The sequence below is a fragment of the Aspergillus lentulus genome (genome assembly GCF_001445615.1).
Source record: "Aspergillus lentulus DNA, contig: Alt09, strain: IFM 54703, whole genome shotgun sequence".
In the NCBI taxonomy this organism is placed as follows: Eukaryota; Fungi; Ascomycota; class Eurotiomycetes; order Eurotiales; family Aspergillaceae; genus Aspergillus; species Aspergillus lentulus.
In genome coordinates, this window is record NW_028322117.1 from 685,155 (window position 1) to 757,243 (window position 72,089).

At 36.9% G+C, this 72,089-nt stretch overlaps 10 protein-coding genes across 10 annotated transcripts in view; 5 read left to right on the forward strand and 5 right to left on the reverse strand.

Moving 5' to 3' along the window:
- ALT_5080 (F-box domain protein) overlaps window positions 1-1,357 on the reverse strand; it is a gene marked incomplete at both ends in the record, with an annotated part of 1,746 nt that extends 389 nt beyond the window's left edge. Inside the window, 2 exons of the mRNA XM_033564157.2 lie at window positions 1-474; window positions 565-1,357. The exon at window positions 1-474 is cut by the window's left edge and continues 389 nt beyond it. Of these exons, the coding sequence (XP_033420048.2) occupies window positions 1-474; window positions 565-1,357 (1,267 nt within the window). The remainder of the gene's footprint in view (window positions 475-564) is intronic.
- Window positions 1,358-2,871: 1,514 nt separating this feature from the next.
- On the reverse strand, window positions 2,872-4,335 carry ptpA (dual specificity protein phosphatase family protein; the record flags this gene model as incomplete). Its single annotated transcript, XM_033564156.2, has 1 exon — window positions 2,872-4,335. One exon carries the CDS (start codon window positions 4,333-4,335, stop codon window positions 2,872-2,874), a length of 1,464 nt encoding a protein of 487 aa, XP_033420047.2.
- A 2,744-nt stretch (window positions 4,336-7,079) lies between these two features.
- nic96 (linker nucleoporin NIC96) lies at window positions 7,080-10,462 on the forward strand (the record flags this gene model as incomplete). Its single annotated transcript, XM_089599857.1, has 6 exons — window positions 7,080-7,522; window positions 7,585-8,236; window positions 8,287-8,738; window positions 8,790-9,268; window positions 9,325-10,067; window positions 10,136-10,462. 6 exons carry the CDS (start codon window positions 7,080-7,082, stop codon window positions 10,460-10,462), a joined length of 3,096 nt encoding a protein of 1,031 aa, XP_089455734.1.
- Window positions 10,463-11,462: 1,000 nt separating this feature from the next.
- ALT_5083 (RibD family protein) lies at window positions 11,463-13,001 on the forward strand (the record flags this gene model as incomplete). The annotated part of the gene is made up of 1 exon (XM_033564153.1): window positions 11,463-13,001. The coding sequence occupies one exon, from the start codon at window positions 11,463-11,465 to the stop codon at window positions 12,999-13,001; it is 1,539 nt and encodes a 512-aa protein (XP_033420044.1).
- An 847-nt stretch (window positions 13,002-13,848) lies between these two features.
- ALT_5084 (RCC1-like domain-containing protein) lies at window positions 13,849-15,590 on the forward strand (the record flags this gene model as incomplete). Its single annotated transcript, XM_033564152.1, has 2 exons — window positions 13,849-14,658; window positions 14,766-15,590. The coding sequence occupies 2 exons, from the start codon at window positions 13,849-13,851 to the stop codon at window positions 15,588-15,590; spliced, it is 1,635 nt and encodes a 544-aa protein (XP_033420043.1).
- Window positions 15,591-16,125: 535 nt separating this feature from the next.
- On the reverse strand, window positions 16,126-17,059 carry ALT_5085 (Chromosome segregation in meiosis protein 3; the record flags this gene model as incomplete). The annotated part of the gene is made up of 3 exons (XM_033564151.2): window positions 16,126-16,623; window positions 16,688-16,766; window positions 16,824-17,059. The coding sequence occupies 3 exons, from the start codon at window positions 17,057-17,059 to the stop codon at window positions 16,126-16,128; spliced, it is 813 nt and encodes a 270-aa protein (XP_033420042.1).
- A 683-nt stretch (window positions 17,060-17,742) lies between these two features.
- Window positions 17,743-18,558, forward strand: ALT_5086 (putative NADH-ubiquinone oxidoreductase 21 kDa subunit; the record flags this gene model as incomplete). Its single annotated transcript, XM_033564150.1, has 5 exons — window positions 17,743-17,802; window positions 17,865-17,881; window positions 17,943-18,148; window positions 18,201-18,403; window positions 18,475-18,558. 5 exons carry the CDS (start codon window positions 17,743-17,745, stop codon window positions 18,556-18,558), a joined length of 570 nt encoding a protein of 189 aa, XP_033420041.1.
- A 12,394-nt stretch (window positions 18,559-30,952) lies between these two features.
- Window positions 30,953-33,253, reverse strand: ALT_5087 (putative AAA family ATPase; the record flags this gene model as incomplete). Its single annotated transcript, XM_089599858.1, has 3 exons — window positions 30,953-31,684; window positions 31,736-32,332; window positions 32,393-33,253. 3 exons carry the CDS (start codon window positions 33,251-33,253, stop codon window positions 30,953-30,955), a joined length of 2,190 nt encoding a protein of 729 aa, XP_089455735.1.
- An 894-nt stretch (window positions 33,254-34,147) lies between these two features.
- Window positions 34,148-37,944, reverse strand: ALT_5088 (uncharacterized protein; the record flags this gene model as incomplete). Its single annotated transcript, XM_089599859.1, has 9 exons — window positions 34,148-34,470; window positions 34,532-34,799; window positions 35,912-36,116; window positions 36,165-36,290; window positions 36,342-36,421; window positions 36,458-36,641; window positions 36,742-36,908; window positions 36,959-37,877; window positions 37,928-37,944. The coding sequence occupies 9 exons, from the start codon at window positions 37,942-37,944 to the stop codon at window positions 34,148-34,150; spliced, it is 2,289 nt and encodes a 762-aa protein (XP_089455736.1).
- A 1,131-nt stretch (window positions 37,945-39,075) lies between these two features.
- On the forward strand, window positions 39,076-39,923 carry ALT_5089 (sterol desaturase family protein; the record flags this gene model as incomplete). The annotated part of the gene is made up of 3 exons (XM_033564143.2): window positions 39,076-39,174; window positions 39,227-39,312; window positions 39,368-39,923. The coding sequence occupies 3 exons, from the start codon at window positions 39,076-39,078 to the stop codon at window positions 39,921-39,923; spliced, it is 741 nt and encodes a 246-aa protein (XP_033420034.2).
- Window positions 39,924-72,089: the final 32,166 nt, after the last annotated feature.

Below are 72,089 nucleotides of genomic sequence, written 5' to 3' on the forward strand. Positions count from 1 at the left end.
GGTCGAGGTTCAAGACATGCCCACAGTTCTGAGCTTGGCATCGAGCTTCGGATTTCAATAGGCACGCGACGGTCCAGTTCTCCTTCCGATGGGTCGCTATACCGAAGGCAAGGTACTGCCAATGGCACATTTCAATATTATTCTCATTCCGCCTCGCATGTGTACCGAAGAAGGGTATCGCAATCGAAAAGAGAAGGCTCAAAGTGTCCGAGAATTGCACCATGCACGCATTCTGATGTAGAGTTGGCTGTGGGTCCACGAGGGGGTGCGCATTTATACTCTGAATTCTCTGAAAGGAACCATATAACGTTTGAGCGCGGTGATAATAGAGCAACTGGCTTGATCTGTCATTGAAGGAAATGTCGATGGCAGGACCATTATCATAAGGGCCGGACAGACCCTCTTGACGATACCTGTTGCTACTCTGTCGCTGTCTATTCCCGTCGATAAGTGTGGTAGCATTATAACTGCAATCTATACTTGCATCAGATGATGCCCAATGACAAGACTGTCCTTATATTTAGAGCACCGGGTGAACCTGGACAGCAGAGGAGCGTAACGTACCAATTACTCCAGGAGTGTTGCTGCTTGACTGTTTTGGGGAGTTGTACAGAACAACCTCATAATCGTCGCTTTCACGGAAGTGCTGCCAAGAGATTGCAAAGGTGCTCTCTCCAGCAGCAGCAAGAGCCAAAGGTTCATACTCCGCATGGTCTGGAAAGGCACACACGCGAATGGGCTCATTGAGTGTCTGAAGCGAGTGACGCGCCATATAGACACTGACACGAGGACCAGACCGTATCGCATGTCTCACGAACGGGTGTGTGGCGCCAAAACCGTCTTCGTCTATCGCTGGTACCAGACGATGAAGAACGTTAACGCCTCCTTCTCTGTCAAATGCTGTTTTGAGCACCTCTATCCTTCCTGGCTGATCCTCAGGTGGTCTCAGCTGGGCCTTCAGGTGCAACTTCCCGTCCTTGGCCTGGAAAACATAAACATCCTGCCGACCTTTCAGAACGAGAGCGATGTCTCGGTCACCATGAGAAGCTAGCGAAGATGCTCGGGCATCGAGCGCGAAATGTTCAAAATAGAATGTTGTACATTCTGCGGAAAACTGTGCACCATATAGCTGCTGGAACGAGCGTTCCATGAGGAGCTTAAAAAGTTGCCTGGTCTTGAGACAGCGTGTGTCTACCTTCAAGCCGGGTGTTTCATGCAGATGATGCAAAATCACTTCCCGGCTACTGGATGCAATATCATGCAGGGCTCGACAGGATAATGCCACCTGTAGAAAGGAAGGCGTAGTCGAACTTTGAAGGATGAGCTGGATTAGCTCCGGTGGAAGATCGAGCAACATGGCTCAGAGCTTGGCTGGTGTTTAGATGGAACAACTGTAACAGAAGTTGGAGGAAGCTGCTAGCAATTGTCTCGTAGGAAACGAAATCATAGTTCATCAGCCTTGCATCACTGCCATATCATTTATAGGTCTCGGAAAATGAGAGGCTCTGAGTGGGGGCAGCCGTGATCGCATAGTTCTAAGTATCACCGCCCGCCATTGTTGCCTGTTTGCGAATCTTTTCAGAATACCATACGTTGTCGTCCTCAGGCAGAACTTTAGGCACCAGAGCCCTGAGGAACATATCTAGCAGTGATACGTGCAATAAATGGGCGTGATGGAGCCTTATTTGTCTATCGAGAACTTAAAGTCATCAAGTCCATTTCTTTTACTTGAGTTATCATTGTGATTCTAGCACAGAGCACAATTCACACAAATCCCCGCTGATATCTCTAGATATATGCAAGCCAACCCATTCTCTGCCTGAGAACGACCGGTAATCGAGTTTATGGAAACGGGAAAAGAATCCAGACGAAAATATGTTCTTCTGCTTGCACTGCATCAGATATAACTTTCTAAGATCCAAGTAGCGTATATAATAGAACATGTGTAACAGAATTGGAGATATCTCTCTCTCGTCACCCGTAGAGCCAGGTAGCTTCAATGCTTGTTGCAGATGCTAGTTATAGCAATGGAAAGCGCTTGAGTCAAGGATTTTCACATCCTTCGTCCATTTGAACGACCATCCACTCTAATACACTTTCATAGCATAAGACAAACTGGCTCAAATTTTGTATCATGCTAGGTCGCTGAGTTCGAAAGTCGGCGACTGTCTTTGCAATAAGGTCCAGATTATCGTTATAAATCCACCCAGTATCAGGCCGTTCACTGATTTCTTGAGATTCGGTCTTTCGTGCAGTGCGCTGCCGCTTTAGCATGTCCAGAACACTATCCACTGTACAGAAGGTACCAGTACGGCCGCATCCCGCACTGCAATGCACCAATACAGGTCGATGTTCGGTTGGCATTGCCTCGCGATTATCAAAGCACGTATTGCTTGTTGCCCGTATGACTGCGTTGCATTCATCGACCAGCTGAAGGAGATGTGATGGTTGCGAGGTAGTACCAAAATCCGGCCAATAGGGATATTGCAGCTGGGTAACTTCTCGCAGTGGTTGAAATGGGAAAGCCGAGTGTGACAAGCCAAAATGTCTGACGATAATGCATGGATCACTGGACTCTTCGCTAGAATCCGAAAATGACATGGTTGACTGACGCTGGTTCTGATGGGACCCTGACGCTTTCATAGGAATGCGCCGTTCAGAAAAGTTATTGACTCGAAAAGGCCCATAATTCCCCGACTCCCAATACCGGTGACATTTAACTTGGCCTCTTTCAATTTCTGCCGTGAGAGAAACGACAAGTCGAACATCTTGCTCCCAGATTACACGCCAAAAGTCCTATGTCTCCATCAGCCTGCTTGTCTCAATCTTACCGTGGGCCATCTTCACTTGGTGTAGATAATAGGAAGGACGTCAATCGATAAATGAACTTACATCAAATGTTTCGGGCACGGGAGCTTGCGTTGCTATGTAGCGCTTATTGCTGTATTCAGCCTTCATGTAATTCGCGTTCACATAATCACAACCTCCTGATGGAACATCCTGCAACCGAACCCTGGAATGATCGAAGGGATAGATATTATTATATCTGTTCTTATTGCCCTTCTCGATCCCTGCAACTCGATATTTCTTCGACGGAGCTTCCGCAGACGTAGAAACTCCGGTCATTTCATATGATAGAGCTTGTTTCATACGGTCTAATTCCTTCTTCTCGAGCTCCAGGAACTTTTCTGAAACCTTCTGACCTCCATCTTCAACGTCGGAAGCGTCACGGAGCCATCGTGGAAGCAATCGTCTTTTGGAGTCTGTAAAATTCTGTGGAAGCTGGAGCGGAATCTGACCAACACCGCCCATAAGATCCATATGCTGGCGAATATTCCCAAAGAAGGGAATGGCGGCAGAGGAAGACTCCGGCAAAGCACAGCCACCAGCTATAGGCGCAAAAGATGGAAGGCTAATCTGCATCGAATTAGGCTTCTTTGAAGATACTCCAGGGTTCGATGGTTCAGGCTGCTGAACAAGCGCATAAAACTGATTGCAGAAGACCTTGAACCCACCCCGAAGGATCGAACCTTCACCGTTCCATCCCTCAGCTGTAAACTTGTTCAACATATTGATCATTGGCGCCGCATCTTTCATGTCAAGTGTAGCAGCGTCATAAACGACGATGTAGCGGCATTGTTTCCATCTCGAGAACGATCTCCGGTCAATGTCGCTCGTGAAGGTGTTGGCCAACTTCCGCGTGTCAAAGGAAGTCCGTTTGAGGAGCGTTGTAGGGATACAGAGGTTTAGCGATCCCTTGATGTGTCCCCTGGCATAATGTGCATAAGGCCGCACATCTAGTAACAAAACATCGTTTCCACAAGTCTCCAATAATTCTGCGCATTGCTCACATGACATGATATTGACAGTAGTCGGAGCCAAGTTCCCCGAGGAAGTGTTGTTATAAGTGGCCATTGAATCCTTTTGTTTCGAATCCCCGCTCAATGACATTCTATGCAAACTCTCGTCATTCTCATAGCGAGCCTGAGACAGATCTACCGATCCTCCCACAATTTCTGTGTCAATTAAATTCGCATTGCGGCTCAAGTGCGAATTTTGGGTCCATGAGGATGGATGTCGATGGTTCTTGGCATTGGTCGCTTCTCTCGCAACCGTTCGGTCACGCGAGTCCTCAACCTTGATGGTGAAATAGCTAGGGCTCGGTTGCTCCAAAAAGGCATTTTGCAGGCCGTCGCCACTTTTGGTGGGAGACGAATTGGCATCCCGCAGTGACAAGAGAGACGCTGGACTTGAAAGACCATTTAACTGCAGGCTTTGTGACTCTTGAGTCCACGGGGACGAAGGTGATAGTCTCTGGTCAGCCGTAGTGGACATGTTGATTGCCAAAGCTAGAATGCCTGCTGGTTAATCTCTGAATACCGGCAGTCCCACAATCAAGCGCGAGGCCCTTGTGCCATCTCGAATGCCACAATAAGCAAGACACCAGCTTCCGCAAGGACAATTTCTTTTCAGTAAGATGTCAATACGAATTCGAGTATTCGATGTAACCACGGATCATTATTTCCTCAGGCCCGAATCTCGTCGATGAATGATGGCAGGTCGGGAGTAAAGTAAAGCTCGTTCCAATTCGGCGCCACAGAGGTGTTGATATCAGGAAGCGTTTTGTTCAGGAGAGGTATTGAGTAAGACGGAAGAGCAGCACTAGAGGGGGGCAATGTAGTGTAATTAAATCCAAAGAAAACGACTCCAATAGATTATAAGAAGATTTCGTCGTCGAGATTTTGAGAAACGGGATTGGGGGAGCTTCGAGATGGGCAGGTTGGAGTCTAGCCATACGCTTGTTTGACCTGGTTATAAGACTCGCATGAGAGAAATCAATATGTGACGAAACACCAGACTCGGCACATAGGTCTCTAATAATGTGGCTGCTAAGGCTGAAATGCGTGCAGAAGAATTGGTCTTAGTCGATTAGCACCAGTTTACCATCATGAATACAACTGGTATAAGGAGGTGAACAACAGACCGACATGGAAATAGCGAATGGAGTTTGAGAAACTCGGCAGAGAAAAGATGTACCCTTGGTATGACGTTATGGGTGGGGACAGTCGTCAAGCGGCAAAATATGCAGAAAATCCATGCAGTGAGACTGAACGGCCGTTCTGGATCTTCGACGAGCCCCCTCAGAAACCTGGAACAATGCTGTGGCAACTCTGGCAAGGCATCATCGGGCTTTTAAAAAGGGGTTCCTAATCAGAAAGCAGAATAGCTGGGAATCATATTATTGTTATTCAGCGATAGAGCCATGACACAAATAGCATCTGAGAGAAATTTATTACTACCTACAGTTTTCTGTTACTGCATCATGATTTAAGCAGGGTAACTAACAGGTAAAGAATAATGTAGTACTTCTCTGGTAGTAGTCAGCCCTGGGTGCATTGTCAGTCCAGCAGTCGATAGTCACCTGCCAGGCTAATATCATCATATTTTTATTGATTACTTTTGGTTGCTAATCTAGTCTGACTGTGTGTGATGTTCAAAAGACCTAGGTATGCATAACTTTACTTACTAACCTACGTCTAGCAGCGGCTAACATCTTTGTATATAAAGTAATTGCATGTTTAATCTGTATTAGAGGACATCATGCCGATTTCTACGTCTCCGCGTACACTATCATTTGATTATACTAGTGAAGTATACCGCTCTATATAGTATAGAATGATAGAATTCCATAATGAGCACTTTATACATGATTCAAAACGACTAAGCGTGAAAATGGAGGTCTAAGGATGCCATGGCAAATAAGGTGATTTATCCTGCTTAGCTTGAGTTCTAAGATGAACGAATAGAGAGGTATACTCTAATGGATTGGGTTAGCTTCTAGACATATCAGACATGAGAGAGTCAGGAAAGATAAAGGCCTCTCACCAGCATGAAGATTAGGTATTAAACTCATATCATCATCAAATGTGGTTTCCTTGTGACTGCCACAGCTAACATAAGCCTGGTAGTCAAAAATATCCTGCTGGAAAGCAGTAAGAGTAGCGCCTGTCTTCGAAAGGCATTGTTCAGCTATTAAGAAGCTTAAAGTTTCCCATCAGGTTCCCCCTTAAACCTCTGGACTCGTTTTTGTTCCCAATTATCCAGGTCTTTGGCCATGAGCCGCTTGAACAGGCGTTAATGTTAGCCTTAGGACAAGCTCATCTGAATTAGGTCAACTCACATAATATTCCTCCCTCTCATCTCCGAGAACTCTTCTGCGTGGATTTCTCCTAATTCCCTCTTCACCATCTGCCCCTTTGAGCCCCAACTCCATAGCTTCCTCTTGTGTGAGTTGCTTCACTTTTCGGTCATATCTTTCATATCTTAAAGCGGCGGCTGGAGTCAAGGCGAAAGACCCCGCAACGATGATCATGATGAATGGAAGACCAAAGAGCAGAAAAGGATGCTTCGGTAGGCTTCCTCTATATGCTGCGCCGATCCGTTCTCCCAGCGACGATGAGGCTGTTGTCGCACGCCGGAATGTTTTTGCCTGAAAAACAGGCATATTGAAGGCTGACCACTAAGTGTTCACTTAATTAAACCTCCTGTCCAAGCGTGGCACCTTGCGCGTGGGTAGTCAAGAGGATGAAGAAATATGGAGTATTGTTTCCCTTAATTATCCTCTGTAAATATCGTAGTGTTGACAAGAGTATCTACCGGATAGAGGTAATAGAGTTAAGATCTAAGCAACCGGTGAAACATTAATTCCGACATGGCTTGTTGCGCAGCAAATAAGCCATTTTCACCGTATTTATGGTAAGTACAATATTTTGTACAGTTGGTAAACACAAACTGCTCTAGCAGTTGGAAAGCCCAGCAAGCAGATGTAAGATCTTAATTTGCTAGTTTCTTGTTATTTACATTGTTCCTTTTTATCTACTTCTGTTCCACACATTCTTATGAGTCTGCGAGCTTCCCACATTCATATATTTTCCAGTGCCAATTACCAGCTCTAACCCTTGGTAGAGATCGCCCGAATTGAATGAGCACCGTTTGCGGCTCAGTCTGTTCTTGTCGAAAATATCAAGCTCATTCATCGTCGCGTATCCGAGACCAAGCCAACGCGGCACATTGCTTCGATGTCTGCAACAAACCCTGGCTCCTTATTTGGAGCTGGTGGCCTAGGAACCGCAACTCAACCGGCGAGCTCAGCTTCGGCTGCCAATTCAACGAGTATTTTTGGGACTCCTTCCACAACTCAAGCTGCACCGAATGCTTCGCTCTTTGGTAATCAGCCGCCAACCCAGCAACAGCCCCTTCAGTCCTCGATCTTTGGACAAGATCAAGCACAGATGAGTTCGGGACAATCCTTGCGACCTTCTGGCCAAACTACTCAGCCCGCATTCTTCAACAGCCTCCTAGAGCGCGGCAAAAAGAGACCAATTGCTTCAGTTGGCCAAGGCAGCAATTTCGAAGAGTTACCCAGCCTTCAACTAGGCCTCGATGACATTCGGAGGAAAGCAAGAGAACTCGGCAGTAGAGGGTTGAACGACCCCCTGCATCCTGCTTCGACCAGTAAAGCGTAAGCTTTGCCTTTGCCTGGGTCATGATTTGGATCATTCCGCTGATCTCTATCTTCCATAGCCACTATCTTCTTGCCGCTTCGGGCGTGTCGCCTGGACATGCTTTACGGGACCTCAAAGCACTAGATCCCCAGGCTTCAATAGGTCTCCCTCCAAAAGAACATGAGGTTTTTGACCCCGACACCCAGAAATTCTTGAGAAGCATACAACAGCGTGGGCGTAAAGTGATGATTGCCGAAAGTCTTGCTCGGGCTCAGAGAGACTTTGATACATTCTTGGAGGAGAAGGTGGATTTAGACTGGGAGGATCAGCGCCAGAGAATCTTTCAGCACTTTGGACTGGCACATAAGGATGGCACTGTTGGCGACATGAGGAATTCATTCGGTCGCTCAACGAGACCTTCTAAACTAACTGGTTCTTTACCGTCCTACGAAGATGCGGGCGTCTCCCGCCGGAGTGTTTTCGGACGTTCCGGCCTGGGAAAGTCAGTCATAGGCAACCCTGGAACTGGGAGAGCAAGTCATCAGCTTTTCGAGGATCCCCTGGAACGCAGCGATGCATCTGGAACTCACTCCCCGGATCTTCGATTTTTGCGCGAAAAAATGGGCCATTACGCGGACAAAGTTCAGCTGTTAAATTCTGCCCGGATTCAAGGGCAAGTTTTTCCGCTTCTTCATGAATTTTCCGAAGTGGAGCGGCATGCTGGTGGTGATGTAAGTTACGGTGATACAGCCATGATCCCAAGGTCCACTAATTTTATTAGGTACCTTGCCAGCTTTTTGATGCGTACCGAGCTTTGATCAGTATCGTCAAAGAGCCCCCGAGCACCGCCAGTCCCTCGGATCCTAGTACGGTGAGAGAGCGACAGTTCTCTGAGGATTATCTGGACGAGACACCAAACTCACGCCGGGCAACGAACCTCAAAAAACGCATAGTCGAGGGCTCTCGTTCCTTTCTAGAGAAAGTATTTTACAACGAAGTCGAGAATATGATCGCAAAGAATCCTCGAGAGGCGCAACTTGGAGGAATTCCGACGGTTATCAACAAAATTCGAGCCTATATTCGCTTGAGGGCGGCAAGGAAAGACCTTGCACCGGACGGAACTGAGCTACAGATGGTCGGGCAGGATTATTGCTGGATTTTGATATTCTATCTTCTTCGGTGCGGATTCATCACTGAAGCGGCTGAATATGTTAGCCAAGATCCTGGCTTCCGGTCCCTTGATCACAAATTCGTGACATATATGACGACTTATGCACAAAACAGACGGCTACCGCGAGATTTGCAGCAAAAGATCAATGGTGAATATCAACAGCGTTCACGCAATGCCCCAGATAACACGGTTGATCCATATCGCATGGCTTGCTACAAGATCATTGGCCGGTGCGACCTAGCCCGTAGACGCCTGGAGGGCATAAATCAGAGTGTGGAAGATTGGATGTGGCTTCAATTCAGTCTGGCCAGAGAAGATGACCGTGCTGAAGAAATTGCTGGGGATGTTTTTGGCCTCGAGGATATCCAGACGGATATCGCCGAGATCGGTCAGCGCATTTTTGGCAAGGGCCAGGAGGCATCCGGTGGTTACGGCATTTTCTTTCTACTGCAGATTTTAGGAGGGATGTTCGAACAGGCAGTTTCATACCTCGGCTCTTATGCGCCAGTCAGTGCGGTGCATTTCGCAATCGCCTTGGCGTACTATGGTCTGCTACGCGTGTCAGACTTCTACACATCTGCGGAAGAAATTTGTAAGCATTTCTTCCCAAGCTTCATACTTCCCTGTGACGTCTACTGACAAAATTAGTATCATTTACTGTGAAACAGTATCCCCAAATCAATTTCGGACATCTCATCACCCAGTACACAAGGGAGTTTCGTACTGGATATGTTGAGGCAGCGATCGATTACTTTTGCTTGCTCTGTCTTAACGCGGACCTCCCAGGTTCTCTGGGCAAATCTCAAGCATCCGTGTGTCACGAAGCATTGCGGGAATTTGTTCTAGAGACGAGGGATTTTGCCAAATTACTTGGTGACATCCGCTCGGACGGGACTCGAATTAAGGGTTTGATTGAGCAGCGCATGAGCTTGATCAAACTGGTCGATCAAGGAGAATTTTTGAAAACCATAACAACACAAGCTGCTGCGATCGCGGATGACAAAGGGCTGGTAACGGATGCGGTCCTCTTGTATCACCTTGCTGAGGATTACGACCGCGTAATCGACATCATCAACCGAGCACTGTCGGATGCTGTAGCAATGGAGTTAGGGGGCCCCGGTTTGAAGCTCCAGCCGTTGCGGCCACGAACTGATCTACAACAGCATGTCAGTGATGAGCATGGAGAGGCCGCGGAACCTGGAAGTAGCCTAAGTCTTACAGCAGTGGATGATCCGGTGGTTCTAGCGAAGAATATGATTGGCCTCTACAATACGAACGCTCTTTATTACCAGCGAATCCGTCAGATCAACCGCGATGCCTGCGGTTTGTTGCTTAGAATGATGGAGGCGAAGGCAGAAGTTGAAGCAGGCCAATGGACGCCGGCTTTGGATGTAAGTCTCGCCCCTTTTCACTTCCACACGTCGTCCTCGTTCTCTTCCACTGATTAACTCTCCCTCAGGCTATCAATGAACTGAACATCTTACCCTTGCGTGCAAGAGGCTCGGTTTCCTTCATTCGAAGTGCTGCTCAAGCTTTCTCGTCTTTCCCTCCAATCATTGCACGTAACGTGGGGCATGTGATAATGTGGAGTATTACGTGCATTGGCCATGAAAGAGCAAGGTTGAGTTCTGGAGTGTATGAGAACGAGACCAGGCAAGGCCTAGCTGATGAATTACTCGTCATGGCCAAGGATCTGATGATCTTCTCCGGCATGGTCAAGTACAAATTACCGCCGAGAGTCTATGAGACTCTTGCTCGCGCCGGAGCGGATATCGGGGCTTACTAGTGGTTATCATCTGGAGTATCCGGCTAGGTAGTCCGCGTATCAGACCTCAGAATTCAGGTATTTAAAATCAAAGAACGCTGCTTGTGAAGAACCAACTACCTGAATTCCATTAGCTGCTACCGCGTAGCAGCATCTTGCTCAGTTTGGCGAGTCAAAGACCAGACAAGGTATCTCAGTCTATACTTCCTCTCTTCTTCGCGTTCTCTACTCTCCCTCTAGCCCACCTCAACTTTCTATCTCATTCCCTCGCTGGAATCCGGTAGTAGCCGGTGCTCTGGAATTGACGGGAGCCAAGCGCAGATACGAAGACCTGCTTAATCAGGCAATCACTCTCCCAAGCAACTTGAGACCTAATTCTGTAGTAATCGAAGACGGGTCCACCGTCTAAGCCCGAGACAGAATATGCGATATCCTAGGTGCATCTATACTGTCCGTCAAAATAGAGAAGAACAAACCTGCACTCCGGTATTAGTAGGTATTACCTATTCTGTATTCCGTACTTCCATACTAGCTAGATACTCTCTCTGTACGGAGTACTGATGGCACTAGTCAATTGATAAACAGATAAGATTGCGGCTTTGGGTGTGGGGCCATCCGTACATGTAAATTGCTACAGCATTGAGCTGCAACCTAGCTTCGACACTGCTCACTCGACATGGATCATGACCACTCCGATGCCTCTGACTCAAGCTCGAAGCCAATACAATCTGATCAAGAAACAGAAATCTTGCACAACAATGGAAATGTGGCTCGGCCAATCCCCAGATTGGAACCTGGACTGGTTGGAAGTGTGGAGAGAGAAGGCCACAGCAGCACTGCGCACCATGACACGGCTTCCGGAAGTCAACCGCAGCACTATCACGCTGGGAATTCCATAGGGAAATCTCCAGGATTAACAGGTTTTGGTAGTACAGAAACCGGTGTGGCTTCACAAAGTGATTTCGTTGAACAAGTGAATAACAATGATGTGTCTATTTCCTCAAGTACCAACCGAGACACAATGCCAAGCTATAGCCTTATCGACAATCCTCCCAACCTTGCAAGGATACGACAAGTCATGTTTGAGTGCAAAGAACCTATTGAAATCAGCCTTGAGGAGTTCGAGACATATTGGCCTTTCATTGATAATGTCTGGGTGAAGCAACGGTCGAACTCCAGCAAAGAGGGACATTGCACCACAGACTATTACATGTGTCGTCTACGACGTCCGACCCATCGCACGTCAGAGACACGTCCATTGCCGGAGGGCAAACGTCCCCGCAAGAAACGCGTTCGAGAAGGTGGCATGTGCAATTTCCAAATCAAGGTGGTTCGGTTTGAAGGCGCCTATTCCACTGTCACTATTGCGCGGACACCCGGTAGCAGCGACGTACACTCCCATGATCTTGACTATATAGACAAAGTAAAGCGGAATTCGGGGCTCATGGAGTTTGCGCGAAAGGAGGCGGTCAAGGGCTATCTGCCTTCTTCTATTTACACGAAATTTCAAGAGGAACCTGAGAAATTGTTTGAAGCTGGAGGTAAATTTTGTACAGTCACGGATGTCCGCAATGTCTCAGCAAAATGGCGCATCCAGAATCCAGAAGTCAAACTTGTGCCGCACGAAGGTTACACCTATCAAAAAGGGCACGGGATCCTGAGAGCTCGGAGTACTAGCGACACAAACCAGCCAAAAATTGCTAGAAAGCCACCGAACCTCACAGGCCCGTCCCCTCTACCGCCGGATACATTGTCGTTCCCTCAATTTCCGTTGGAATTTCTTGACTCTTACCTTCCGCGACTCGACGAGAAGCGCGAATTGCCTCATGTCACTTTGTCATATGCATCATCAATGGATTCCAAGATATCACTTCTCCCAGGAATGCAGACAGTGCTCTCGGGACCAGAAGCCAAGCTGATGACGCATTATTTAAGGTCACGCCACGACGCGATACTCATCGGAGTGGGCACTGTTTTAGCTGACAACCCCGGACTAAACTGCAGATTAGAAGGTGCAGGCGGTTTTGGGGGCCTTGGGAGAATGTGGCAACCGCGGCCTGTGGTGATTGATCCGACAGGACGATGGCCAGTCCATCCTGAGTGCAGGATGCTTCGCACTGCAGTCGAGGGCAAAGGGAAAGCTCCGTGGGTCATCGTGTCCCCTGGAGCCCAGATCCATCCGCAGAAGTTAATGATGTTGAAAGGCTACGGAGGGGACTTTCTGCGTATAGTCGAATATAACCAGAACTGGCGGTTGCGCTGGGAAGCTATTCTACGCGCATTGGCATCTGAGGGCATCAAGAGTGTTATGATCGAAGGCGGTGGGACAGTTCTGAGCGAACTCTTGAATCCCGAGTACACTGAATTCATTGACTCTATTATTGTCACCGTTGCTCCAACATACCTGGGTCGTGGCGGGGTGGGAGTGAGCCCTGATTCAAAGCGAGATGAGCAAGGTAAACCGAATGCCGCTCTCAATCCAAGGGAGATAAAATGGGTACCGCTAGGCCAGAACGTCATAATGTGTGGGAAAATTCGCGCTGCTCCATCTGATGGCTAAAGTCCAATTGCCTGCCTCAGTTTAGCGATTCTAGAGTCATGCTGGGCGAGAGTTAGCTCATAGCAGCATCATGAGATCCCTGGGGGGCTGTGTCCTGCTGTGCTTACCATTGCACAAGTAGACACTAATTAGCACTGTTATAATGCAGGCATTAATGATGGTAATGACTCATGAATAACCCTGCTAGGTAATAATAGGAACATAGAGAAATAAGTAGGATTCTAAATTTGTGGCAGCACAAACAGTTTCTGGGCTAGATTCAACATCATATCTTTGTGTATTGAGCAATTGAATGAGTTGATCTCCTGCTATAGTTGACCTCAAAGGACTAATAATAGCGACTAGTTAATGGAAAGGCTCCATAGAATAGCCCTGCCTATATTTTATGAAGTGTGAATAAAGATGGCTATTATTCTAGTTTCTCAATTCACTATTCATGGGTATTGTTGTCTACTTTAAGATGGATCTTTTAAAAAATTAGAATGTCCCTTGAATAGGAAGATAAAATGTAGGCGCTAAGCCTATCAATAGGTAGTTAGGACTCTGTACCCGTACATGTTTCCTCCAATGAAAATACCTGAACAATGACAGTTCGATCAACAACCAACAACAACAATAAAAAAGCACTAGTCAAGAATCCTAAGATAGCCTTTTACTCTTTTGTCGCGCCAGTCTTCTACAACTCTTCTACTCTCCTCATTTTCTCTATTCTTCCTCTTCCCTCATTGCTATCTGCTCCCAGATTATTCTGTTTGTGACTCTGTCATCACATTTACTGCACTCTGTACTCTATCCCAATCCCCTTTCCGCTTGAAAAGGTACTCTGCCATTCCCCCCACCCAAAAAAATGCCTCCTAAAAAAAGCGCGTCCAAGGCCGCCGCAAAGCCTTCGACGTCCACAACCAAGAGCAGCACTACCAAGAAAACTACTGTTGCGAAAACTGGAAACAAAGATCAGCCTGCGAAAGCTACTGCGGCTTCTCAGGTTAAGGCAACCTCGAAGAAACAATCTCAAGCCATTGATGCATCTGCAAAGTCGCGCAAATCTAAGGCCACTAGTGCCACTGCGGCAGCTGCTACCAAGAAGCGCAAGGCTGAAGAAGTCGATAAGGAGCCCGATGTCAAGACTAAAAAAGCGCGTGTTACTCAGCCTCCGGTCAAGAAGCTGAAACCGAAGGTGGTCATCAACCATGCGCCCACTGCACGATTGAACGTCTATGTTTGTGGTGAAGGTAGCTCAGGCGAACTCGGGCTCGGCGCGGCGAAGAATGCGGTCGATGTGAAGAGACCGCGTCTTAATCCCCACTTGCCAGCGGACCGGGTGGGTGTGGTGCAGGTAGCTGTCGGTGGCATGCATTGCGTCGCCCTTACGTATGATAACAAAATCCTTACTTGGGGCGTCAACGATCAGGGAGCTCTTGGGCGCGATACTACGTGGGAGGGTGGCTATAAGGACATTGATGACAACAAAAGTGATGCGGACTCGGACTCGGACTCAGATGATGACAGCGGTCTCAATCCCTACGAAGCTACTCCCACTGCCATCTCGTCCGACGCATTTCCTCCTGAGACCGTCTTTGTCGAAGTCGCTGCCGGTGACAGCTCCAGCTTCGCTCTCACTGATGATGGCCAGGTTTATGGCTGGGGAACATTCCGAGTAAGTTACGCGCGGCATCTTCTTCGTACTAATTTCATTTTCTGTTCTTTTCTCTCTCCCTCCTGTGCGAATGTCACCTCAATGACGCGCTAACGGTGTCTCCCCAGAGCAACGACGGTATTCTAGGCTTTGATGCCAAACACAAAGTTCAGCCGACTCCCACACTGATTCCGTCCCTCAAGAAGATTAAGCACCTTGCATGTGGTGATAACCACGTCCTCGCTTTGGATGAGAAGGGTGCGGTATTCTCCTGGGGATCCGGTCAACAAAATCAATTGGGCCGCCGCATCATCGAGCGCAACAGGTTGAACGGCCTCCAGCCGCGTGAATTTGGCCTACCAAAGAATATAGTCCATGTCAGCTGTGGCGCCTTTCATTCCTTCGCCGTCGACGCGACTGGGAAGGTCTATGCATGGGGCCTGAATAGCTTTGGTGAAACGGGTATTCGCGAGGGAGCTGGCGACGACGAGGCTGCCATTATTCACCCAACTGTCGTGGATCCACTTTCTGGGAAGAATATCGTTCAACTATGTGGTGGTGCCCATCACTCGCTTGCTGTTTCTAAGGATGGTCAATGTCTTGTGTGGGGTCGCCTTGATGGCTTTCAGACAGGCCTGAAGATTGATACTCTTCCAGATGATGCTGTTGTGAAGGACGAACGTGGACGGCCGAGGATCTTAATTGAGCCGACTCCTGTTCCCGGTATCAAAGCATCTGTCGTTGCGGCTGGCTCTGATCATTCAATTGCCATCGACGTCGACGGTCGCGCCTGGTCGTGGGGCTTTTCAGCTACCTACCAAACAGGCCAAGGCACTCAGGATGATATCGAGGTTGCGACTGTTGTGGAGAATACTGCTGTACGGGGTAAGAAGCTGAATTGGGCTGGTGCTGGTGGACAGTTCTCCGTCTTTACCGAACCAGCAACGGTGTAAAGACCACCACCCATCGAGCATTTTCTTCCTCGTCTCCTGTTTTCATCCGAAACTGCTCAAATTCGGCAGGTTTGGGCGCAATGCTAGCTGAATCTTGGATTTTAGTCCACCAAACATCACGCCATCTTTACTAATGTCGGCTCTATGCGAAATTATCTAAGATTGGCTCTGTACTTTATCTGCACCAATTTGATTGTCGGTACTGTTTTGTCAACGTTATCACCACACACAGACCTTTTGTTTCGGAGTAAACTCATAGCCCATACAAGTACCCTGTAAAAGGAATATTAAAAAGGCTCTAGATGAATCCCCTGAACAGCTATGGCTCGTCACCAGCTAGTGAGGAATATCATGTTGAATGCAAGTTATACTAGGAATTTGGAGAATTGGACTCTTTGATAAGTCAGCTCTGTAACTTCATCCCTGATACTACAATGGGAGGGAGGTTCTTGCCGGTAATCATTCTAGGTCATGCAATCAATTCCTCGAACCTTCCTGTTCAAAGGAGCTTTCAATAACAAGTTGGCCGTTAGCTTCAGGCAGAGGCATTGTTCATCAGGAGTAGCTCTTGTTCTTTTAAAAGTGCATCCAATTCATCGTCGTCGGGTGCTCCCAGGTTATCGAGCTGCTGCGCGACATCATCGTCATCTGTCATAAAGAGCCCCTCGTCTAATCCGCGTTGCCGCGAAGGACTTAAAGTGTCTTCAATGTGCATCCCCTCTGCATCAGACGTATGGTCACCAGCAATATCCCCTCTCGATCGTTTTGTATCCGCCATGTTGAGACCATCAAATGCTACAACAGGATCATCGGACCGACTTCCTGATGATTCGGAGGCTTGCAGGGCATAATTATGATTTTCTGACGTGATCTTTAGCTTCTCCTCGTCTATCCATTCCTTTCGCATCGCTTGTAAGCGTTTAGAGTGGCCGAGTCGCTCAATTATGGCAAGACCATCCGCGAACTTTGCACGGGGGAATAAGTCGTCAAGCCACAATTGGTAAAAGTTCAACAAGCGTGCCGCGTCGGAGAACTATAACATTAATGCGAGTTAGAAATGCAACACCGACAGAAATGGCGTTCTCTGCTTCGCCCACCTCATGCCCTTTCCCTTTGAATCTCAATTTCTTCTTGGCTGTGCGGCGCAACTTTGGAATACCAGGCTGTGACAGTAGACTTGCGCCGAATAGATTCAGCATTTATACCATGATTGAGCCTAACAAATTAACTTACCGACTCTCATCTAACTTTGCAACAGGTTGCCGCTTTTTGGTCACTTTGACCTCTTCGTCTAGGCCTAAACCGAGTCCTGATTCATCTCGTGTAGAAGACTGCATGGGAGCGCCATTATTTGGCATATTCGGCGTCTCCTGCCACAGCTCATCCAAGCCGAAGTCATAATCAAAAAGATCGTCTGCACGGTTTGGCGATGCTGGTCGATCGTCTTGTAGTGTGCCTTGATTCTCCATGACTCCAGATCTGTACTTTCGACCAAGCCAGAAGATATGACGTGTATCTGGAAATTTATGTCAAGATTGGGAGTTAGGGATTCAATAATGTCTTCAAACAGAGCAGAGTAAACTGCATTTGTTAACCTTCAGATTATGGAGCGGCCTAATTGGGATTATCTACGCGTCACAAGGCTCAGACGCGTTCTGGCATGGATGTCAATATATCGGTTTCTGGTTAGGCTCCGTATTGAATACACGACAGAAATATAAGGTACCTTACCTAAGGTACGGTAGGTTACCTTACATTTTTTTATAATACCTTAAAATATGTTACGCTCACCTGAAATTCTCTCCTTATACTCCATAGGTGTTCTTGGATATGCTTCTCTGGTCCATTACTTAGTAGTCCACAGTCACCTTCAACTCCCAGTACTCTTAAGTTAATGATTATCCAGAGTACTCCGTAACCTTTTAAGTCCTGCCACTGCATGCTGTATGATCACTGCGATTTACACGTTGATCTCGCAAGTCAACCATGACATAACTATGTACATTGCTTAGTAAGCCCAAATCTTCTACTAGTCCAAGAATAGTAAGGGTAATATTGGTGCTGCACCTCACAGTTCATCTATAGTGACAAACCGCCCATCCAGTCGACCAAAAGTGAACCTCAGGGCATATACACCCGCGGTACCCTCACAATGGCTGCTGAAGGCAAAAACGCTCTTATCCCTCCGAAGCGGGCTAATACCGACTACCCGGTGCGTTTAATTCATCTCCTATACAATTTCGCTTCACATTAATCGCTAACCTTGTGTTGCAGCTCATCGACTCTGATCCGTATGTCACTACCCTTCGCTCCAGCGCTCAACTGTGGAAGCAGATATTCACATCAACATAGGCACCTTAGAAGAGTTTTCGGATATGCTAGACCTTCTGATTATGCAATGGCTGGGGGTATGGCCGCTGCCTCCCCTCTCGCATTCTGGGCTATGGAGAGGGTAAGCCCTTCCCATGTGGGCCGAGGAGGCTTTGCTCCTGTCATGCGACTGGCGACAGCAATTGGTTTGATTGGCGGTCTACACATACTTTACCAGAGATCTTGCAGTACGTCGACGCAACTGAAACCCTCTGGTAGCACGCATTAACCCGAGCATAGACCGTTTCTACGGATTTACGGAAAATGCCCGAGAGGTCGAAATGGACATGAGGGAAATGGTCGACAAAGTCAAAAAGGGCGAGCCGCTATACGGTACATCACAAGTATCCTCTTACCTACAAGGTGTTGCGGCCAGGAATTCGCGGTACTCGCAGCTTTTTATCCATGTCCTTCCTTGGTTTAACATTGTCAATCACGACCAGGTAAGCCTTTCTATTTCTCATCACTGTCCTCAGAATATGAACACAGTTCGCAGTTCGCTAACGTACGGCAGCATGGTGTTGACACAGCAAAATATTATCAGCAAGCTGAACGTGAACTCGAAGCCGAGCGCTTGACGACAGCCGGCTCTCCCTGAGTCTTTGTGCTTGTAGAGTGTTGTCGAACCTTGTCAGTCCTCGACACTGAACATGTTTTGTGTATCCTTTGTATCCTATTGCTCTTCCCATGTACTCGAAATACAGCTACGTGAACAATCCCCTTCAGCAATATGGTGACGAAGTAGCAAGTTCGGCGGCGACTGCATGCCACCATTCCCGCCTAAGACGCAAGATTCAGAGCGTTATCCTCTTCGGGCATCGTCTTGAGTTCTCGATTCTTTTTTGGCCGTGGTTTTGGCGCTCGACGATGTCAGCAAATCTCTCAGATCGTGCATACTCCATACACTTTGGACGCCTACCTTTCTCATTCTCTTGTATATAAAAGCGCCTAAGTAACATTATTGCTTCTTTGCGGAATAATCCTCCATAGACAGGATATGGTGGGTCTACCGTGAAGCTGATATAGGTAGCAGTTTAGAAACGGGTCAGGTTTTCAAGACAGATATACTCACTCAGAATGCAATGACAAAATGCTTCCTGTGCCCCCGAATCTATCATTGGCGCAACCAAAATAGACTGCTCGTATTTGATACTGCCTTAGAGCGGAAGCACACATTACGCATGGCTCGACTGTGACATACAAGTCCGTCGAGCGGAGCAATGACTTGGGGTGGCTCCGGAGCATTTCTTCAATGGCGATGAACTCGGCATGTCTTGTACCCTAATGGCAGTGAGCTATAAAGAAGTTGAAACAAAGAAATGAAACAAGCCGAGGTCCGGTAATATTCCCACAGCACCATGATGACTTGCAATGTGCATTGTATGAGCAAGATAGAAAAATCGATGATGTCCCGATTTTCTCGACCCAGGAACCACGACGTACATTCATAGATTTGTTGGTGTCATTCATTCCAGCACCCACTATTCTATCATGATGGACCAACACGCATCCAACTGGCGTTTCGCCAGACTCGAGCGCTTTCTCGCCCTACACAGCGTATTTGTGAGCGGTGATGCAGCCTTCGGCGAAGTATCGTACCATCAACAAGGCTTGCTTCATAAAATATGCATGCCTTGAATCTTCCTGCTCTGAGTCGGAAAGTCAACGAAGTGATCATCATGAAAATTTCCTGTTTATAACTCACCTTGAACCTCCATTGCGCCAGGATATAGAGAAAGAGTCGGATTGGTAGATGCGTTGTTGCTTGGTGAGTGTGCAATAATATCTAGAAGATTTTACACAGGCGATATGAGCATATCCCGCAACTGTTCGACGTCAACTCCTTCTCATTCCTTCTGACCTGATACATCATCGGTAGCCTCCTAAGAGCGTCACAATCCGAAAAGCAAAAGAATATCAATGCAATCTGCACGACTTTGAGTGACACAATCATAAGTGGATGTTTACTAAGACCTTTCTGATGGAAAGCCCGATACAGCATCTAATGTGTGATGTCACAAACACTACACGCCATGCAGATAAGAATCCATTGTTTATGGCTGTGCCGCCCAGCAGGATGTTATTATTTATGATAATTTACTATCACACACAGACAAAGTGTACCTATTAAGACGATGTTTCGTACCTACCTAGGGGAGGTAGAATGGGTTATCCATTTGTAACATGGTAACAGATAACTAAGGGTACCTGTACACTACCTTACGGCGTCGTGCCTTACTTAGGTACACTGTTACCTACTAATACCTTACCTCTCTAGTGGGGCGCGTCCCTTTGATAAGCACTCAATTATCTTCAGCTTCTAACGACTTCAGTCAATGCTAGAGAGCTTTTGATGCTTTCCCTATTACACATATGGCGACCAATGAGTCGTGGGTTTCCTATCAATTCACCACTACAAACGGCTTGTCAAGGTCTGCGGAACCAGCTTCGTCGATTCTAGCAGCTCAACTTGCGCCGCACCTGGTGTCTCAAGGAAATAGTGCCCATGGTTACTTGACTAGGGAAACCTTCTCGCAGCTGCGTCAAGAGCTGGTTGATGGAAAATGTAGCCAACTGCGCCTAGATGACAGCATCGCAGATGCTAGCAAACTGATTTGCATCGTGCTGCAAGCAGGCATCGAGCCTTGTGTCAAGGGCGATAGGTCTCTCCCGGGAGATTTTGAAGGCCAGATACTAGACTGCCTGGATATCATTCAAACAATTCTTGAAAAGTCACCGCAAGTTTTGGGTGAAATAAGTGACCCAACCATTTTGGGAGAGAATGCGAACGTACCTCTGTATGCGTGGCTAACATTGCGATTGCTAAACTTGCTCAGCTGGGAGGCGAATAACATAGGAAAGAGAATAACCTGCATATTCTCCAGCATCACACGCCCTCATTATAAGCATATAACGTTATTGCCATCCTGCTATTCCGCTCTAGCACTCCTTCGAGCATGCACGAATGGTTAGTTGAATGATCAGACGTGAGTATGATTTATTTGGCTGATTGTGTCCCAGAAATCTTCCTTTCGCTCGAGAGTCATCATAACTTATTGAGACAGCATATGTCAGAGGCTAGACTATCGATACCGGCGGTGAAGAGTGCAATCTTCCTGACCCTGGACAATCTTAATCTTCCTCGAGGTCTTTTGAGTAAGAAGATTGCTCTCGGGACATTTCCCCAGACACTTACACTTGCTCTTCGATTACTGGGCTCCTTTGTCCCAAAAAGAGCATGTCATAGTCACACGAGCATCAAAGATTCTACCCTTCACCAAGACTTGGCTTGGTTCATAAATGGAATTGAACGTCTATGGAGAATTACCCATAGATGGGCGCGCACCTCGATAGATGATATTGAGATCAAGTCACGCATTTGTATGCAATTTACGTCCAGTCTACATATCTTTCGCTCACTCGAACCCGATATTTCCGGTCTCTTATCGCCAAGATCGGGTCTGGCATGTCCCTGGGTTCAGATCTTTAGCGATTTAGTCACATTGAGCCTGATTCAGATGCCTCATCTTCAGGCGGAATTGGGCCGGCTTCTTGACGGGTTGATCGACGCGTCTCAACATCGTATAGAAGTAGTAACTCAGTTAAGAGCCGCTCTTTTACCAACAATGACTGAGTTCAGGAGTAAGGGCACCGTTCAGTCTTTTGAGCCGGGGTTTCAGGTAGGCAAGCGAAAATATTTCAGCGATTATCTTTTGAAACTCACAAATTCAAATCTAGGCTGTGTTGCAAATATTAATGGGACCCATATCCGGAGATGAAAGTAGGAGTCTCGTCGATTTGCAAGAGCCAAATACTGCTGGTCAGACTGGTCAACAAGATGAAGTGGTTCAGCATGCTATGCTCCATGACATTGCGCGGCCACAAGAAGGCTCCGCCCGCCTTGACACAGCCCATAAACTTATTAGCAAGGCTTTTGAGCTATTGGGCTGTGAGGAATCCGTAAATGTTGGATACCTCAGTCGTGCTATCTCGTGAGTCAAGCATATCATGATATATCTTTTGGAGTGCTGACCACAGATGTGCAAGGGAGTCGTTCGTGGATCTCCCGGAACAAAAGAAATCCGACCTTTTGTATATGCTTGGCAGGATCGCATGTGCGATGGCTGGAAGCCTTTCAAGCTCGAGTAAGGCTGCTCCGGAAAGCTCACTATCTTGCAGTGTGTGTGAAAGTGAGAAAAGAGCGCTTGGTCCTGAGCCCGCTTCGAAGTGCCATGACGTTCATGAGCTATGTGAGATCTTCACCTTCGTTCTACCTAGACTTACACGAGCTTCCCATCTCAGAGTAACAGCAATGGACGCGTTGCGAAGGCTATTGATCCACGCTCCTCCGGAGTCTTCTTACCTGCAGCTGAAATCCTCTGTTTTCGGCGACTTCTGTTTGCACTCACTTCGAAGTTCGATTAGAGAACTGAGGATAGTCACTGGGTATGACCACTATCTCGCATTCTCCTTCTGATTATCCATTTGCCTTCATCTCTTTTTACATTTCACTCCCCCAACCATCCTTCTTCTTCTACAGTCGCCAAGGAGCTGATGATTTTCAGGCATCTGGTGACCTCTTTTGTTCGAAAGGATATCAACGGTGAAACTCGTCGAAGCAACTTTGTCGTCATACTAGAATGGCTGCGGAGCCTCTCTGAGAAGCAAGAACTCCCGCTGCATGAGACTTGCATTTTGACCTTGTGCCATATTGCAGAGTATGCCTCTTAACATCGAGTGAGTATCGTTTCTGAAGGCTGACCTGATCCCCAAAGGGTTTCCGACGATGAAGAGATGAATATCATTCTTCTTCGTCTACTGGAGTACTTGGGCCATCCAAATCCATTCATTTGCGCAGTAGCATACACTGAGGTATGTAGTCATTTAGTCATTCGTGTTTCGAGATGTTCTCCCCTTTTACCTCTTGGAAATTGACCGGCGACTGCATGCTTGTTTTAATGGTAATCTGCTAAGTTCCTCTAGCTTTCTAAACTTGCTCAGCATCTCTCTGTGACTCCTGCTGGTTTGTTCCGGCCTTTCTGGAGGACATTGTCGATAACGGTGGTGAAGAATTTCCAGTCCCGTCCTCACATGGCCGAGCAACTCTGTGATCTGCTGGGAATGAATGTAGATGATCTATTAAGATTAACTGAAGTTCACATCCTGCCATATCTTGTTCTCACTCGAAAACGAGACGTCATCACGAGGGTTGGTGCAGCCTACAAGGATGTCAAAACGCCTTTCGACATTTGCTCGGAGAAAAACAACCTTGCAGCGATTCTTGCTTTTTTGATGAGCCAACCATGGTCGGACCCGGAAGGTATGATCATGTCTGTTCTATCCGATATTGACTCCGCTTTCGGGGGACGCACTTTGGCGGAGCTCGTTAGAACGGAGCCAATCTTGATTGCTTGTGATCTGTTAAAAGGTCTTGGTGACTCAGGGAGTGAGAAAGGCGCACGGGCATGTGAGAACCAGTTCCTTCTTACATTGAGCTTTGTGCTAATCTGATAGACGTAGTTTCATCGAGCTCTCCATCTGTTGGCAGCCTTAGTTCCCCGCAAATCTACTGCTACATCGAAAAAGGCCAATTTGCTTTGCCATTTCATCGAGGAGCATGTTCTGGGTATAATCACGCAGTTCGCGCACGCAATTAACGACTTTCAAATAAGACAGCCTCTAATTGAAAAGAGGCGAAATATCTTGGCCATTGGTGAGATGATCAAAGTTGCCCGTGGCCATATCAGCAGCGCATTACCGCAGGTAAGTCGCTGTAGCTTTCAGTCAGTTTGAAGTCGGTAATTTGATCTAAGAAATGCAGATATGTGCGTGCCTGCGTTCCGCACTTAGCATCGAAGAGCTCAGTGATCATGCCTTTTCAGCCTGGAGCGTGTTGGTCAGCTCTCTGCACGAAGAAGAGCTCGAGCCACTCATTGATCAAACATTCTCAATTGTGATCAGATACTGGGACGCTTTCAACGATCAGAGCAAGAAGTCTGCCCAGGAACTGGTTGGATATATTCTCAGAAGCCACAGTGAACTTGTGCACACCAACTCCAGCACCATCCCCTCATTGGTTTCAATCCCTGCATTATCTGCGCTTGAAAGTGAGATCAGTAAGATGAAAGGGAAGATGGATGTTCGAAGTCAACTTTCGGCTTTTGCACGTCGCTGCCAAAGTGAGAATGCCGCTGTTGTTGAACAGGCGTTGAGAGAGTTATTGCCCTGTCTTTCAAGGCATGAAGAATTTTTGCATGAGTCTGTACTAAGTGAACAGCCTGACCCAGTCGTTGCACAGTTAACAAGGTCCTTGCTGGATTGCTGCGTCAAGTTCAATGCAGGTTGCGACAGCATAACACTTCTTTCGGCTCAATGTCTGGGTCTTGTAGGCTGTCTGGACCCAAATCGAGTTGATCCGGTCAAAGATAAAAAGGATATTCTCGTTTTATCAAACTTCGACAGAATGGAAGAGACCTTTGATTTCGTACTTTTTTTCCTTCAACATGTGCTGGTTCAAGCCTTTCTGTCGGCCTCCAATACGAGGGCCCAAGGTTTTCTTGCCTACGCTATGCAGAACCTGCTCAGACTCTGCAACCTCGATTCGGCCGTCACCCAGCGCTCCCGAGATATTCAAGCGGATGAAAAGTACCGTCGTTGGTCAGAATTACCTGAGACTGTGCGCAATACTTTGACCCCCTTTCTCACATCTAAGTATACGGTCACAGTCGGTGCCATAAGATCGCATTGCAAGTTCCCGATATTTTCCACAGAGCTGACACATGGCGACTGGTTGCGAAGTTTTGTGCAGGATCTGCTGCAAAGAGGAAGCGGTGACAACGCGCAGCTTATTTTTAGCGTTTGCAGTCGTATTGTCAAGGGTCAAGACATTTCAATCGCCAGCTTTCTCCTGCCATTCGCCGTACTAAATCGTATAGTTGGTGGAACCCAGGAGGAGAGGCTGGACCTCCAAAGTGAGCTCACAACCATACTCTCCCATCCACTTCCTGGAGCAAATAACCGGGTTCATGAAGCCGTCATACTATGCAGTCAGGTGAGCGTTCCCTTTTGTATCCTGAAAGTCTGTACATACTTGAGTTTCCCGCTTCTGACAATAGGACAGAGCGTCTTTGAAATTTTGGACTACCTTTCAAGGTGGCTACAGGGGAAAAAGAAGCTCCTCAACGGCCTCAAGAATCATGCATCTCATACTGGCCGTTCTCACAAGGATTCTCATCGAGATTCATTATCCGAAACATATTCGTCTCAGGTCAAAGCTGTGGAAACCTTCTTGACCTCGATACCTCCAGAAGTCATTTCGAAAAGAGCGGTCGAATGCAAATCATTTTCCAGGGCCTTATTCCATTGGGAACAGTATATCCGCCGATTCAAAAGTCAATCCGACAAGAATGACCACACAGGCGCTGAGCTTCTCTACCAACATCTCCAAGTGATTTACAGTCAAATTGACGAGCCCGATGGTATTGAGGGCATTTCGACTCATTTGCACATGCTGAATATTGACCAACAGGTCCTCGAACACCGCAAAGCAGGCAGATGGGTTACTGCGCAAAGTTGGTACGAACTGCAAGTCGAAAAAGAACCCGACAACGTTGATGCACAGTGGAATCTTCTTACGTGTCTTCGAGAGTCAGGGCAACAAGGTAATCTCCCAATAAAGGACTGCCATCAATGTTGGCGATAACTAATCAGGCTCAGATGCCATTATTGCTAGAGTTGACACGCTCAACTCAGCAGGCTCAACGTCGAGATTTCTTCCCTTTGTTGTGGAAGCGTCCTGGATCACAGGAAATTGGGATAAGCTTCGCAGTTACCTCCAAATGCGCTCACCGGAAAATACTGGAGACTTCAATATCGGGGTCGGATCGGCTCTTTGTGCGCTTCGACTTGGAAACAAGGCTGAATTCCGTAACATCATTCATGATCTGCAGCTCAGTGTCGCCAAATCGCTGACTGTGAACTCGGTTACTTCCCTACAATCTTGCCATGACAGCATCCTCAAGCTGCATGCCTTGACTGAAATGGAACTTATTTCCGATTGTGAGAGCAGCGAAAACAACTCGCTCACTTGTATACATGATGTGCTAAATCGGCGGCTTGACGTCCTTGGGGGATACATAGCTGACAAGCAGTACCTGCTTGGATTGAGAAGGGCCACAATGGAATTGACGTGAGATTCATTTCTACCATAAATGTTCATCTGAAGGATGCTGATATGAATCACATAGGCATGGTTTCATGGAGTCTGATATCGCTGGTTCCTGGCTTACTAGTGCACGTCTGTCGCGAAAGGGCAATTACACCAATCAGGCCTATCACTCAATGCTTCGCGCAGCTCGTTTGAAAGATAGGTCAGCTACTATTGAACACGCCCGTCTACTTTGGAAAGATGGTCACCATCGAAAAGCCATACAAACGTTAGAGGGTGCAATAGCTGCAGATGAATTTGCCTCAGACACGTCCTCATCCGGTGGGTTGAAAAGCGAAAAGCAACAGAACTTGATTGCTGCTAGGGTACGTACCATTGCTTATCCTCTGTGAAATGGCATGGAGCAACTGATATGCCCCAGGCCCATCTGTTACTGGCGAAATGGACGGACCGAGCGGGGCAGACCCAATCCGACGTGATCGTACAGAGGTACCGAGAAGCGATCAAACTTCACTCAAGGTATGACCGCACCATATCGGGGATTATCACACAGACTGACAGGGCAACAGGTGGGAAAAGGCGCACTACTACCTGGGCAAACATTACGACAAGATCCTGGAGTCTGAGAAGGCCAAACCCTTAGGAAAAGAGGCTCAGATATAGTAAGTGTATTCCTCTGATCCCCAACACTATGACTAAAGAATATTTCTAGCTTAAGCGGTGAAGCCTCAAAACTTGTAATTGATAACTATCTTCGCTCGTTGGCGCACGGGAACAAATACGTCTTCCAGTCACTGCCCAGAATTTTGACTCTTTGGTTAGAGCATGCTGCCACGGTTGATAAACCTTTCGACCCGAAAAGGGGTGATAATGAGTATTGACTCCCCTCCTTCCCATATCCACTTTCTCACTTGGAAAGACGCTGAACAATCTAGTAGAGAGTTCCAGACGCACACATTGAATCAACGGAAAAAAACTCTTGATGATATGCACTCGCAGCTAAAAAAATATCTAAACCGAATGCCCGCGGCGCTGGTTAGTCATTTATCCGCTCCCGGCTTCTGCTGAGAGACCTGCTTACAATAGCAGCTGTTCACTATCCTCCCTCAAGTGGTCGCTCGGATATGCCATCCCCATGCCACGGTTTACGAGCTCTTAACCAGGATTGTAGCGAAAGTAGTCAATGCTTTTCCCCAGCAAGGGCTATGGACAGTCCTTGCGGTTGTCAAGTCCTCCTCCAAGGATCGAGCTTCTAGGGGCATCAATTGTCTTCATAAAATCACTGTACGTGCGCAAAATCGCCCGGCTGAGGTCACATATTAAATAATTTCAAAGGAGGCAAGCAAAAAGTCCAGAACAGAATTACCCTTGGACATGCGGGGAATGATCAATCAAGGACAGAAATTCTCAGAGGAGATGCTCAAACTATGCACGGCACGAATTGAGGAGAAGGCGTCAAGGATCCATCTTGCCCGACATCTTGGGTTCAGCCACAAAGTTGCCCCTTGTCGACTTGTTGTTCCATTCCAGGCGATGTTGACTCCAAGTCTGCCGGCTAGCCATGAGACCGAATATTTGAAGGGATTCAGGGCTTTCCCCAGAGACCCTACGACCATTGATGGTACGCCTCAGACTCACTTGGGAGAATTGGTTGTGATATCTAACTCTTCACAGCCGTACTTGACGATGCACAAGTTCTGAGCTCACTGCAGAAACCCCGGAAAATCAGCATTCGAGGCTCCGATGGGAAAATATACAACGTCCTCTGCAAACCTAAAGATGATCTCCGCAAGGACCAGCGTCTGATGGAATTCAATAACACGATTAACCGATTTTTAAAGAGGGATGTGGAGTCCAGCAAACGGCGCATGTGTAAGTGCCATATCTAAAGCTTGTTGTCCAATGCTAAGGGATTTTAGATATCAAAACTTACGCCGTTACCCCCCTCAATGAGGAATGTGGTCTAATCGAGTGGGTTGACAATCTGAGAACATTGAGAGAGATCATTATCAAACTCCTCAAAGAGAGAGGTATCATGCCGAACGTATGGGAGAGTCCAACTACCCGTCGATTGATGTTAAACTAACACGACAACAGTATAACGAAATCAGACACTATCTTAACGAAGCATGCTCAGAGGCGTCAAAACTTCACTTGTTCACAACAAAAGTTCTGATGAAGTGAATATTCCCAATAATTTATACCCTTGATATCGATGCTCATTTCTCCCAGATTCCCTCCAGTTTTGCACGAGTGGTTTGTAGAAATGTTCCCAGAGACGGGGGCATGGTTTGCAGCACGGCTCCGTTATACCAGGTCCTGTGCAGTTATGTCAATGGTCGGATACGTCCTGGGGTATGCTGTCCTCGATTGCAGTCTCCGTATCTTCAATTATACTGACATTAGAGTCGCGCAGATTAGGAGACCGGCATGGCGAAAATATCCTATTTGAGGAAGGCACAGGTGGTGTTATACATGTTGATTTCAATTGCCTTTTTGATAAGGTAAGGTAACACTTTACGTTGTCCAGACACCCGAGACTGATTGTGATTGGAACAGGGCTTAACATTCGAAAAACCGGAATTGGTCCCATTCCGTCTCACCCAAAACATGATCGATGCTTTTGGGGCCTATGGGTATAATGGTTTGTTTCCTGAGTCTCTCAAGGATGAAGCGTTTGCTCAACTCTTGTTCTCAGGACCGTTCAGAAGGACATGTGAAATCAGCCTTCGCCTTCTGCGACAGAACGAGGATGCACTTATGACCGTGCTGGAGACTTTCTTACACGATCCAACCACAGATTTCATCGGAAGAAAGGTAAGTAGCTCGCCTACGATGATTTTCCTATACTGACGTGTCTCAAGCGTCGCACCCATGCAAGTGTTCCAGAGACCCCCGCTGGGGTGCTCGAGAATGTTCGCAATAAACTCCGAGGCCTTTTGCCCGGAGAGTCAGTACCTTTATCGGTGGATGGCCATGTTGATGAACTAATCACACAAGCAACAGACAAGAGAAACCTAGCGGCCATGTATATCGGTTGGTGTGCTTTTTTCTGAAAGAGAAATGATCCGCACATCAATGTCGATTTGAGACTAGTGCAGCTGTTCATGAGAGCAACTCATTCGTGCTTGATTGTAAGACTCATTATGCATTGATGATAGCAAAGCAGTTTACATTCCATTCAGCATAATAAATCAAGCCTTTTCTGAAGACTATTGTCATTAGGCCTAATAAAGCATGTAGGATGACCATGGCAATGCATGTGCACTTCAATAAGGGACTGAGGTATGGTACACAATATTTGTTTTTCCAGGTTATTTCCTCGACGCGTCCAAGCGATGAACTCGGCTCCTGCTCCGGCTTCTATCTTCATCGCTATGACTACTGTAACCATAACTGCTATAACTTGGACTGCGGCGTTTACGGTGCCTAGGACTGTCCACGCGGATGTGCGCTCTTCTCCTTGCTGGGGACCTAGAGCGCGAACCTGAGAAAGACGACAATGAGCGACGCCGTGACCTCGAGCGCGACAAAGAGCGCGGTCGGTATAAATCATGTCGCTCCATGGGCCGCGAGCGGCCATGCTTTCTGGGGGGCGTAGTCCTAGGTACATTTGAAGGAATACGCGAAGACCGGTGATCTGAAGGCTCTTTGTAGTCATACCTGCGACGGCCAGAGCCACCCCGGCCATTCTCTGCTGGTGGCGGCGAACGGGAGAAGGCTCTCCTAGGCAGCACGATTGAGACATTCAGAACGGCACCGTCTAATTGGGCCTCGTGCATGTGCGATATCGCTGCTTCTGCATCTGCAGGGTCGTGATAAAGAATATAGGCCGTGCCTCTATTTGTCATGACTGGTGGTGTAAGCTTATACGCATTTATACCACAAGTCCAGAAATTGGGTACTTACAAGCTCGGTTCATGGGAAGCTCAAGACTCTTGATATCACCAAATGAACCAAAAATCTCTCTAAGGTGGGCTGTGGTGACATTCTTGGTCAATTTTTCAACTATGATCTACGAGGAAGTTGGCTGTCAGTAAGTTTTTGGAGAGAGGGAGATGGAATAGGTACGATAAAATAAGAACAGACCTTTGAACTTCTTGGAAGCCCACTGCTTGGACTCGGTGTACGGCTGTAGCTCCTATTTCTGTACCATCGAGAATCACGGCTTGGGCTGCGACTACGGCTCGGGGATGACGTCCGAGAACGCGACGGAGACCGAGACCAGCTTTTCGAACGACGTTTGTCGCGGCGGTCATTGTCATACTGAGCGGATGGACTCCGGCTGACGGGCCTTGGACCTCCTCGAGGGGACATCGAACGCCGTGGTCGTTCTTTGAGTGCTTCGAGATCCATCTCATGCATTGAGCGACGTGGCGATCGGCCTTGAGGTGACCTGGAAGACATGATGTGGAAGTGACAAAAAGCACTTGGAACAGACGAGCATGGATAGCGTGAAGACGATGCCTAAACAGTGACAATGAAATATGAAGAGTAAGCTGCGATCGGGAGAGAAGATTGGCCCAATTCCACTGCAGGGGAAACCATACACTTAGTATTGGATGTCGGAAGGGGTTGTTAGGCGAAGGACGTCAGATATCTACGCATCTATCTACTAAAGCGGTTTGTCCATTAGCTAGCCATCATATAAGGCGAAATTCACACATTGTAACCATTTAACTCAATCTTGGACCTTATTTTTTAGTTTATCCTCTTCTCTGAATAGATTGTATAATAGCGCCATCGTTAAGATTAACATACAATATGATACTGGTTATGAAATAGGTACAAAAATAGATCATCTAGATTATCATTTAATTGAGGCCTAAGGATCTGATTTTGCAGGCTTTCCCCATCGTTCATATTCTTCGCGGACAGCATCTGTAATTTGTCTCTGCACTTGCTCAAGCGCATATCTAAAATGTTCCCGCTTCACGTCCTGTTGTTGGCCAGTCTCCTCTTCCTCATCTAATGCTGCATCACCTGCAGTTTCGCAAATGCTCACAATTTCCGCCCCTGAATAACCATCAGTGAGTTTGGCTAACTCCTCCAGGTCCACTTCGGGATGGACCACGGACTTGCGAAACCAGATGTTCAGAATCTCCTTTCTCGCGTCAAAATCTGGCGGGCCAATATACAAAATGTTATCCAGGCGACCCGGGCGCATCAGAGCTGGATCAAGCACGTCGGGCTTGTTTGTCGCAGCAATGACCAAGACATTTTTCAATTCCTCGATGCCATCCATTTCATTTAGTAGAGTGGTGAGCACATTGACACCTCCGTGAGATGAATTTCTTCGTGAAGCGATCGCATCGATCTCATCGAAAAATATGATACTCGGCCTCGCAGATCGAGCCTTTCGGAAAATTTCACGCAAAGCTCGTTCTGACTCGCCGACGTACATGCTCAAAATTTCAGCACCCTTGACTGCCAAGAAATTGAGACCTGCTTCGGTAGCAAGTGCTTTCACCATTAGCGTCTTAGAGCAGCCCGGGGGACCATAGAGAAGTATCCCCTTTTTACTCTTCACATTGAGTCGTTTCATCCGCTCGGGGAACTGCGTGAAATGTCAGCGAGTCAAGAGGAGCGCTAACGGGCCATTACTTACTTTAAGAGGTCTTTCCACGGCCTTTTGGAGACGCCTCTTGATATCATGCTGCCCGCCAATATCTGTCCACCTGACTTTCGGTGTTTCTAGGAAGACTTCTCGCATGGCCGTAGGACGAGTTTCCTGTAGAGCTAACATAACATCCGACTCCTCGATATCCAGATCAACGAGCTCAACACCTGCCACCTGGTCAGGGGTTGATGTAACGTCGCAGGGCCAAGTCGGCGAACGAGAGTGACATGACTGCCTCTGCCGCGCCTTACGGCATACAAGCTGAAGTAACGCAAACAAATCAGCTCCGACATAGCCGTGCGTTTTCTCTGCAATCATGTCGATGAGCGCCTCGTTCAATTGGCGTGATGAGCTTCCACAAATAGCCCGCAAGATTTCAGCTCGGTCTTGCGCTGTGGGTACCTGCATTTCAATCTCGATTGCCAGACGGTGGGGTGTCCTGAGTGTGTCATCGACGTCGTTAGGATGGCGAGTTGCCGCCACAACCAGCACAAGAGCACTTTTGGCCAGATCTAGACATTCACATAGTACTGATGTTAAAGATTGAGAATCTAGCGACGCTCGTTTAGGAGCAATGAAGTCGAGCTGATCAATTATGATGGCACTTGGCTGGCAACGTACTGCCTCTTGAAAGACATTGCGAACCTTAGCTTCCGCATCACCAATGTTTCGGCTGAACATGGATGAACCGAGACTAAACGTCTTTTTCCAACCTGCAGCTTGTATCTGGTGCAGAAGGGCAGATTTGCCTGTCCCCTTAGGTCCATATAGTAGGATACCCCTACTGTGCTCATAGAAAGATGGCATTCTGAATTTTTGCACCAAGTTGAAATCAGCAAGACTCTCATTGATGCTGTCGATCTGGCGAGACAATCCTCCTAAACCGGAAGGCTTTACTTGTATTGCCGCTGGCGCCTCTTCTGGGACGCCATCAAATTCATCGTCGATCTTGATTTCCGAGCTGTCGGTAAAGCGAAATAGAGTGTTCGCAGGATTCCTAGTCGCTGTCTTTATATTGGCAACTTTGAAACTTCTTCGCTGCCCTATTAGCTCCACGTCGAAAGTCAGACCAACAGCGACAAGTTCGCATCTCGAAAGAGGAAACCGCAAAGCAAAGGCCCAGTGGTCTTTTTCCTTGGGCGGAATGGGGCCGCCGTATCTCGTGAGGCGATCTACATCAGAGCATTCTGTAATATAGACGCGATCTATTCCTTCCAATAGATCTTCGGCCCTGTTGATAGATATCTTTTCTCCGACTTTTATTTCATAACAATCTTGGAATGTCCTCGAAGTTTGCACGACGGTACTCTGTATATTTTCGGCTGCGGTCCAGGCTACGGCGGTTTTTGGGCTTCCGCCGGGCGTGTTCACACTGCAAATGTCTCCTGCTCGAAGTTTGAGCGCGGCTAGGGACGATGATGAGAGAGAGATACGGAACGCATCCTTATGGTCACTCCTTGCTTGTTTTGACAACGGTCGAACAGTAAAGAGACGAGCGTCAGACATTTCAAGTGACAGAACACCGGGGGTTCACAAGAATATCAGTCTCACTCCAACTTTCGCTGAATCCAATGCCTGTTGACTTGACGGGACCAAGAAGGCAGATTATAAGATTGGACTCCTTCAACTTCTTTTTTCCTTTCCTTAAGTGTAAGTCCTGACATGGTCATTGTGCACATAACGAAGGAATTGCTGTAAGACATACTATAGTTCTGGAAAGGAGAAATAAAATTAAAAAAAATAGAAAATATAAAATCATGAAATCACCTTGAGGTACTGGGTTGACTGGTTAAAGTCTGCATAATAATGCAAAATGTTCTACCTTACTTCTATCTTACTCTATTTACAATAAAAACTTTTAATATTCCTTAAGGGAACACAGATTTCGTGATTAAGTAATACTTCCGGGTACTAATATCAACTTGTCAGGTGGGTCTGCTCAGAATAGCTCCGCCTTGGTCAAGCAAAAACGCTGGTTGTATGAATGTAGATTGCGGATTGTGTCTCAAAAACTGCTTCCATCAAGGAAGCCTGGTCTATGGAGATTTTCTTGGTTTATGCTTTAATATCAGAAATTCAAGTACTTATTTTCTTAGCCATACTTACATGAACGGTGCCGCGAAACTGAATTTGGTAACTCTTAACGCCAGGAATCAAAGAACAAATAGACCAGAGGATTGAAATACCGCCTAGCATATCTCAGTTGATGACTATGATAAAATTGGCAGATTTCAACTGTAACGAGGTCTTGGTCGCATGAAGGGTCTCTGGAGTGATTAACAACTGAAAGTATGGTAAAAGGAACAATGTCCCCCTGTGTAAAGGGTTGAGTTGAAAGATGACGCCAAACGAAAGGGAGCCCGAATTGGATTGAAGAACGTTAGGAACGAAAGCGCATGCCTAACAACATTTACCGCCAGTACTCCCAGACGTCCCCGATCCGTGATGGTCTATATTGACCCCCTGTGACCCCACTTGTTCAGACTTCGATGTATCCATGCCCTTTTTGATGGCAGAGGCGAGGCTGTAGAATGCTTTCTCGATGTTGATGTTGTTCTTGGCTGACACCTCAAGGAATGGGATGCCTAACTCATCAGCGAGTTGTTGGCCTTGTTCTGTGGAGACGGCTCGCTTTTCCTCCCAGTCGCACTTGTTACCAATGAGGATTTTGTGTACCCCTTCACTTGCATGTTGCTCAACATTTGAGAACCACGTACGTATATCTGGATAAAGTCGCAGCAGCAGTCAGCGTCAAATCACTATTTGAGAGTGGAAGAAACGTACTTTGGAAGGAGCGTTCATCCGTGACATCATATACAAGAAGTATTCCCATGGCGCCTCTGTAATACGCTGTTGTGATAGTTCGAAATCGCTCCTGACCTGCGGTATCCCATATTTGAAGCTTCACGCGTTTGCCGTCCAGTTCAATTGTACGAATCTTAAAGTCGATTCCAATCGTAGTGATAAATGAGGGGGTGAACGAATCCTCACTGAATCGCAGAAGACAGCATGACTTCCCCACGCCGGAGTCCCCGATCAACAACAGCTTGATCTATGACCACCAAAGCGATTCTCGGTTATCAAATAATCAGATTAAGAGAGTGGATTAAGCTTACCAGGAAGTCATAATTTCTTGTGCCAGCCATTGTGGTATCGTGGAATGGTATGAACTCAACTTCAAGAGAGCCGATATTTGGGTACGATTTCGATCGATATTACGGGGATGAACCTCCGTAGTGGTCGGTAGAACAACTCCCCTATCAAGATAATCGTACTTCCCCCGCCCGTCCTTCTTACTCTTGGTGAGTGTCCACAGAGAAGAGGCAGCCACCAAGAGGTATCAGGACTTTCGTCGGATTGGCGAACGTTGAGGAAATTAAGAAGATAGATTCCTGATCTGAAATATCTTGAGATTCCTGCCTGGCAGTCGACTGATCCTGTCCCGAAACTCTAGGCCCGAAATGATAGATAACTTCCAAAATATTCAACAGATTGGGTGAAAGATTACAGGCTAGTGTTATGTGGTTAGTCGGCAGCAAGGTAAGTCATCCAAAGGGTTATCCAGGGGGGCTATAACAATTCTGAGGAAGTTGTAATAGTGGTTTGTACCTACCTCTCTAGAAGCTGGGAAAATATACCTTGCTGACTACAACCTACATGTACAGATTAGTGCCATATCTCCAGCTTTTGCTCCACCAGTAGTCTAGATAGATTTCTATGTACATAACTCATTTTATATTCTATCTAATGAACAACTCCTTGCTTGCACTTAGGATCAATACCTCTCTATAACTAGTATGGATACCTTTATGATATATTAAATTATAACTTAATTGCAAATATTTAGGGGGTGCGTAATCCTAGGACCTATTAAAAAGCCACTACTGATAATACTCATTATCCCTTTTAATTAAGCGTAGCATACCCTTTCCAATACTTAGTCACTGATGGGTGATGTGCTTTATGCATATACCTCCACGAAATCCCCTTGCAAATTACCATTATAGGTTTATATTTTAGGTCTTATATGTAGAGAGATTCCGTGACACTCTGAGAAGCTGGGCGGATGTGAATTCATCTTATTAAGCCTAATATACAAAAGAGCAACCAGTATACTGTTTCTTACTTGATCCATCGAGAATATACCCATCCAATCCTACTTACAACCTGGGTTTGCCTCTGTATTCCGATATGTATATCTAGCAGGTCACCAATGTCTTCTTGAAACTCACGGAGATCAGCTCCTCTCAGAACTGTTGCTGCTTTTTGTAGGAGAATATCTGCACCACAGACTAGAAGGCCATGGTCTTTATAAGTTAGAACACCGCTATCAGTCGGTGTTGACAGGGTCAAAGTACGGTCGACATCCCTAATTCCAAATCAGCACGGATCGTTGGGTTGGCTCCATTTTGAATACCGCAAAGCATGTCGCAACTCATGTTTTCGCCTTCCTACTTGCAAGCCCTTGCGACTGCCGAAGACACCAAATGCCCACCTCAGGAACGCGTACGTGACCATGATCCCTGGGGTGAGGCTCACAAAACTGGCGCACGTCAGCTCTGCATGGGGTCAGTTCTTGAGAAACAGCCCATACCCGAAAACAAGCTCCTGGCTTTTCAGCAATGAATCGATTCCACCAATCGCTATTTCAACATCCACCTTCGTTTTCTGAATCTGGATCAGAAGAGCCCTTACTAAATCACCACGTACAGTTCCAATGAAGGGCTTCCGCAGATCTTTTTCGTATGCTCGTAGTACTGGGGTCAGATCACCCTCTCGAATCCTCGTGGTGAGGGTCTCAATCTGCTTCGCACCAAGCCCTTTCTCCGATTCGGGTTGATCGAGGACAAAATCAAGCACCATCCGCTCTAAGCTGGCCCTATCCGCCTCGAGACTATTCTTACTCATTAGTGCAATCTCGCTCTTTTCGTCATGTCGAATAGTCCCGATGAGTCTCCGCGTAGGCTCAACGATCCAATTACCCCAAAATTCACAAGCAGTTGATCCGATGTTGGAAATCCATCTTATGAGCTCGTGCTTCCGACTGCTTATCAATCTCAGGAAAGTGCTCGTCGAAAGCACCCCCACTGACAGCGGCAGCCAATAACGTACCAAGCATGAGGGACGCCCATGGTGATTGATTGCCCGCCTTGAAGAGGCGCTATAATCTGGCAATAATTCATCCAGTATATTGAAAAGCTGCGTGATAACATAATCGGGCGACTGGGGGAATTTTGTCATCTCCGATTGATTTCGAACAACTTCCCTTTCGACTGCGGTAAAAATTCTCTCCTCAAGCTCATATTCTGTGCCTTCATGTACCACCCTTTGCAAGAGAACCTTCAACGTGAGTACACCCCTGAACACAGCATCACGCAAGCGGTCATCAGTGGCGGACTCTGAGTCAATTTCTGTTTTGAGTATGGAGCATTGCCCCATGAGAAGGCCGATGCCGCTGGCGTTTCTCGTTCGCATCGCTTCCAATGCTTTGCATTTTTGTCTCATCTCAGACCTATGCGCAGTAAATGAAGAAAACAGCCTTGCGCGCAGCGAAAGCATCGCGCGTGGGTCAAGGCATCGGTACACTATGTCGTAAAATCTGGCCCACGAAACAGATGCTGTTGGGTTGACAGCTTTCCGGATACCGCCCTCTCCCGTGTACAAAAGAGACCGTTTCAGGAAACGCCATAGTCGATCTGGGGCCATCTGGACTGCGTATGCTCCGGTATACCAATTTGATCCTGAAACATCGGCCCAGTACAGCACCTCTTCACCGATACTGTGAGTATGTTCTAGAAGAACATTGATGGTTATGCCTAAAACCTGCAAAAATGCCTTCGCAGCCATGATCCACGAGATATCCAGCACATATGCGATAGTTTCATCAGGCAATTGCTGTCCCTTGAGTAGGGAATCAGGGAACTTGGAAATCAAGGCCCTAACCTGATCGGCTCGTAGTAACGGTTGAGATACAGATTGCACAGAAAGTGACTGGATCAATTTGAGCAATGTCGCTATATCCTTCGAAGCTTCATATGGGTATTCAGATAGTATATGGGTAGGACTAGGCAAATCATCATTGACTTTCTGTTGCACTCTGTCGAGCTCTGCGCTTAAGTGATGAATGTGACTACTGATTGTGAGCACATTTCAGGACTGGTTGCAGCAAAAGTGACAAACCGTTTTATGATGATCATAGTGTATCTGTGTGTGTGCAATAACTCCGCGAGTTATGTAGACTACAGTCATAATAACAAAGCTTAAAAGGTAGGACGACATGGCGTCATACATACTAGACTGCCTGCCTTATTCTCAAAGGCAAACAATACAAACTTCCAGTACCTGGATAGTACCCTACAGGTGAATGTGCTGCTATCCAGCGCTAGAATTATGAGTTTATCTCTGATCAAGTGGAGGGAATCCAATTATTGAATACTAAAGATGCTCTACTTATCGTGCTGTCGGGTATAAGAAATCAACGATTAAGAATCTCACCTACAGATTATTCAAGTTATGTTGTAAGGCAATATTGTTATGTCACATTGATATTGGAGTTATTCTGCTCTCCAGATGTCAGCAAGACTCTCATTGTACTTTTAAGATGATGGAAAAAAAAAAAAATAACTTGATATGTAAGGATCTATATCTTGGCCCGAAAATAATAAGGCAGAGCTGCACAGAGGTCTCTGATGATAGAAGCGTATAGGGATTAATAAAATAAGGTACTCCGCAGAGATTGTGGTACTTGTTTTCTACTGGCTGTAATCTACGCAGTGCCCTAGAAGGCTTAGATAATCTTCAACTTTTTGGACGGCCAATAATAGAGTAACAGTTATAGAGAGCTTTGGATCTCAGGGGTGAGAAGGGGCTAGGCAATAATTTGCGAGCCTAAACAGAAAAAGTTAAGAAAAAGTCTCGCCACCCCGGCAATGGATATCCTGGCCGACCGTCCGGCGTGTTTAGTAACCACTAGCTCTCCCTCCTGAAATACCATCACACCCTCCAACAATAATTCTACCGGTACTCGAACTCCGTTTGCTTGTTTTCTTATTGATGGAAGAATAGATTTCAACGCCCAGCCGTCTCTCATACCAGGATACAGGTGCGATATCAAATACAATGTGAGTTGCTCCTCCCCTGTTACTGGGTTCGACCACAGTTTGGTCCTGACAATGTACAGGAATTCAACACTATACTCGATATCTCCTGGGACTTATTGGGAGCAATATGAGGAAGTTTCCCGACATAATGCACATCTCAATGTTGTGGAGAGACTTTGGTCCGCGTGGTATGCCTGGATGCAAAATGATGTTCTTGCAACAGGCATCATGTCATTTGTGATGCATGAGATTGTCTATTTCGGCCGTTCTCTTCCCTGGATATTCATCGACACTTTGGGCTTGTTTAAGAATTATAAAATCCAGAATGTAAGTGAATTCGATCTCAATGCTTATCGCAAGGCCCTAACTTGCTACTCAGAATAAAATTCCTTCACTTAGGGAGCAATGGGATTGCGCCAAGTTTGTCCTTCTTAGCCACTTCACTGTGGAACTTCCGCAGATTTGGTTGGTTTCTCGATTTAACCGGACTCCATGTTTGTTTCTAACAGTATGTCCGCAGGCTTTTCCACCCCATGGCTCAGTTCTTCGGTCTGTCTACGTCGGTTCCTTTTCCCTCTGTTTGGACCATGATGTACCAGATCGCCATTTTCTTTGTTCTTGAGGATACATGGCATTATTTCTCTCATCGCGCCCTCCATTGGGGCCCTTTGTACAAGGCTATCCATAAAATACACCACCAGTATTCGGCACCCTTCGGTATGGCCGCCGAATATGCGTCGCCTATTGAGGTTATGATTCTTGGGTTTGGGACCGTTGGATGCCCCATTCTTTGGTGTGCATTGACTGGCGACCTGCATATCTTTACGATGTATGTCTGGATTGTCCTACGACTCTTCCAGGCCATTGATGCGCACAGCGGCTATGAGTTCCCTTGGAGTCTTCATCATTTCTTGCCTTTTTGGGCTGGAGCTGATCATCATGATCTTCACCATGAGAAATTTGTCGGCAACTATTCGAGTAGCTTCCGGTGGTGGGATTATCTTCTCGACACTGAATACACGCCTGAAGCTCTCAAGCGCCGGAGGGAGGGCAGGATTACAAAAAAGGCTCAGTGAGCACTGCTGTCATTAAACCATGCCAGCCTTTACCCTCCTGCTTGGGACGCATGCCAACTGCTTTATGGTCCTGTGCTATAGGTACCAGTTTGAGAGGGAATCATCATTTAATCCTCTTTTGATATCATTATTATATCATGTGTGATGACTGTGGTTGCTAGGTACATGAACCAACTTATTTAACCTAGCAGTCATTCCATCTCATTTATTATTTTTAGTGTTCTGATTATAATCTAGTGTTTCATTAATTGTCTTCTTTTAATGTATATATATCAATGAGTTGACATGATATAGATAGAGAATAAACATACAGGCTCCATGCTCTACTGATATAGTATTTATAGACCTCTTACTTAGGTCTAGTACTGTAGTTGTATATAGTACTAGAATACTAGATTATCTAGTTTCTAACTCCATATCTCTTTTATTAACTTTTATATACTTGAGGTACCTAGCTATGATATAGCCCTTACTGTCACTGGCTAGAGGCCTTAGAAATCTATGGCCTAGATTTGAATGGTAAGAAATTATTAAAGAGTTCTAACTAGGGCAGCAGCAGCTAAATATAAAAAGGAGTATATAAATAGTAAGGATAGGGTAGTGATACAGCGACACCCTCTTGGATAGGGTAGTGATACAGCAACACCCTCTTGGATACAGCGACACCCCCCTTACTAAATTAGGTAGGTAAAAGTCATGTGATCATTGCGAATTCAACATGGAACTCAGCAGAGGATAAAAATAATTTAATTTATCATATAAATTTAACACAGATTAGCAGAGGATCAAAATAATTTAGTTTGCTATATAAATTTAATAATAGGATTCACATTTTAACTCCTTCTAATTATATAATCTAATCATGCTTGATTTCCTCTAACCAGGGGCCTCTACTAAGAGTCTAAGAATTAGATGATGCTAGTTACAATATCACCTCTACCCATCACTATGCAAGTATATCTATAGCCCACATCTTCCTTATTAGTATTAATATCTGGGCTTTCAATATCTTAAAGATAGGTATTAAAAGTCACTATAGCAGGCAATTACAAGCCTAAGATTATTAATACTATAGGAAAATGATATCTTTAACTTAATTACAATGCCTAAGCCCTGAGCCTAAGGCTAAAAACACTGATCACATGCCTAGGAGAATCCACTTTTGCAGTAATCACATGACTATTACCTACCTAATTTGGTAAGGGGGGTGTCACTGTATCCAAGAGGGTGTTGCTAGGCTGGCTGTTGGGAAGGGAAGGGAAGGGAATGGGAATTCCCACTGCTAGGTCCCCTCCCATTTTACCCTTAGCTATGGGAATCCTATCCTAATACCTTAGTTCTATAGGAGTCCCTAGAGATTAGGGATGAGAAGGGAATCTTCCTCCCTTCCTATCTTACCTATTATTAGGAATTCTGTTATGGTAGATGTGCTCATATGGTATTGCATTCATTCTTGATGATCTTCTAAGGTACAACTTCATCCAGAGGATAGAAGTAACTATAAGTCCTTATATAATACTATATATACCAGCCCCAGAAAAAGGCAGCATCCTTACTATGGTATAGTCTAGTAGGGGTTAATAATAAATATAAGAAATAAAATATATAAGAAAAGGTATTAGGTATAGGAATACCTTTATAATAGCAGGCCTTGTAGTTATATAGTAAGGTTATTAGGGAGTAGCCAGGTAGTAATAGGTTACTAGGTAAATAGTATTTCTATAAGTTATTTAAACTATTTCTTAATATTCTATAATAGCTATCTAGTATCTATAGTATACCTTTATAGCCTAGGCTTACCTGCTATAGTAAAGGCTTCTATTAATCTATTAGCTAATAGTCCCTATAGGAGTTCTATTTATTTTATCTTTAGCTTTAGTATAGAATAAAGTCCCTTAGGCTATATTATAGATAGTAAGGTAATCTTTCTAGGTGGGATTACCTTAAAGATATTATATATATTATTATATGCCTTAACTTTTATATTTCTCTATACTATATAGTACTTAATACACTATATAATATAGTTATCTAAATTAATATTTATAAACTTATTATTATTATTAGATTTATTAAATTTAATCTATAGTAATAGTTTAGTAGGCTTTAGTAGTTATAGTAGTTCTAACCTATCTTATATCTTCTATATTATAGCTAGAATCTTTTTAATCTTTTTATCTACTTAGTCTTTTACTAGTCCTGAATAAAGCTTTTAGGTATATATTATTATAGTTAGGTATTTAGGGTGCATTATTCTAATATTCTATAGGGATGATTTCTATAGGTAATTAATAATATTTTCTTTATTAACCTATGCATCTAGTTATTTAATATCTTTAGCTATTAGTAAAGTCTAGAAGATAGGTAAACTAGTATTAAAATTTATCTTTATAATTTTATATTCCTATTTACAGTGGGTAATTCTCTATTTATATATATCTAATTTATACTTCTCTATAGTTTCTTTTTATAGACTATAAAGTTAGCTATATATTACTAAGGCATAGTAAAGTTATTTCTCTTCTATATTATAATCTAGGTCTAGGTAGATATATTTTAAATTAAGAGTTTCTCCTTATATATTAGTAATTTTATATATTTTTATTATTAATATATATAAGCTAGTAGGCTTAAATCTATATACTATAGGTATGCCTTTATTATTAATAAGTCTAAAGTTTATTATTATACTAACCTTAGTTATTAGTATAGTTAGTTCCTTAAGTTTAGGTATTAGTTCTAGTATATTACTAATATAGTCCTTTTTATTAAAATTATTAATAATAATATAGTACTTTATAGGTAGGAATTAGATAAATAAGTATAGGGTGCTATTATTATTATTCTTAGGCTCCTTAGTATTACTATTATTAGTCTTAGGTTTTACAGTGCTCTAAGTATTTATAAATAGTTCTACTATAGTGCCTATCTATACTATATTTATACTTAGTAGCTTATTAGGTAGGGTATAGTTAATAAGTTTAGCCTTAGAAGCTGGTATTATATTAGTATTAAGTTTATTATTACTTTTTACTTCCTAATCTACTTCCTAAGCTTACTCTGCTTCCTAAGCTTACTTTACTCTTTCTTCTTCCTAAGCTTATTAGATTACTTTTACTTTCTTTATAGCCTCTTCTATAGCCCTAGATATTTCTTATACTATTTTCCTAGTTTTAGGGTACTACCTCTTCCTTTTTAGTAGCTTACTTAGTATTATAGTATTTAAGCTAGAGGGAGAAGGATACTTTCCCTTTCCTCTAGTAGTTACTATATTAATATTAATATTATTATAGTGTATATCATTATATATATCATTATAGTCTTATAATATTGGTGATGTATAATTCATAGATTATATATAGTCTATAGTGGTGAGAAGGAGAAGGGTAGGTTAAAGGAAGTAAGTAAGTATTTGTGTTAGGGGTTAGTGTCTTATATTAGTATGAATATTCCTTTGTTGCACAGCACAAACAGTATAAATACTATAATAATAGTAAATATAGTATATATAATATATTCAACAGGAAATAAATGCTTAGATAATGATATATATTAGCAGTATATAATAAGAATATAGGTATAGTATAATCTAAAGATAGGGAGGGGAGCTTTTTTAGTATTACTTAAAGTCTTATAGAAGTTCTTATATATTAGTAAGGTCTTTATTATCTAGCTATATATTCTTATATTTATTATACCTAAGCTATTTAATAAGGTATTAGGTTTTACTTTTACCTACCTTAATTATATATATTTACTTTACTATAATTTACTTAATCTTATACTCCTCTTATCCCTCTACTTAAATAGGACCTGGCTAGTCTAGTACTAGCTATTTAAATAGGTTATTATCTTTAGGGTACTACTTAAGATAAGTAATAGATATAATAGGGTGGACTTTACTATAATTTACTTAATCTTATACTCCTCTTATCCCTCTACTTAAATAGGACCTGGCTAGTCTAGTACTAGCTATTTAAATAGGTTATTATCTTTAGGGTACTACTTAAGATAAGTAATAGATATAATAGGGTGGATCTTCTATATTAATAGTAACTCTAGTTTATAAGTAAGTAGGCTGATATACTATATAATCTTAAATAGACTAGTATATTAGTTACTATACTTTAGTAATAGTACTTTAGGAATATTATAGCCCTTATATAGCTATAGCAGAACCTTATTACCTAGTTAGAAGATAATTAGTATATATCCCTTATTATACTAGTACTTTATTATTAGTCCTGCTAACTTTAGTACTTCTATAGCTTTAATATAAGCTATAAAACTCTAGACCTAGCTTATCCCTTATAGGCCTAGTATATTTAGTATTAGTAAGGTTATTCTATATATTAGTTAATAAGCTAAGAATCTAGTTAATAAGTTATAGTAACTATTAAGTATTACTTAGAGCTATAGTAATACCCTAGGCTAGTCCTTATAGTTCTCTAGCATACTAATAGTTATATAGAGATATAATTTAATAATTTAATTATATCTCTTAGATTATTTATCTAATTATAGGTAGTATACTGTTATATATTATAACTAGGTATTTTATTATTTAAAGATTTACTTCTATATCTCTGCTATAAACTTTAGGTCTCTATCTAAAATAATTTATTTAGGTAAGCCCTAATTACCTTTAGCTATATAAGTAAGTAATATATTTACCTACTATAGTATAGTCTATTAATCCTATCCTAGAATTACTATATTATACTTTATAAATTTATCTATCACAGATATAAGAGTATTATATATGCCTATATTAGGTAGTATAATAATAAAGTTAATAGTTATTATATAGAATAGGATTAGTAGTTCTAGTATAGGTTATATAGCTCTATATAGCTTATAATACCTTATTTATTACTTAATATATACCACATAGTACTATATATATTATATAACTATTTTTATTATTTAGGGTATTACTAAGCCTTAGAGATTTTTAATTATTTAGATAAAGCCTAGGTGCCTAGTATTATTATAAGCTATCTATAGTACCTCCTAAAGGTATATTATAGGGATATATAGTCTCTCTAGATTATTTTCTATAATTAGTAGAGAGTATAAAATACCATCACATTCTGTATATAGGATTTTAGTTAGGTAAGTAGATATTATATTATCTTATATTATTTATAGTACTATAGATTATTTTAGGTCTTTAGCATAACCTTTACATAGCTTATATTTCTATTTATTAGATATAATAATAATTATTATACCTATATAGTATACTATAGGGGTGATGCCTTTAAGGTAAGTATCTAGATATTATATATCTTCTAAGGAATCTTTAGGCTTATCTTTAGTATAGCTTAATAATTAGGATAGTATATCAGGTACTAGGTATATCCTTCCTAGTTTATAGTATAGTTTAATATTAAATATCTAGATATACTAGCTTATATAAACTAGTTATAAGTTAAGCTTATTAATATTAGTTATTATAGTAAGCAAGGATTATTTTGTAATAGATACTATAGTAGAGTAATTAGTATAAATAATAATAGTTTTCTTATATAATTAGATAATATAGTAAAGCTTTTATATTCCCTATATAACACTAGAAATTTCTAGTTCTATTAGCTAGTAATATTTCTTAGCTTTACCTAGTGACCTACTTAGAAAGAGTATTATTAGTTCTACTATAGTTAATATAGGTATAGCCTTAGTATTTCATGCTAGGTTATATTACAGGGATTTATTATTATTATATTTAATATAGAATAGTATAAGGCTATATTCTTATTTCTTTAATAAATCTATATTAATAAAGGTAAATTACTTTAGATTATAGTATACTAGTATTATTATAGGGGGCTAGAAATAACTTTATATAACTATAAAGGCTTCCTTCTTATTCTCTATAGACTCTATAAGAATAGCCTTCCCTAAATATATCTTTTATAGTTTTACTTTTATAGGTCTAAGGTTTATAAGGAAGGTTTTCCTTTCTTATAATAGTTATATCTTAGCTAAGTAAAATAATATATAGTTTTATAAAAACCTAGTAGCTCCTAGGTATGTGCCTAGGTCTATTAATATATTAGGAAACTTAAGCTTTGCTAAAGCTTCTAGATGCTTAGCAGGTACTAAGATACCTAATAATATAATATTTTACCCTAAAAGTTTAACTAATAAAAACCCTATAAAAGCTTTCTATAGGTTAAGTATAATATAATAGTTATAATAGTATTAGAGTATCTATTAGAGGTGAAAGACATACTTATCTAGTATTAATAACTATATAATAAAGTTATTAATAAATCTGCACTAAAATACTCATAGATCTTAGAAGATATTATTAATTTACTACTATATATATATACTACTATTCTAAAAGCCTATAGGATAGACTTTAAAATATTCTTACCCTCTATATAATATAACCATAATATGCTTATATATAGAGGGATGAATCTACTATTAGTAAAAGAATTATATAATATTAATAATAGTTATATATTTTACCCTAGATATTAATAATAGTATTTCCTCCTAGAATAGGAGGGGGTATATATCTAGTATTACTTCCTAGTTAAGGTCTTAATTTTTAATAATAACTCAGGACTTTAACTTTTATTTATTATTTTCTATAGTTATATACCAGACTATAAAGACTAGATAACTAGATAGTATATAATTTTTAGAAAAAGCTATATACCCAGCTTAGTATAGTTTATTAAATACTTTATTAATAATATCCTTATCTTACTAACTTACAGGGTATCTCTTAAAGCTTTTATATAGATAGTTTTCCTAGCTATCTTTTATTAGGATTTATATCCATTCCTCTTTAGGAATATTAATAAAGTCTATATTATTCCAGATATCTAGGAATTTTATGAGAATTAGTTATAGTATAGTAACTATATTATTATTATTATATATAGTAATACTATTTAATAACTTAGTCTGCTTTATTAGATTAATATTAATAGGGATAATTTAATAGTATTTCTAATAGTCTTTATTATATATTAAGATATATAGGTCAGGCTTAGAGACTTTTATTACTATATATTAATTAATAATTTATAGTGTAATAATAGCTTCTTTTATATCTTCTAGCTATATATACTATATATTAATTATATCTATTTTAGATAGCATTCCTATTCTAGCCCTGCTATTAATTATTATTAGTTATTCTATTAGATTTACTATAATAATATAGAAGAAATTTATATTAACTATAAGTATAAAGAAGACTAAGCTATAGTGCTATAGAGGTTTAAAGAGATAATCCCTATTAGGTAGTAATAATACCTTAGAAGCCTTATATCTAATTAGAATACAGATCTTTTACTATAGTTATATAGTAACCTTCTTATTTATATATACTAGACATAGTATTACTTAATAATCTTACTTTAGAGTAACTACTATAGGTATAATAGCATTCTTATAGGATATAATTATAGTAGTTTATAAGGTAAAGTTAATTAAAAAGCCCTCTGCAGCTAGTATATTAATACTAACTAATATATTAGCTTTTAGGCCTTAGGTAATATAGGCTTTATAGGTAATATATATTAATACTAGGTTATTCTCTAGTATTACTAGGAGTAATAGCTAGATGTTAATAAATTAAGTACTAGTAAATCTATTTAATATATCTTTAACTAGTATTAATATAGGGTAATTAAGGATTTTTATAGTAGGTATATAATATAATAGAAATTACTTATTAATAATAGTTATAGTATATCCTAAGTTAAGGTAAATTAATATAGCTAAGTCTAACTAAGCTATATAGGCCTAGGTAGTAGTATACTTCTAGCTTTAAAAATTTAAGCCTAGGATATTCTTATTTAGTTTTATAGTTAACTAGATTATAGGTAGGGCTAGATTAAGATAGTAAAACTCTGCCTTAGGTATATTATAATCAGGGATATAGGCATGTAATATATTACTAGATAGGAAGGTATTACTATATTTAGTATAATTAATATTAGATATCTCCTATAGTTATGCTATATATACTTCTAGGTTTATAATATTATTATTACTATATTTATTAGGGTATAGATCTTCTATCTTAGGGCCTAGTTTATAATAGAAGTCTAGGTTATTAAATTATAGTTTAGCTAGGTTATAGTCTTATTCTACTATATTATTACTATAATTTATATACTTAGGCCTATAGTATTATATATAGGTAAAATTAGATTTACCTTTCTTACCTTATATTATTACTAAGTAGTATAGGATAGGGGGTATAGGAGTAGATAATAGAAGTACCTTTTACTATTAAGTTTAAGTATTAGCCTAATAGTTCTACTAATTTTATTATAGTTAATAAGGGGGCTATCTTTAGTTCTATTATATTTATAGGTTTAGGGACTACTGCTTTCCTTAAGAGTTTAACTATTAAGTAGGGTTAGCTTAATTCTACTATTATAGGTTTTTACCTTAGTTTAGGTAGTTCTACTATTACTGCTAGCTTAGATTTTAGGGCTAATAAGGAGGGTATTATATAGAGGGTTAATTACAGAAATAATTAAACTAGTTAGTTTATTTATAGTTAAGTATCTTAATAAATTAGGCTATAGTAGTACTATCCTAAGGCTTATTAATATCAGAGTATAATATAATATCTATATTTTACTATATATATAGGACTAGCAGGTATTTAGCTTTAGCTTTACCTACCTGCTTAGCTAGTGCTATAATTATAAATATATAAGAAGAGGGGCTTTTATAGTAATTTATATTAAATACTATATACTTAGTATTAGCTAGGCACTCTATAGCTTAACTAAGTAGTATCTAAAAATACTTTTTAATTTACTTATACTAGTCCTCTATATTTAGTAAATATATTAATCTAGTTTATATAATAGGGTTAACTTTATTATTCTACTATTTTGCAGCTTCCCTATATAAGTAGGTATTAAGGTTTTAGCAGAGGTTTATAATATCTTAGGACCTAGCTATAATATATAGTTAATTAGTAAATATATATATAGACTAATAGTAGGTTTTATTATCTCTATTAATAGTATTACTATATCCCTAGGAATATAGTATATTAGGGAAGAAATAACTAATATCTACTAGCTACTAGTGGCTACTATTTACTATTAAGCTACTTATATTAGAAGCTAGGGTTATATATTCTATAGTAATATAGTTAAAAGCTAGTATTCTTACTAGGGGTATATTTATTAATACTATAGAGGTTTATATAGCCTGCTAAATAATATAATATAATACTTATATTTAGGTAGGGGAAAAGAGTACTTCTTAAACTTTTTTAGTCTTTATAGTTTAAGCCTATTACTTACTAGAGCCTAATATATTAAGGTCTGCTATTCTAAATAGTAATACCTGCCTAGATTAGATAGTTTTATATAGATTAAAGGGTAACTTAGGGCCTAGTAATAAGTTACTTAATATAGTATTATTATTATTAGACTAAGATTATTATATTTTAATAGTAGATAAGTAGTATAATAAAAAGAAGTCTTATAGTAGGTTAGGGGTTAATAGTACTATAGTAGAGGTAGTTAGTTCTATTTAAAAAAAAGAGTACTTACTACTAAAGATTAATTAAAAGTTTATAGTTATTAGCACTTTCCCTTTTAGGATATTATACTATAGTTTTAGGGTCTTAAGTATAGGCTTAGTAGTAGAGGGAGGGTCTATATAAGTAGTAGTTAGAGGCTTAATAGTAGTAATATTATTTATTTTAGTAAGGAAATACCACACTGCTATTTAAAATATCTATAGAGAATATAGCTAAGCTTCTAGATATTATAATATAATAGGTTCTAAAGTAGTTTAGGTTTATCTAGATTTAGCTAATAAGGCTTATTAAGGTAATAGATTAGGGTAATAAGTAGTAATATAATATAAATAGCTTTTAAGATTATAAGACTTTAACTAGTTTAGGAAGCTTTAGTAATATACTATAATTTAATATATAAGCCTAATAATGCTAGAGAGAGAATCTAATAGTATTAATAATTACTATAATATTAGGGTTTAGCCTACCTGGCCTGTAAGGGTCCCTTATAGTTTAATATTAAAGTAAGGTAGTAGTATATTATAAAGAAAAGGAGAAAAAGATTTTAGGGAAAAGATTTAATTCAGGGTCCTGGATTAGATAGATATACTACTAATTATTATAGTAGATATACTTATATAGTATTATATTTATTCTTAATAATCTTCTAAGGTACAACTTTGTCCAGAGGACAGAAGTAACCATGAGTCCTTACATGATACTACAAATTCCCTTCCTATTAAGAAGAAATAGGAAGGGATTCCTATTAAATTAATCTAATATACTAGGGATCCTATCCTATTTAGTATTATAATTAGGAATTCCTATCCTATTAAGAAAATCTACTAGGACTCCTATTAGGAAATAGGAATCCCTATACTAGTCTATATAAAGTAAGGTATTATATAAGTTATAGGTATATTATACTATTATAATCTTACTTATATATAATAAATAATAGAGGTAATAGTCATAAGTAATAAAGAAAAAACTTTATTTCTCTAAATTAACCTCTTAATATAGATAGTACCTCCTCCTCTACTTCTATACTAAATTATAAACTTAGAGTAAAGCTAATTTCTGCTATAATAAATATATAATACTTCTTAATCTCTAGAGGTAAAATATCTTTAAACTTATTATTAAGAGTATGCTTACTTATTAAGCTAGTATCTTTAAGATATAGAAGAGTATAATTTAGAAGTATAATTCTTTTAATAGTGCTGCTATATATCTTTAATTATTAGTAATAATAAATATCTTAACTAAGATTAAATACCCTCTCTACTAGAATACTAGTTAGAAAGGCAGAAAGAATATCCTAAGCTATTTTTATAATAGTTAGATAATAGTCCTTTAGGTCTCTCTAATAGCTAAGGAGATCCTTTTTATTAACTAGTAATAATAGAGGGTTATAGAGATAATATTTAATTTATATATAAGCTATAGTTATTATATACTATTAAGATCCTAGAGAATAATAAGTAAGGTTAGTAAATAACTATTACTAGGAACTATTACTATACTAATCTTAATACTTATATTATCTCTAGTCCCTTACTTCTATTATTTAGGCTTAAGGTAAAGGTAGTTTTCCTTATAATAAGAAATAATCTCTTACTTATATTATAATTACTCCTATAGTATCTAGTCCTTAGTATTATATACTTATATTTAGTAAGTTAGGTTAAGAATAGTAGTAACTATATCCTTCTATACTAGCTAGTAGTATTTATATAGTACTTAGCTAGTTTATTTTTTATAGTATTAATAGCCTTATTAAGGGAATCTTACTATTCTAATTTAATCTAAGCCTCTTACTTAAGTTTCTCTAGGTATTAAAATAGTTTATTATAGACCTGCTAACTATAATAGATAGTAACTCTATAAGAGATTAAGATTAACTCTATAAACTAGTAGAATAGAAGTAGTAAGATAATTAAGTATCTAATCTACTTCTACTTAATATTAGATAGACTAAGTACTTTTATTCTTAAATTCTTATTAAATATAGTCTAATTATAAATTAACTCTCTTAGAAAGAGAGCCTGAGTTACTATAGTAAAAGTAGAGTTCTATTAGATATAGATATCTTAAATTATTTAAAGAGGATCTTTATAGTATTTTATTTATACTTATTAAAAACCTTTACTCTGCTGTAGAGATATATTAATTATATTTATAAAAAGATAGATCTAAATTAAAGAAATTATAAGTCTCTATTAAGCTATTACTAGAAACTATTACTAAAAACTATTATATACCTTCTATAGGACCTTCCTAAATAAATATAACTATTTAGAAATTATTACCTCTATTTTACTATTATTATAAAAGATATATACTTAATCATCCTTAGCCTCTAAATTAAAGGTTATAATAATTTTCTTAATAACTAGCTAGATAATATAAGTAAAATAGGGTAATATATTCTATTCTAGAGACTAAATATATTAAGAATAACTTTTAAGGAGGTTTATAAGGGCCTATATTATAGTCTTATTATTTAAAGTATTATCTATTATAATACCTAGGACTTAATTATTAAGTTTAAAGTCCTTAAGTATCTAATAAAGAATAGAACTAAGTATTTAACTAGTATAAGCTCTTAATAAAGATTAAAAGGCTAGGAGTACCTTCTTTCTCTCCTAGAATATAGTTATAAAAGACCTAACTACTATAATAAATATAATATTATTAGGGCTTATCTAGTAATTAAATATAAGTAAAACCTTCTATCTATTAAGAAGATTAGTAAGTAGACCTAATAAGATCTAAGTATAGTAGTTATTAATAAGGGTGTGTATCTTTATCTATTAAGGTATTATAATCTTAGGCTATAGTATTTAGAGTAATATACTAAATAATTTATTTTTAATTATATAGAAGGAGAGGTTTAAAGAGATAATTATATTAGTAATAAGTTAAGTAACTATAATCTCTATCTATTAAAGTCCTCTACTTTTAGTAGGCATTATACTAAAGCTAAAGGTAAGTATTATTTATAAATATATCTATTTTTATAAATAAGTCTATAACTATTATATAAGACTATTACCTATACCTTTATATTAAAGTATTATAGGGAAACTTATAATAATCTTCTTCTTATTTACTAGCTTCTTCTATACTATAAGACATTACTTTAAAGCTAGATATTATAATAAACTAGATATTCTACTCTTTATATATTTACTATATATAATTAGTACTTTATAAAGCTTATACTAGAGCTATAGTATTCTCTACTATAGTTTAGTAACTTAATAAAAGTACTGCTATTAATTCTACTAGACTATTAATTATAACTAGTTTAGATACTTAAACTTTAAATTAAGTATTTTATCTATATAAGCTGCTCTAATTTTTATATATATCTACTACTTTATAAAAGCTTAATACTAAAGTTAGAGCTATAATATATAATACTTATTATTAATTTTAATAACTATTAATCCATAGCTTAATAGGTTATATAGGTTAGGTCTATTAGGTATTACCTCTAAAATTAGTATTAGTATTTATAGTACTTTTATAGGTGTTAACTATACTAGAGATAACTAAAGTAGAATAAGGTTAATTATAGTATTTAAGGCTTTAATAGTAATTAGAGTAAGCTAAGTAGAATTATAGTATTCTATTAGAAAGATATCACTCTCTTATAATATACCTAGGAATAGGGAAGATAGGAAATAGTCTATAGGTATAATAATAGTAGGTAATAGTTAGTAGTAATAGTTAGTAGTAATAGTTAGTAGTAATAGTTAGTAGTAATAGTTAGTAGTAATAATATTACTCTTTCTAGAAAAATTTTTTCTATAGCTCCTACAGACCTTATAGAATGTGATTACTTTAGCTAGGCTTAGACCTTAACTCTTTCTTTATAGAATTAATTAATTAACCATACTTTAAACTTGATTAAAAGGCTATAGGTGTTATAGGCTGACCCCATGACACACACTGCACTATGTGCATGGCTGTAGTCACATGGTGCCTATTAGTTATTACATTGATTAGTATATTCCTGCCTATATCTAGTTTCCTTCTCTCTCTCTAGTAATTCCACTCCATACCTTCATAGCCTATTGGGATGGCTAGAGTAAAGCCTTAGACTAAGATATTCTAGCCTATAATAGTTAGAATTACTTACCTGCCTGCTAATAATAATAATAGCTAATAAAGCTATTATAAACCCTTAGAGAGAGTTCTTACTATCCCTAACCAGCCTGACCCCCCCTTAATAAGATATCTAACTAGTCTGCCCTTTTATTACTTATATAGCAGCTCCAGCAAGAACTTTAAAACTAATATAATAAGATTTAGATACTAAGTACGGCGGACTGAATGTACAAAACCGGCCAAAACTTTTTTTTACTGTTATCTGCTTGTATTACCTATGGCCACTATTTCCACAATAACCATGAACAGCATGTATGCCATATAGTACCTATACGGATATCAAATCATGATCTAGGAGGGATATCGAATCCATAGTATTAATATTGAATCATCACCTAGTAGGAATATTGAATCATCATCTAGTATTAATATTGAATACTATGGATTTGACATCCCTATCCCTTACGAGATAGTATTTGATATTGATACTAGATGTCGATTCAATATCAATACTAGATGTCGATTCGATATCAATACTAGGTGATGATTCGATATCGATACTAGGTGATGATTCGATATCAATACTAGATGTCGATTCGATATCAATACTAGGTGATGATTCGATATCGATACTAGATGTCGATCCAATATTAATACTATAGTGACATAGTATAAATATAGTAGTGATATATATATATACATATTAATCTTTATTATCTACTATAATTTAAGAATAATACTTTACTACCACCTATTTAACCCCCTAGATATCAAGTCAATATTTTAGATATAGAACTAAATAACTATAAATACTATATATTTTATATAGAAACATTAATTTTCTATGAGCATACTAAATAGGCCTTAAATATATGGTGTGTGTGGTAGTAGTAGCAGTAGTGTGGTAGGAGGTAATCATGGTTAAAAAAAGTTTTGGCTGGTTTTGTACATTCAGTCCGCCGTACTAAGCTAACCTTAATACCTCTTATATTAATATATAGTAACTCTAGACCTACCTCCTGTCCTAGATATCCTAATCTTACCTACCTAACCCCCCCTATTTTAATAGTAAACTATATACCCTATATACCTGGCTTCCTTCTATTTAAGTAAAACTCTAATTAGATAACCTCTCTGAAGCTAATGCTTTTAATTATATATAGGATTAACTAGAATAACTATAATAGGCCTTAGTCCTTCACCTATACTAATCTGTAGAAGAAACCTAGTTATAGAATATTAAAGTTATCTTCTTATTCTTCTAGTATCTTTACTATAATCTAAGAGAATATTGAGAAGCTATATAGTACTTTACTACTATATAATAATAGGAAGATAAGTCCCTTATTACTTTCCTTACCTACTTTAAATACCTCTTATATAAGGCTGATATAACTACCTAGCTAGATAGCTTATATCTAGCTACCCTATACTAAGGGCTCTACCCCTCCCTCTACTAGACCCTTAAAGATATAAATAATTTACTTTATAGCCTCTTATATAATAAATATATAAAGCTTATCTAGCTTATAGATTAATATATTTACTATCTCTAGCCTGCTAAGAACCCTACCCTAAAACTAGTACCTGCTCAGACTCCTTATACTAATTTAATAGATATTAACCCTGTCTAAGTTTCCTATATATATACTATTAGATTAGCCTAGTATATACTATCTATCTTATTATCTTAATTATCTGCTCCTAAATACTATACTTATTATCTAAAGTATAACCTCTGCTTATATTATAGTTCTAATAACTATTAGATTAAAGAATATAATAAGTACTTATATTACTCTAGCTTACCTACTATATCCTAGCTTAGTTTACCTATACTTACCTCTGCTAAGCCCTATATTAAGATAATAGTCTAGAGCTCTACTATAGATACCCTCTTTGTTACACAGCCCCTAGAGGTAGCCTAAAGGAGGGGGGTATTATTATAGGCTAACCCTATAATATACACTACACTGTGTGTATAGCTATAGTTATATAGTGCCTATTAGTTATTATATTAATTAGTATATTCCTATCTGTATCTAGTTTCCTTCTCTCTCTCTAGCAATTCCACTCCATACCTTTGTGGCCTATTGGGATGGCTAGAGTGAAGCCTTGGACTAAGATATTCTAGCCTATGACAATAGGATCTTTAAATATATTAATAAATATATATTTAAGAAGGGTATACTATATATTATAATAGTAATATAATATTTATATAATACAGACTCTGTAGAAACTAGAAAGTTTATATATTAGGTATATACCTCTATTATATATATCCATGACTTAACTATCTATATTATTACTTATTAAAACTTAGTATTAAACCCCTCCTTATATATATTTTAACTAATTTATTATAATCTTATAATTCCTATAAAAGTATTATACTCTAGGGTTAAATATTTAATATAAATAATTAAGATTACTGCTATAAATATATTACTATTACTTATATATAAACTTTATAATAATTACCTCTAATTTAATTATTATACTACTAACTAAGTAGTTATAATTAGTTATATATCTATAGCTAAGTTATAGGGTATATATAACTTTTTACTTTTTTAAATTATTTAAAACTTATACTCTCTTAGTTTAATATTTGAACCTCTCCTGTAATATATACCTAATTTTTTTTTTTTTTTTATAAATCCTATATATAAGGTAATAGTTCTAGGTAATAGTAGAAGAAGGTAATAGTTTTAGGTAATAGTAGAAACTTAGATTATCTATTATTTAGCTAGAACTACTAAATAAAAATCTATAGGTAGTAGGAGTATTATATAGCTAAGACTAGCTAGTCTATAATAAAGTTATTAAGGTTATTATTAAGCTCCTTAACTACCTTATTAACTTCTATCTTATTATCCTTACTAGATACTTCTGCCTTACTATTACTTATATCTTTATTATTAAAATCCTTAACTTCTATATCTGAGATAATAGTATAAAAGTCTGCTAACTATATATTAATCTTATCCTCTAGTATATTCAGGGCTTTAAGCTTCTTTTATATATTCTAGAGGGTGTATCTCTTAAGAGTAATAATTAGTTAATACTATCTAGTAACCTAGGTTTACTATCTATCTATAGTCTCTATACTTTTTAGCTTAAAATAATTATTAGTATTAGAATATTAACTATTACTATTAGCTATTACCTTAGGCTTATATTTCTTATTATTCTTATATATTTCTTTATATTTTTATTAGGCTTTCTCTACCTCTTCTATAGCTCTATAGATATATATCTATAATTTATACTACTCCTTTAACTTCTACTCTTAAAAGTACTTTTCTTTAAGCTTTTTAATTATATTTTTCTTCAGGACTTCTTAGTGTTTAGGATTTAAAGTTTCTCTAATTAAAATTAGTAAGGAAGCTATTTAGCTATAAAGTTCTCTAGCTTACTATAAATTAGTTTCTTTTAGCCTCTTTAAGTAGTTATATTTAGCTTTTCTATCTATATTACTATACTATTATAGTTCTAACTTATCCCTAGTCTATTACTAATATATAATATATATATAAATAATATAAGGAGTTTCTAACTACTTCTTTAGTATTTTAATCTATAGTAGTAATAGTTAGCTATAATAGTTATAAAAATAAGTAGAAGATACTTAAGGTTCTTATACTAATATAGTTATTATTAGTTAGAAGGTTAAAAGGTATATTTCCTATTAGGTAAGATTAAGATAGGTAATAATAAGAGATGGTATAAGAAGATAGTTAAATAAGTAATAAATAAGAGGTAAGTAAGAATTATCTTATCTAAGAGAGTAAATATTAATAGAGAATTAGGAAGATATAAGGCTAAATACTTATTTATATTAATATATATCTCTTAATATTTACTTTCTTTATACTCAGTGAATATTTACTATCTTTATTAATAGCTAGATATTTACTTTCTTTATTTACTAATATATCTCTTATATCTCTTTACCTTTCTATATCTCTCCTACTTTTCTATCTTTATATTTCTCTCTTTTTAGCCCTATTATTCTATCTTTTCTACTATCTATTATAATTTTATCTTTAAGCTACTTTTTATACTATCTTTATCTCTTATTACTATCTTACTAGCTATTATAAGTAGACTAATAACTAGAGGAAAGTCTATTAATAATCTTATAGTATACCTAAAGTATAGTACTAAGGATATAAATAAATCTTACTTAAAGAGAGCTAAAGATATATCTAAAATACTATAATATAGTAATAGTAATAGGTAATAGGCATAGTATATTATATACCTACTAAGGACAGCTTCTATATTATATAACTTATAGAATAAAGAAGCTATATAGTAGACTAGATTACTAAGGGTACTAGCTATACTATTAAGGACTATAAATAGTAGGTTAAACTAAAGCTAACCTAGTTTATAGAGGCCAAGGACCTATTTAAGAATATCTAGGATATATAAACTTATATCTTTACTTTTAGATAATAATTAAGGGTAATAGTTCTTAGGACTATTATATAAAATTAATTATTATTAATAGACTATTAAAACTATTATTTTATAGATAATCTTCTAATACCTTATTTAAAAGCTTATTAATAATATCCACCTAGATATAAGCTTTAGAATAACTAGAACTATAATTAATACTCTATAGGAGATTACAGAGTAAACTTTAATAAATCTATTTAGAAGTAAGTAATAGTTTTAAATAATAGTAAGCTTTACTAATTATCTTCTAAGTACTAACTAGTTAATAGTATATATAAATTAGATAACCTTATAAGCTAATAATCTCTAGCTTATACTTTCCCTTATAACTAATTTAAAGTAACTTTAGGGCCTAGAGCCTAATACTATTAATCCTCTAGTTAAGCTACCTACTAAATAATAGAAAGAAGCTATATAATATATTAAGGAGTATATTATAGATGCTATAGCCTTTATATATAATATAGTAACTAGGGGCTAGAAGGGACTAGTATAGCCTAAGCCTCTTACTAATTAGGAGCTATATATAGTATAGAAATATAATATAGCTTAGGCAGTAAACTCTAATAATATTATTACTAGAGGTTATTACCTCTTCATAAATATAAATACTAATAATAATAACTATAATTTAGATATTAATCCAGAGTAGGCCCCTAGCACAGACTTATCTAACTCTAAGTTAGATGATACAACTATATCAGATAATAATAATACTAATGCTAATAGTGCTAATAGTGCTAATAGTAGTAATGGTGGTGTTAGTAGTACTAATAGATAGCTTTAACAGGCCTCTATACCTATTTAGGAGGTTCTTTCCCTATCTATTACTAGTATCTATTACTAGTGTCTATTACTAGAGTTTATTACTAGAGGTAGATAGATAGGATTAATTTAAATAGTGATTTTAGAGCTTATTACTAAATCTATTACTAGTATCTATTACTAGAGTTTATTACTAGAGGCAGATAGATAGGATTAATTTAACTAGTGATTTTAGAGCTTATTACTAAGTCTATTACTAGTATTTATTACTTAAGGTTAGCAGAATAGATTAAATAAAATTATAACTTATTATTTAGGTAGTTATTCCCTAGTCTATTACTAGTAACTATTAATAGAGAATTAAATTAAGATTTATTAAAATCCCTTATTATTTATAGGGATATTCTAGTGATTATTACTATAATAGACTATAATCTATAATTATATTTAGTTAAGTAATAATCATAGGTAATAGTCTATAAAGACTTTAGTATTAAGACTATATTTATAAATTTAGGACTCTTATAGGAAATCACTTTCTATTCTAGTATACTTTATAGAAATCCCATCCTATAGCTAAGAAAATATAGGATTCCCTAACCTAAATTTCTAAGGTAATAGGACTCCTAAGGAAGAAGTAGAAAGCTAGGATAGGATATCTATTAATATAGGAATTCCCTAATAATTTCCTATCTTATTTTTACTATAGGATTTGGGAGCCCTTCCCATCTAGATAAGCTAGAGAAATCCCATGGGAATCCCAACATGGGATGGGAAATTCATATGGGATACCCATTTCCCAAAGGGAGGGAATTTCCCATGGGATTTCCCTCCCACACGGCCAGCCTAGGTGTCGCTGTATCACTACCCTAAGGATATTATTAATTTATTATATAACTAGTTAACTACTACTATCCCTACTGGATAAGAGTTTATTAATACCTAAAGCAGATTATAAGTACCTAGTAGGCTCAAGTATTTAGTAGGCACTATCTACTATACTACCTCCTAGATTGGCATAACCGACCCACAAAAATCGAACCCAACCCTCACCAAACTCACAGCAGTTTGATTTAGTTCCTAGATTGCAAACCTGCACTGGGTTAGGGGTGGTTCTAGGTCAGATCCAGGGGGTCTTTAGTTAATTTTACAAAAAACTATTTTACTTTATAATCACTAATTTCTAGGATTTCTATAGAAATATTAATATCACTAGATAGCCTAGTATATAGTCTATCTAAATATAAAATATTAATTCAAAAGATCTAGTAGCTGGTGAGATATAGGGGAATAATTATTTTTATTATAGGTTGGTATGAAAGTGGTGTGGATATATATATATAAGGGTACTAATATCTAATACTTACTATAGTTAGAATATATTTTTAAGCACCACCTATTTAAACCTATAGATATTAAATTAATATTTCTAATATAGATTAAAATAGCTATAATTACTATATATTTCATATAAAAACTATAATATTATATAAGCCTATCTAATAGGCTTAAAGCATAGGCCTAAGGTAGGAGAAATTAAATTCTAAAAACTATTAAAATTTTTATTATTGCCTAGGCATACTGCTGGCCTAGATAGATTAGTAGATGCCTAGCTATACCTAGCTAGGCCTAGTGGTGGGTTTCTACAGTGAAACCACAACTAAATTATATTAGATTTGATTTAGATTTGATTTCTAAAATTTCAACTTAAAATCACATCAGTTCAGTTCTAACTAAGGTTGGACTTGCCTGAACTCACACTAAATATAACTCTACTACCTCCCCCTTTTAAATTAAGGCTAGTATACTTCCCAAATATTAAGTACTACTATATTAATAAAGTTAATAGCTAGTTCCTATATAGGCTATTTATAGCCTACCTATTAAATAAGGTACTCCTTCTAGTAGTCTCCTTTAATCTATTTCTTATACTCTTATAAGATTCCTTAACTAGGATTACTAGTAGCCAGTAGCTATTATTTAACTAACTCAGGAATAGACTATTAATAGTAGAGTACAGGAGGCTAATATAGAATGTATTATAGATAGTAGAATGTATATCTAATCAGTACATTGTGATATCAACAGCTACCCTGAGGTTTGATATGATCTATGAGCATATGGCAGTATCTAGCAATCATTATTACTATATATATAATTATTTAGATCATCCCTCTCCTTCATAGCTTAGATAGAATTATAAAAGGGGGCTAGAGCCCTTTAATATTAATATAATATATATAGGGCAGCTGCAGGCCTACCCTATACCCTTATATAATTTAAAGGCTCTATCTTCTATTATAATAAATATTATCCTATCTAGTAGTATATCTAGATTAAGTAATTATTAATACCTAATACTAAGAAGGTTTAAAAGTTTATTAAAGAGTTTAATCTAGATTATAGTCTTACTATAATATATAGTTATAATACTACTAAGAATATTACTAACTATATAATATTAATAGTAATATTTTATTTATATTATTCTTAACCTAGTATATATATATTAGATTAACTATTTTAACCTTTTTAGATTAATCTAGATACTAAAGATAGTAATAATCTTATTATAGGATATCTTTTAGCTCTTCCCTAATATAATATTATAATAGTAAATATTATTAACTACCCTAAGTCTTCTAGAAAGTAATAGAGATATATTTAATACTATAATCTTAGAGAAAGAGATAAATTTAGATTATTAAATTTATCCTAATAATTTTAAAGTAACTTTAATAGTTATAATTTAGAAATCCTAACCCTAATTTAACTATTCTTTTTTATTAATAAAATAAATAATACTAAACCTATATCTCTTAGTATAGAGATCCCTTAAACCTAGTTTACTACTAGTAGTAATAGCTTTAAAGTAGATTATACTTAATTCTAAGAATAATTTATACTAGCTACTTAGAGTATAACTAATAAGAATACTTATAATAGAATATCCTAGTTATATATCTAGATGATTAAGTATCTCTAGGCTAAGTATAGTTATTAAGATTATATTTAGTTAAATAAAGATATAGAAGCTATATCCCTTATTCTTAATCCTTCTATATTCTCTTAAGGCTTTATTAAAGTAAGTAAATTATATTAAAAGGTTTTTAATCTTAAGCCTATCCCTATATATAATAGTAAGTATAGTAAGGATGCTATAATAAAGTAGCTTAAGAGAATTAATAAATACTTTTATAATAAGTAGACTCTTACTTAGTAGATTACTACTAAACTTAAAAAGATTACTATAGTTAAGTATTATCTTATAGGCTAGACTAAGGAGTAATAAGATACTTATAAATAGAAGATTAAATATAATTTAATAACTACTATTACTACTTTATATACTTTTAAATAGTAGATCTAAGATAACTTTAGTAAGATTAAATAAGAGAATAGATATTAGAAAAAATATAAAAAATATACTTAAGGAAATTAAATAGTATAATTATATACTACTTCTTTTATTAAAGTTACTAAATATATTAAGTCTAGAATTCCTAATAATATATTAATTTAGAAGTTTATTACTAACTTAAAGCTAGTTCTATATACTTATTAAATAAAAGATTATAATAAACTAACTTCTTTTAATAATATAGTTTATTATTTTACTAAATATAAATAAGAGGTTACCTTATATACTTAGATATAATTTTAATTATTTAGTAAAGTTAATAATTACTAAACTAATCTAATAAATATTAATTTAAATACTATTATAGCATCCCTAAATTATCTAAGAAAAGGGATATATAAATAAAAGATTTAATATAAAAGTAATTAAGTATATTTTAATTATAGATAGAAAGGCTATAATACTTAGGCTTATACTATACTAAAGTAATTAAAATCTAATTATAAGAAGTAGTTAGAAAATAAGAAAGATTACTAGATAAAGAAGTACTAGTTAGTTAATTATTAAAGACTTCTAATATTAAAAACTATAAGATATTTAATAATCTTAAACGCCTAAAGAAAGAAGATAATTAATAAGAAGCCTAGTTATTTATTATTTATCTACTTAAAAAAAATAAAGAAATATTAATAGACCTTTATTAGTTAAGCCCTCTACTTACCTAATATAAAGATATATTTAGGGAAGAGTTATACCCTAGAATACCTCTAGAATAATTATTATAGTATTATATTAATACTAGAGATTCCTTACTAATTAATATAAACTCTTACCTATATTTACCTAAGAAGTTTTATAAGATAAAGAAATAAGTTAAAGAGCTATTAAAGAAAGTAGTTATTTATTTATTAGCTAGTACTTAGGGCTTTCTTATTATAATTATCCCTAAGGCTAATAGGAAATAATAAATATATATTAATTATTATTTACTTAATAAGATAATTATTAAGAATACCTATCTACTATTATAAATTTAAGAGCTTCTTGATTAAGTAGATTAAGCTAAGTATCTTTTAAAGCTTAATCTCCTCTCTAGATATTAGTAGTTATAAATAGATAAATTATTAATTCTAAAGATAGCTTTTAATATATTATTTAGTAAGTTTAAATTCTTAGTAATGCTATCTAGACTTTATAATATATTAATAATATTCTAAATAATAATAAATAGTATAATATAAGATCTTAACTTTATAGTAGTCTACCTTAATAATATCTTAATCTTTTTAGACTTAGATAAAGAGTACTAAGATTATATTTAATAAGTACTTAATTAACTCTAAAAATATTAGTTATATATAAAACTCTCTAAATATATATTTACTAAGAGAGAATTAGAATTTTATAGTTATATTATTAGTAATAGATTTATTTAACTAGTACCTATAAAGCTTAAGGTTATAAAGATATAGCTAAAATTAATAAATATTTATAAAGTTTAATAATTCTTAGGACTAGCTATATACTATTACTAATTTATATAAGAGTTTATAAGAGTTTATAAGAATTATAGCTCCTCTTTATAAACTTATAAGGGAATTAGATACTTACTTTATAAGAAGAAGTCTTAACCTATAGTCTGGAATACTTAAAATTAGTAAGTATTTATTATACTAAAGAATACTATAGTCTATGTACCTATTTTAAAGATTACTATATCTTAAAATTCCCTTTCAAATAGACTTTATATCCTAGCTATATAACTAGTTCAGTCATCTAGCTTATCCAGCCTTGCTTAGTGTTATTTATACCTATACCTGGTGGTTAATAATTTAAAAGGATATTTAGGAGATTATAGGGAGTTGTCTAAACTACTAGATTATAACACCTTTCAGACTAAATCTTAAATATAAAGCTATATAGCACCTAGTTAAGAAAGGATGAGAACAAATGGATGATTTCTTTCAGAAACTATCTAAGATGGAGCTATCGTACATGAGTAGAAAGGCAATGAGTGTACGGCACTAAACCTATTACAGAGACGTAGGCGAGAGTAGGCGAGAGAGTGGTATTCACAGAAAGGTATCTAACTATTTAAATAATAGGGAATTAATCTTATTAGATATTTACTAATAACCCTAAATAGTGATTAATAGATTATTATAGTACTTAATTATATAACTAGTTAGTGTTAGGCACAGTAAGCCTGTATATAGTAAACTATAGTAGTTATATAGGTAGCACATAACCTACTAAGATACTATCACCTACTAAGGTATAAGATGCTTATACCTTAGTAATTAGTTTAACTATAAAGATATTACTACTACTATACTATCTACTATCGAATAGAGAGTATTCTATAGATACTCTTATAGTTCTAATTACTCTACTAAATTAAGATAGCCTAGTAGAAGTACTTTTATATATCTTACTAAGTAAAATAGTTACTATTAGGAGCACCCCTAGTATAAGATAACTATATACCGAATTAATAATAGAAGACCCTGAATATAGTAAAATTAGTAAGTAATAGCCTCTTAAAATATTAAGAGAAGACTTCCTAGCTATATAGAAATAAATTCTTAAGCTAGAGTAAATATAATAATAAAAGATACTCTAAGAACTTAGTAATACTATAGTATATATATAATATATACTAGATATATAGAACTAATATAATATATCCTCTATATATATCTTCTAAAGTAAATCTATATAAGACCCCTTAGAGGAACTAATAACTATAAGTAATATAATCTATATACCCCTTAGAACTAGATCTACTCTATCTATTATACTTATAAAAGAAGATAACCTCTAACTACCTACCTATAAAGATAAGAAATAAGATAATTTATTAGACATAGATATTAAAATGGTTCTAAAAATACTATTTACTATAGACTTCTAATTTAAAAATATATATAATTATACTAAATAGCTAGAATTATAGATAGTAACTAACTTTATAATATATCTAAAGTAATAAGAATCCTAGCTTATTAAAGAATATATAAAAGAATAAAAAAAGATATATCTCTAGATAAAACTACTCCCTATTATCTAAGATAAGATTCTATATTATTAGATTATAGAAGATATCTTATATAATAATTATATTAATAAAGTTATATTAATTAAGAACTAGATAATTAAGTATAAGGGCTTGTTATCTAGGGGAGTAGAAATAATAAGTTAATAAGGCTATTATATATAAGATAGAGGCCTATAGTTAAGAAAATATAATTTCTATAATTAAAAGAAATATAGTTTTAGAGAAGATAAAAGTATTATTAAGTACTATAACTATAATAGTAAAGGCTATATTATAATAAGATATCTTAAGTATATAAAAATTAATATAAGAGCTAATAAACTTAAAAATTAAATAATCTAGTACTATATATAGTATTAGTACTAGACCTAAGTAAGAGAAATATAGATACAATATCTCTAATACTTAATATAAAGATAGCTATAGAAGAACTAGCTAAAAAATATAACTAGAGAGTATATTAGCTTACTTTTAGATATAGATATATAGGGTAACTTTATTAACTAATACTAGGTAAAAGAGAATCTAGAGTAATAAATTATAGATATATCTTACTAAATTAAGGCTATAGATAGCTAGAAGGTTATATTATATAGAAGATATTACCTATATATTATAACTATAAATATATAGAGAAGATCCTAGAGTATCTAGATAGAATTATATATAATAGATATATTAGGATATAATTTTATTCTAGGATAGCTATAACTAGTAGTAGTAAATTTAATTATTAACTTTATATAATATACTTAGGAATATTAGGCTAATAATGATTTATATAATACCCCTAAGATAGAAATTATATTATTAAAGAAGTATATAAAGGGAATCCTTAGTAGTAATATAATATTTATTATCTATCTAAGAGAGATAGTAGAGAAAAAGATACTCTCCTTTTTATATTATTAATATAAGAACTAGTACTTCTAGAGTAATACTATAAGTTTATAGATATCTTTTTAGATAAGGAAGCTAATATACTTATACTAAATATAGAGTATAACTATATAATTAAGATTAAGCTAGGGAAATAGCCCCTATTTAAGCTAATTTATAACCTCTCTATTATAGAGCTAGAGGTTCTAAGGAAATATTATTAAGAAAGTACTAGAAAAGGTTTAGATAAGATATTCTAAAAGCTCTATAAGAGTACCTATCCTTTTTACTTCTGAGAAAGATAGTAGTCTACAACTATATATTCACTATCAATATCTAAATACTATTATAATTAAGAACTACTACTTATTATCTCTAATTAATAAGATACTAGATAGATTATTAGGAGTAAAAATCTTTATATAATTAGATCTATATAATATATACTATTATATTTAGATTAAACTAGGTAATAAGTAGCAAACTATATTTAGAATATACTATAGATACTATAAATATTAAGTAATATCTTTTAGATTAGTAAATATACTAGCTATATTCTAGGTATATATAAATAATATACTAAGTAATCTACTTAATATCTACTATATTATCTATTTAGATAGTATATTAATCTACTCTTAGAATAAAGAGTAAAGCTATATACTAAGCTTAGTAAATATATATTCTATATTAAAGAAGTAGATTTTCTTAGCTTTATAGTTAGAATTAATAGAGTATGTATAGAACCTAAAAGGGTAAAAACTATTAAAGAATAGCTAATACTATATATAGTATAAGGGAGATATAAGTCTTCCTAGGGTTTATAAACTTCTACTATAGATTTATTAAGAGATACTTAAAAATTACTATACCTCTATTAGAATTAATAAAGAAAGATAATAAAACTATATAGTTTATACTAATATTAGAAGTACTATAAGTATTTAAAGAGCTAAAGTAATACTTTATAACTACCCTTATACTATAGTATTTTGACCTAGAATTATAGATTTAATTATAGATAGATATATTAAAATAGGCTATAGTAGGTATATTTATCTAGCTATTTAGAGTAGAATAATATCTAATAATATTCTAGTTATATAAGCTCATTATAATAGAGAAGAATTACTAAATATATAATTCTAAATTACTAGTAATTATTAAATATTTTAAGTAATAGAGGTACTACCTATTACAGTACTGTCATAGCCATACTAGTATAAGGTAGATATGATAGGCAGGAACCTAAGGATTAATAATCACTAGTTAATCCCAGAGTGATTAGAGCATGATCTAGAGGAATACTTAATCTAGATAGGTTTCTATAGAAAAATAGTTTAGTAGTTATTTACTAAGTATTTTTAGGATAATTATATAACTATAGCTACTAGAGTTGCATTTGGTGTGAGTTTAGGCGAGTCTAACCTTAGTTGGAACTGAACTGATGCGATTTTAAGTTGAAATTTTAGAAATTAAATCTAAATTGAATCTGATGCAATTTAGTTGTAGTTTCACTGCAAAAACCCACTACTAGGCCTAGCTAGGTATAGCTAGGCATATCCTAACCTATCTAGGCCAGTGGTATGCCTAGGCAATAACAAAATTTTAATGGTTTTTAGAATTCAATTTCTCCTACCTTAGGCCTATACTTTAAGCCTATTAGATAGGCTTATATAATATTATAGTTTTTATATGAAATATATAGTAATTATAACTATTATAATCTATATTAGAAATATTAATTTAATATCTACAGGTTTGAATGGGTGGTGGTTAAAAATATATTCTAACTATAGTGAGTATCAGACCTTTATACCCTTATATATATATATCTATACCACTTTCATACCAACCTATAATAAAAATGGTTATTCCCCTATATCTCACCAACCACTAGATCTTTTGAATTAATATTTTATATTTAGATAGACTAGATACTAGGCTATCTAGTGATATTAATATTTCTACAGAAATCCTAGAAATTAGTGATTACTAAGCAAAATAGTTTTTTTATAGTTTAACTGAAGACCCCCTGGATCTGACCTGGAACTACCCCTAACCTAGTGTGGGTTTGCAATCTAGGAACTGAATTAAACCACTGTGAGTTTAGTAAGGGTTAGGTTTGATTTTTGCAGGTCGGTTATGCCACTCTAATAGCTACCTTATATAATATAATATATAAATATATAATATAAACTATATACTAGGCATAAATCTATCTACTAGTATATTATTATACCACCTACTATAAATACCTATAGAGAAATATTAGATATATAAGAATACTTATTTATATTATATCTAGTACTCTTAGTTTAGTTTCTTATATTTAATATAAATTATTTACTTAAGTATAAGATTACTAGTCTAATTTATTAGTTTCTCTTTTACTATTAAGTATATATACTTAATAGGCCTTATTTCTATCTCTACTATTATTATTTTTATATTATCTTTAGTTATTCTTAATCCTATTAGATTATTATATTATTATATATTAAGGCTATCTAGTTAGTAGGCCTTAGGTAAGTATTAGATATAGTCTAGAGACTATATTACCTTACCTCTAAAATAGTTAACTAGTGGAGAATAGTAGAGATAGATCCTAGGGTATAATAAATTAAATATTATATAGTATAAATTATTTTAAAAAGGTTAATTAACTCTTAATATTAAATATTATAGTAGGAAATACTCTAACCCCTACTAGCTTGAATATTAGTTAAGTAACTCTATACTATTATATAACCTTAGATTATAGCTAAAACTTAATAGATATAGTTAAATAGCTCTAGAAGTATATCTAATAATTAAAAGATTAACTTATAGTTAAATCTATTAAGATCTAACTACTAGAACTATTTAATAGAATATATTCTAAGCTATATATATTCTTAATATAGATAGATATATATATATAGATAAACTATAAAAAACTTATTAATAAACTTAATAAGATCTTATTTATAACTATATATCTTACTAGATCTATATTTAATTAGTTTAAACCCTTTATAAGGGATTACTAAATATATAATCTTAATAATTAGGATAGTAAGACTAAGGTAATATTTACTAGCTATACTAAGTTTAAGAGATAACTTAAAGAAACCTTTAATAATATTAATAAGGAATAAAATACTAAATATTAGTTATAATAACTTAAGTAGATAGGCTCTATAAATAATTATATCTTAAAATTCTAATAGATTATATCCTACTTAGATTAGGATGAAGATATATATATTATATAATTTAAAAAAGGATTAAAACTAGATATCTAATAGAAACTAATCTAGATAGACTAACCTAAGATATTAAGTAAAATAATTAAATAAGTAGTTAAAATTAAATAATAAGTTATATAATTTTACTATATATAAGAAAGAATAAAACTAGGGCTTTTTAGTAATAAATATACTATAAATTATTAATTAAATAATAGAAGACTAGCTTAATTAAGGAGCTAAGGATATTTAGATCCCTATAGGCTATAATTAATAGAGTTAGATATAACTTAATAGATAGTACTTTCTAAAGAGGAAAGAGAATAATAATAATATAATAAATTATATTTCTAGTATAGGAAACCTAGATATGTATTAAAGGACTATAAATAAGGATCTAGAAAGGGCTAATAATATAAGAAATAGCTTAGAGTAATAGTAGAACTCTATACTACTAAAGAAGCTTATAATATAACTAATATAACTAGTACTATAATTCTAAAGAAAAGAAGTAATAGGTAGCTAAGAAAATTATTTAAGAAATATATAATTCTTAATAATAATAAAATTAAAAAAGAGCTTTAGGAAGAAGACTCTACTAAGTATAAAAATATAATAGATAATTAGCTAAAAGACTCCTAATATACTTATAGTAATTAATTAAAATTTATTAACTAATAAATATAGTTATACTAAGTAGTAGGATACTATTAATAATTAGATAAAACTTAAAAATATAATATCTAAAGAACTTATATAAAAATAGATAATACTTATTAAGAATAAGATAAATTAGGGTATTAGTCTTAATAAAGAAAAAACTAACTAGAAAGAGCTAGATTAAGAGGATTTTCTTATAATAGATTAAGCTATAATTAACTAACCTATTAATTTATTTAATAAAGAGTATAGAACTTAGTAGGTAAGTCTTAATTCTAATAAGAAGCAGCCCTATAAGATTCCTAAGATACCCTATAAATCCCTAAAAAATAATAATAAAGTAGACTTAGTATGCACTGTAGGTGCATGGGCTTGTATATTAGGAAGATAGTTATTATTCCCTATAGCTAATAACTAATTAATATAATAAAGATAATTCTATTATATAACTATAAACTATAAGTTAATAGTCTAATAATATATAATAGTATCCTACTATAGTAAAGAAAAAAGAGAAAAAGAAATAATATTAGTATAAAATAATAACTAGATTAACTTAAAAAATATAAGGTAAGTAGTAGTATTTATCTTAAGATCCTTTAGTATTTTAAGAATAGGGTGTTATATCTTTATAAGTATTACCTAGCTTTTAATAGTTATTAGATTAAGGGTATTTACTATAGGCTTTAAGAGATTAAAACATTATCTTTTTAGATATCTTAGAGTAATATTAGCTTATAATATAAAGGAAGAATCCTTAATATAGATAGATACTTTAATAAGTATTACTTAGAGTATATATATAGGCTATAGATATTTACTAAAATCCTTATTATTTATTATAAGATTATTTTATAATAAGAAGACTAGCTATAAAGGCTACTTTATAATATTAGCTAGAATATTTAATAGTATCTTATAGAGTAAAAGAATATTATATATTCTCTTTAGCTTATTTTTAGCCTAGTTTATATACTAGTATATAATCTAGTTACTATATAATATAAGATTATTAAGTAAATACTATTTATATATATCTTTCTGATTATCTAATTTTATAAAGTTAAGAGATTTTTTTTAGTTTATAGTTAGCTTAGTCTTCTTTATAATAGTATTATTAATATTTATTAATAACTTTATACTTATCTTCCTATTTATTAACCTAGTTTAGAATTATACTCTTTTATTCTATCTATTACTATAGATAAATAAGATAGTTATTTAGTAGTTAAAGATTACTAGTATTAAATATCTTAAACTAACTATTCTTATCTACTTTATTTTCCTTCTTTAGCTACTTATTAATAGCTTTAATTATCGTTATATTTATAATCTATCTAAGGATATTATATTCTTATATTCTTCTCTTATAATAGTATATTACTATCTTTATATTATAGGTATATAATACTTTAGTAAATAAATATTTAAACTTAAGAAAATACTCTTTTATAGCCTTAAGCTAGTAAATCTTATTCTACTAGTTAGAGAGTAAGTAATAACTTATAGTATTAATTATTTATCTTATTAAGTTATAAATACTTATTATAGTATTAATTATTTATCTTATTAAGTTATAATACTTATTATAGTAAGGCTTATTTATCTTAAGTTTTAGGAATAGAGGTATATAAGTAAGATAAATAAAATAATCTCTTTTAGTAGATATAGAAAATAAATAGGGTTAATCTATAATAAAGCTAATATTAGATATTAGTATATTAGAGATTTTAAACTTTAGGATAATAAGAGATATACTATTAATAAAGAGTATTATAAAATCTAATATAAATCTATTTATTAAAGTTATAGAGATTAATATAAATAAGCTATAAATAATATTCTATACTAATATCTAAGCTTACTAAATTAGGTTTTATTTTTTAGCTTTCTTAGCTATTCTTTTATTTATTATTTTATTATTATTCTTAGCTTTAGTAACTTTACTACTTTTATTCTAACCTTTATAAGAACTTCTTATATTCTAAAATCTTTAGATTATAAGCTTTTCTAATTCTACTATATATTAATCTTCTACTTCCTATTATAATTATTTTAGAAGAAAAGGAATTAGATCTTTATCTTTCTTTAGTTT